Below are 60,948 nucleotides of genomic sequence, written 5' to 3' on the forward strand. Positions count from 1 at the left end.
TAGACCACAATACACACAGGGGTATATAGACCACAATACACACAGGGGTATATAGACCACAATACACACAGGGGTATATAGACCACAATGCACACAGGGGTATATAGACCACAATACACACAGGAGTATATAGACCACAATACACAGGGGTATATAGACCACAATACACACAGGGGTATATAGACCACAATACACACAGGAGTATATAGACCACAATACACACAGGGGTATATAGACCACAATACACACAGGGGTATATAGACCACAATACACACAGGGGTATATAGACCAAAATACACACAGGAGTATATAGACCAAAATACACACAGGAGTATGTAGACCACAATACACACAGGAATATATAGACCACAATACACACAGGAGTATATAGACCACAATACACACAGGGGTATATAGACCACAATACACACAGGGGTATATAGACCACAATACACACAGGAGTATATAGACCACAATACACACAGGAGTATATAGACCACAATACACACAGGAGTATATAGACCACAATACACACAGGGGTATATAGACCACAATACACACAGGAGTATATAGACCACAATACACACAGGAGTATATAGACCACAATACACACAGGAGTATATAGACCACAATACACACAGGGGTATATAGACCACAATACACACAGGAGTATATAGACCACAATACACACAGGAGTATATAGACCACAATACACACAGGAGTATATAGACCACAATACACACAGGAGTATATAGACCACAATACACACAGGAGTATATAGACCACAATACACACAGGGGTATATAGACCACAATACACACAGGGGTATATAGACCACAATACACACAGGAGTATATAGACCACAATACACACAGGAGTATATAGACCACAATACACACAGGAGTATATAGACCACAATACACACAGGAGTATATAGACCACAATACACACAGGAGTATATAGACCACAATACACACAGGAGTATATAGACCACAATACACACAGGAGTATATAGACCACAATACACACAGGGGTATATAGACCACAATACACACAGGAGTATATAGACCACAGTGCACACAGGAGTATATAGACCACAGTGCACACAGGAGTATATAGACCACAATACACACAGGAGTATATAGACCACAATACACACAGGAGTATATAGACCACAATACACACAGGGGTATATAGACCACAATACACACAGGGGTATATAGACCACAATACACACAGGAGTATATAGACCACAGTGCACACAGGGGTATATAGACCACAATACACACAGGGGTATATAGACCACATTGCACACAGGAGTATATAGACCACAGTGCCGTTCTTTTTTTTCTCTCTACATTTTTCCCTATCAGTATGTCCTTATAGAATGGGAGGAAATTCACGTAAACACAGGGAGAGCATACAAACTCCTTGCAGATGTTGTCCATGGCAGGACTCAGACCCAGGACTCCAGCTCTGCAAGGCTGCAGTGCTAACCACTGAGCCACCAATGTTGTCCCAATGCCGTTCTCTTTAGTTCTCAGTACTGCGGTATTAAGACACGCCGAGTCCGTCCTCATCTCTCACTTTCATCCTCCTGATATGATGTCATTATCCCAAATTAGCGGCACTCCTGTACCAAACAATAACATCCCATAACGTAGTGCAGAGAACTCCTACAGCCACTAGATGGCGGCACAACCTCACATCACATTGTGGAGCACAAGGAAAAATAAGGATTTCATAAAACCTCAGGCTAATGTCCTTGCTAAATATTCTGTCCCCAGATCCCATTACGGGATATATAGGGAGTGAGATATACTGTATGTCCTAAAGTTAGAGTGCCCCCCGCCCCATTATATTCACTTTATTACATCTACCACATCACGTGTTTTCCTGCAGAGTAGTTTTAGGTTTGGGGAATGTATTTTTTGTATTATCTAGAGGGGTTTTAGGGTTTGTATATAGTATTTGGTGGTCTTGGGTAAGAAAGGGTTTTGCCGGGATTTATTGACAACCTTAGGACAGGTCATCATTATCCGGCCCCTCTGACCCCACCGATCTGCTGTCTGAAGAGGTCGCAGAGTTTAATATCAAGAACACTGCCGTTAGTTTTATAGTGGCTGTGCTTGGTATTGCAGCTCCTCCTAATTCACTTGAATGGGACTGAGCTGCTGCTGTACCATGTGACCAATAAACCTGACGTCATCAGTACAGGAAAAAGGCAGCCAGATTGGGAACAGGGGTGGGCTGGGTGTTGGACCCCCACTGATCGCAAGAGGACCCGGGGTAAGTCATCTATATATAAATTCTAGAAAATCCTTATCAAACAGATCATCAATCAGACTAAGAAAATCCCATAAAAGTGGTTTTCCAGAAACAGCGCCACACCTGCTGCGAGGTGATGTATGGTATTGCAGCTGATCCCCACTGAATCTCCATTGACATGAATGAAGCTGAGCACAGCGCGCAGACAGGTGTGACACCATTTATGGAGAGCCGCCATCTTTTCCCATATCCTACCCCGTATTGAGGACACCACAGCCTAGCGGGTCCATGGCCGGTCAGAACGCATATGCCGTGATGTCATCTGCAGCAAATTGTATGAACAAAAGTGACCAGATCCAACCATCTTAGGTAAATTGTAATAGACCCCAAAATCGTCCATCGCTCAGGGGTGAGCGCCTGAACTGTCACGTCTATATTTATACCGGGAATAATAGCGTCACATTAGAAGATCCGCCATCATGTCGGCGGTATCCCACCAGGCTGCATCTGTCTCCGTGTTTTCTATATTCTCCTCTCCTAATTACATAGCAGCAGCGTATGGAGAGTTCTCAAGAATCAACTGGCAAGACGCTTCTATAGCGCGCACCCCGCCAAGAAGATCTGCGAGCTGTCAGTATTTCACAGGGCACTTAAAGGGAAAAGACTCCTTAAATGAGAGATCCAGGGATCAATGGCATGAGATCAGACATGACAGACATCTTCTCTTATCATCTTCATCTTCTGTTCTTGGGTTACTCTGCAAAAACTGAGCAGAAACCAAGAAACCAGTTGATCTGCCAAGTGACTGGTGGGGATCTCAGCATCTTAAATGGTATGGGCACTTTAAGGAAATCCTGGAAATATCCTCAACACCATAGTCAGCCATGTTGGGTCTCACAAGGCCCCGTCTTCTGTCATCTGGTCACTGAAAGATTTAGATTTTTGCTCTTTTTGGAGTCACTAGTTTTGTTGGTAGGGGGATCCTGTTAATAGACCATAGTACCCTTCATATGTGCGTGCCTTGTGCTGGACCATTATGGTGTCACCGGAGGATCCTCTGGTATTATGGTGGGTCAGTCAGACACTGTTCTCAGCAGTGGGAGGTGAAGGAGTTTTTGTCAGTAAGAGAGGAAGTAGCTATCTTCTGATTAGTAAGAGAGTAAATAGCTATATCCTTATTAGTGAGGGAGGAAGTAGCTGTCTTCTCATTAGTAATAGAGGAAGTAGATGTCTTCTCATCAATGACAGGGAGTAGCTGTCTCCTCATTAGTAACAGAGTAAGTAGCTGCCTTCTCATCTCCAATAGAGGAAGTAGCTGTCTTCTCATCTGTAATAGAGGGAGTAGTTGTCTTCTCATTTGCAATAGAGGAATTCGCTGTCTTCTCATTAGTAATAGAGGAAGTAGCTGTCTTCTCATTAGTAATAGAGGAAGTAGCTGTCTTCTCATTAGTAATAGAGGAAGTAGCTGTCTCCTCATTAGTAATAGAGGAATTCGCTGTCTTCTCATTAGTAATAGAGGAAGTAGCTGTCTTCTCATTAGTAATAGAGGAAGTATCTGTCTTCTCATTAGTAATAGACGGAGTAGCTGTCTTCTCATTAGTAATAGAGGAAGTAGCTGTCTTCTCATTAGTAATAGAGGAAGTATCTGTCTTCTCATTAGTAATGGAGTAGCTGTCTTCTCATTAGTAATAGAGGAAGTAGCTGTCTTCTCATTAGTAATAGAGGAAGTAGCTGTCTTCTCATTAGTAATAGAGGGAGTAGCTGTCTTCTCATTAGTAATAGAGGAAGTAGCTGTCTCCTCATTAGTAATAGAGGAAGTAACTGTCTTCTCATTAGTAATAGAGGAAGTAGCTGTCTTCTCAGTGACAGAGGAAGTAGCTGTCTCCTCATTAGTAATAGAGGAAGTAACTGTCTTTTCATTAGTAATAGAGGAAGTAGCTGTCTTCTCATCTGTAATAGAGGGAGTAGTTGTCTTCTCATTTGCAATAGAGGAATTCGCTGTCTTCTCATTAGTAATAGAGGAAGTAGCTGTCTCCTCATTAGTAATAGAGGAAGTAGCTGTCTTCTCATCAGCGACAGAGGGAGTAGCTGTCTCCTCATTAGTAATAGAGGAAGTAACTGTCTTCTCATCCGCAATAGAGGAAGTAGATGTCTTCTCATCTGTAATAGAGTAAGTAGCTGTCTTCTCATTTGCAATAGAGGAATTAGCTGTCTTCTCATTAGTAATAGAGGAAGTAGCTGTCTCCTCATTAGTAATAGAGGAAGTAGCTGTCTCCTCATTAGTAATAGAGGAAGCAGCTGTCTCCTCATTAGTAATAGAGGAAGTAGCTGTCTTCTCATTAGTAATAGAGGAAGTAGCTGTCTCCTCATTAGTAATAGAGGAAGTAGCTGTCTTCTCATTAGTAATAGAGGAAGTAGCTGTCTTCTCATTAGTAATAGAGGAAGTAGCTGTCTTCTCATTAGTAATAGAGGAAGTAGCTGTCTCCTCATTAGTAATAGAGGAATTCGCTGTCTTCTCATTAGTAATAGAGGAAGTAGCTGTCTTCTCATTAGTAATAGAGGAAGTATCTGTCTTCTCATTAGTAATAGACGGAGTAGCTGTCTTCTCATTAGTAATAGAGGAAGTAGCTGTCTTCTCATTAGTAATAGAGGAAGTATCTGTCTTCTCATTAGTAATGGAGTAGCTGTCTTCTCATTAGTAATAGAGGAAGTAGCTGTCTTCTCATTAGTAATAGAGGAAGTAGCTGTCTTCTCATTAGTAATAGAGGGAGTAGCTGTCTTCTCATTAGTAATAGAGGAAGTAGCTGTCTTCTCATTAGTAATACAGGAAGTAGCTGTCTTCTCATCTGTAATAGAGGAAGTAGTTGTCTTCTCATGAGTGGGAGAAGGGCTCACTATCTTGTTATCAGTGACAGAGGAAGTAATTATCTTCTCATTAGTAATAGAGGACGTAGATCAGTGATTGAGATTTCAGTAATATCTCAGTATAGTTATCACATCGCTGGGATATTACCATGAAAGTAAATTTACCAGATGGGTTTCTGTCAAACATGCAGCAGATTTATTGTCTCTTCTCAGTAAATAGACTTAGGTTGTGTTTGACATGTGATTGATGATTTACAAAGAGACAACCTGTCCTGGAGACGTCTCTCCTCCATCTTACTGAATTGTCCATCAATCTGTCCTTGGATTCCTGCAGATGTTTCCACTTTGCATGTAATGAGTGAGCACAATGCTGTAATGACAATGACCACATGATGGCTGCCGCCTGCGCTGTCACATCTGCAGGGAAACCATGAATGATACAAGACCAATGACCGGCGCAGGCTGCTTAACCCCTTAAGACGAAACTCCATCTGCGTAATACACACAGCGAGACGTTCGCACGTTCCTGTCGTAGTTTTAGATAAACTGGGGCCAGAGATTGGCGTCTTAGAGGAGGTGCCGTTATCTTTGTCACCCTGTCTCTGTGCCTTAGGGGGTTTCTTATTGTATTCTCTGTGTATAAAGTCACCTGTAGGAGTTCTGGCTCTTACTAAGGAGATCCAACAGGTATATACTCTGTATATATGTAGTATTACAGGCAATCATCCACATATTAGCCAATTGGGGCCTGTCCGTCGACAAGCTGTAGACAGTTTCCAATAGCAATCAGCAGGATTTTATTAATTACAGGATAAAGCTCAGGATCTGTATGAGATAAATAGGGCGAATAATATTCTAAGCTTACATGAAATTCTGAATATGCAAATGACATTCACAGGTTATTATTCATATTCAATATTCTGAATGTTATAGGTGTATGTATACCTATACGCCTGCTATCCCAATGTGTGGCCAGTCAGACGTCTGCAGGGAATAAAGCCAAGCCTAAGTAACATAGGGGCTGAGCTATAAGGGGGTGAAGGGGTGGCAGCTGTATCAGGGCAGGTGGGGGGCCTGCTGACACATTTTGTATAGGGCCCATCTTCTGTCTTTGTTGATGAGTGACAGTCCCAGGAAAAAGTCTTCACAGCAATAATTCACGCTCAATCGAAATCGCCATTACTGGAGACCCCTGAAGACCCAGCACCAAAACCACAAGAAAAGCAATTGCCCGAGGTGAGGGGTTTCTGTATGTAATGTCACCTCTCCAGCAGGTCCCGTGGAGGGGGCAGGAGGTCTCGGGGGTTCAATCTTGCAACCAGACAGACATCATAGGAGTCGTGCATAGGGGCCCGGGTACACACTGTGTTCCACTGATTCTCCCAAGGGTCCAGCTCCAGAATTTCCTTTGTGATCACTTCATGTCGATCTATAATACAAATACAAAGAATGGGGGAGGGGCATCAGTATCTGACATTTTATATTGGTTACTATTAGCAGATCTTTATTATCTTTATATAACTCCATAACAATTCTGTAATTCCTATATAACATTGTTATGTTATTCTTGGCTTATGGCTGTTGACGTTACGGATGTTGAGCCATTCTGTAAAGAAATATCAAAACAGGACCCCCTGCAAAGAGTAAAAGACCCCGATAGACATCAGACACAACAAGAGGTCTCATACTACATGGATGACATCACTGCGATGGCTTCCTAATGAAACTGAGAATTGTTACATTGTATCTGCTGCCAGGAATTCATCTTCTGGCCCTTAAACAGTTACATTGTTTATATTCTGTATATAATTGCGGTAGTAATAATTCCGTCTCTTAAGCGTAGATTTACTTGGCAGGGAGCGGAGGATCTTTTCTGGGTAATGTGTAGGCAGATGTGCACAGACATCAGACAGGTGTGCTTATTAAGCTTGTTAGAAAGAAAAGAGAAAAATACATTTTAATTGCGCTAAGATTAGAACGTTCAGTCCTCCAGTTATATCAGCTCTCATCTCCAGATTACAGGTTACTGCACTGCCATACACATAACACCCCGAGCAACCGCCAAACTACATAACCCAGAATCCCGAGCGGCTGCTATCTGTAATGGAGAGGGACAATCATGCACTGACACTATATATTATAGTAGTTATAGTCTTGTACATAGGAGTAGTATTATAGTAGTTATATTCTTGTACATAGGAGCAGTATTATAGTAGTTATATTCTTGTATATAGGAGGTAGTATTATAGTAGTTATATTCTTGTACATAGGAGCAGTATTATAGTAGTTATATTCTTGTACATAGGAGGTAGTATTATAGTAGTTATATTCTTGTACATAGGAGTAGTATTATAGTAGTTATATTCTTGTACATAGGAGCAGTATTATAGTAGTTATATTCTTGTATATAGGAGGTAGTATTATAGTAGTTATATTCTTGTACATAGGAGCAGTATTATAGTAGTTATATTCTTGTACATAGGAGGTAGTATTATAGTAGTTATATTCTTGTACATAGGGGGCAGTATTATAGTAGTTATATTCTTGTACATAGGAGCAGTATTATAGTAGTTATATTCTTGTACATAGGAGTAGTATTATAGTAGTTATATTCTTGTACATAGGAGCAGTATTATAGTAGTTATATTCTTGTACATAGGAGTAGTATTATAGTAGTTATATTCTTGTACATAGGAGTAGTAGTATAGTAGTTATATTCTTGTACATAGGAGTAGTAGTATTATAGTAGTTATATTCTTGTACATAGGAGTAGTATTATAGTAGTTATATTCTTGTACATAGGAGTAGTATTATAGTAGTTATATTCTTGTACATAGGAGCAGTATTATAGTAGTTATATTCTTGTACATAGGAGCAGTATTATAGTAGTTATATTCTTGTACATAGGAGTAGTATTATAGTAGTTATATTCTTGTACATAGGAGCAGTATTATAGTAGTTATATTCTTGTACATAGGAGTAGTATTATAGTAGTTATATTCTTGTACATAGGAGTAGTATTATAGTAGTTATATTCTTGTACATAGGAGTAGTATTATAGTAGTTATATTCTTGTACATAGGAGTAGTAGTATAGTAGTTATATTCTTGTACATAGGAGTAGTATTATAGTAGTTATATTCTTGTACATAGGAGTAGTATTATAGTAGTTATATTCTTGTACATAGGAGTAGTATTATAGTAGTTATATTCTTGTACATAGGAGCAGTATTATAGTAGTTATATTCTTGTACATAGGAGTAGTATTATAGTAGTTATATTCTTGTACATAGGAGCAGTATTATAGTAGTTATATTCTTGTACATAGGAGTAGTATTATAGTAGTTATATTCTTGTACATAGGGGCAGTATTATAGTAGTTATATTCTTGTACATAGGAGCAGTATTATAGTAGTTATATTCTTGTACATAGGAGCAGTATTATAGTAGTTATATTCTTGTACATAGGAGTAGTATTATAGTAGTTATATTCTTGTACATAGGAGTAGTATTATAGTAGTTATATTCTTGTACATAGGAGGTAGTATTATAGTAGTTATATTCTTGTACATAGGAGGTAGTATTATAGTAGTTATATTCTTGTACATAGGAGCAGTATTATAGTAGTTATATTCTTGTACATAGGAGCAGTATTATAGTAGTTATATTCTTGTACATAGGAGGTAGTATTATAGTAGTTATATTCTTGTACATAGGAGTAGTATTATAGTAGTTATATTCTTGTACATAGGAGCAGTATTATATTGGGTATATTCTTGTACATAGGGGCAGTATTATAGTAGTTTTGTTCTTGTAAATACATAGGAGTGACAACCTTATATCAGCCATGAATTTGCTCTTATCAGTAGTCACTTCTCTTTTCCCGCCCCTCTTGGCATCTGATACATAGGGCACCATTGTGTTAGTTACCCTTAGTAGCAGAATCGTTTTCATGTCCTGACTTCAGCCTGTCTTACCTACATTCATACATTGTAAGAAATTGCAGTTGTCTGAACTTGGAATAACAGTTTATTAGAAAGCTGTAATTACACAATGAATTAACTCCCTAAGAAAACCAATTCCATCTATGACTATTTGTGAGATAATTGTGTAAGAGCAACTGAAATTCCTCAGCAGTGCCAAAATGTTGTGGACTACAAAGTGCTTTTCTTCTGGAGATCAGCGGTGGTCTGTACAGGCTTTGCTTATGTTATCTACTCGTATCTGAAGATCTCTTTCCCTGTAGTTCCCCTTTAAGAAGCAGGGGGCCTTGCAGCTGTGATATCCAGTACACACCATACAGAGCTATAAACTACATAATATCAACACCCTTGGACAACAGCTGCTGGATGTTTCACGAGATGTCGTCATTGCCAGGCTGGAGGTTAATTAATGCCTGTTCCTAGATATAAAACCCCAGCAGAGGCGGCCGCTGCAAATTCCCACATGTTCCAAATCTATCGAGAACCACAAGCAAAGACCGTAAACATAAACATCCACGAAAGGTAAGTCCTACAGGACTCACAGATTAGTCCCTGATGTCCAATACACATCTATATGTGGCCATACACAACCCCCGTGAGAAATGACCCCGCAAACCACCCAGATGCTAAAGCCAATTATAATACTGCAAAAGCGCTACGTGCGGTCATACACACTCAGCTGACGCTTGTACCGCTGCAGATGACAAAGGGTCAAAACATATCCACCCTGTAGTCATTGGACTCCCACAGTATAATGTCACCCTTAATATGGCCACACAGTATAATGTTCCTTTCAATTTTGCCCCCACAGTATTATGCCTCCCTTATTATAGCCTCCACTGTATAATGCCCTACTTATTGAGGTCCCCAGAGAGTAATGTCTCCATTAATGCAGTCTCATAGTATAATGCCCCCCTTAATGTGGCCCCCACAGTACTATACACCCCCCCCCATTGTAGCCTCAATTGTATAATTCCCTACTCCTTGTGGTCCAAACAGTATAATGTCCCCATTAATCCCATTAATGCAGTCTCATAGTATAATGCCCCCCTTAATGTGCTCCCACAGTATTATGCCCCCCTTATTGTGGCCTCCATTATATAATGTCACACTCATTGTGGTCCCCACAATATAATGTCCACATTAATACGGCCCCTACAGTATAATGCCCCCCTTAATGTGCTCCCCACGGTAGAATACCCTGCTCATTGTGGTCCCTATAGTATAATGCCCCCCTTAATGTGGCTCCCATTGTATTATGCCCCCCTTATTGTGGCCTCCATTATATAATGTCACACTCATTGTGGTCCCCACAGTATAATGTCCACATTATTTACAGCCCCTACAGTATAATGCCCCCCTTAATGTGCTCCCCACAGTATTATGCCCCCCTTATTGTGGCCTCCATTATATAATGTCGCACTCATTGTGGTCCCCACAGTACAATGTCCACATTAATACGGCCCCTACAGTATAATGCCCCCTTAATGTGCTCCCCACGGTAGAATACCCTGCTCATTGTGGTCCCTATAGTATAATGACCCCCTTAATGTGGTCTCACAGTGTAATGTCCCTTCCTGGTGCCCTTGAAGAAAAAAAAAACTAATGATGTCACTACATCTCCCATATCTACCTCCAAAGTGGTGGGACCAGAGACTGAGGGTGACGCAGGGAGTGGACAGAGGAAGACGCAGATGAGAAGAAGCTTGGACATACCTTCCATTATCCAGGACAATGGGACAGTACCCGACATCTGGGACTGTCCTGCTAAATCAGGATTGGTTGGGAAGTATGCTGACCTGTAATGGTTTGTAAAGCACTTGGGGTAAAATAGAAACTTACAATTTAATTGCAACCACCTCTGCGCCGGTGACTTTTCCTTCTCCTTTCCTCTCCCTAGACTGTAATTTGATACTTCAGTGATCTTGCATCCATCTTGGAAGCTCAAGATGGATTCAGCAGAGATTCAGAGTGAATGTCAGCTTAGGAGGAAGGAAGGGAGGAGGAAAGGAGCCAGATAAGTGGAGAAAGAAGCATTTTTCACTTATAAGATATATTACAAAGTTTCTTGTATCTACTTATACTATTGATTTATGTGAAGTTTGTCGAAGAGTCACCAGTCAGGACAAAATGTTGGCTGAGAAAAGGCGCGGACTGGCTGCAACGTGGTTGCGCTGAGATATTCTGGCAGGACACGACGCTTTTTTTCTATTTTTTACATAACTAATTCATTATTAAGTAAACACATAGAAGCGGAAATGTCAAACATTCAGCTCGGGGACTTAGTGCTCAGCACGATTACACATTTGTTATAGTGGGTGTTTAGACTATTACATTCTGATAGAGTCAGCCATGGCGATGAGCTAAGACGTCTGCACTGTAAACATTGAGGGCCAATGGAAGAATGTCACAGAATTCACAGAAGGGTCTGGAGCAGAACATGGCGAATTCATCTTCATTGTATTTGTACGGGGTATGACCACATGCTATACACGGTTTTGGGGCAGTATATATAGTTGTACCCATAGTAGCCCAGAGCCCTTTGCTGGCCCCAAAGACCTGTGTTTCCTTCACTGACCAGTAGGTGGCAGATATCCTTCTTATATACTCTAGTGCTCTGTATTATTCTTACGTATATAACTTGGTTGAGATATAAAGGAGTTCTGCTTCATTCACATTTGCACCTTGATTTCCAGAAAGATGGACATGTATGGATCCCGACAATGATGACATGAAAGATGACTATAATGGGGTCTCTTGGACGTCTATTTTTTTTTTGTACAGACACTTGGTACAGATATAAATGTAGCCTTAAAGAGGTAACAGATTTTATTTTCCGCAGAACAGCGCCTCTCTTGTCTATGGTTTGTGTCTGATACTGCAGCTGCAATGCCATATACAGCCCATGGACAACTTGCAACAACCTCTCTGTGTAGGGTCATCACATTCTGATGGAGAGGTCTTTAGTATGAAAAATACATTTGGGACCAGAAAACCCCTTTAAGAGCCCTTTAATAAATGCCCCCCATATCGCAGACTTCAATACAGTCCCAGTCAGCGGATGCCTGTGATACAGAGGACTATAGGGGATATACAATAAGATACAAAGTATCAAGACTCTCATTTACGTCAATGCCAATAGGACTGCGCATTGCACATTCTATACGTTTTATCTTCCCCCCTTATGTTCAGCCCCATGTCAGCAGGTATCCTGCCAGTCCCTTTATTTCGCCATGAATTGCGGAGAACCAGAGGAGCAGGGCATGCTGGGAGTACCTGCGCTCCCTATTATGTCTTTTGTTTTCTTATCAAAACTTCTTCCTCATTTGCGGCTCATCTGTTAATGTTCTTTTCATTCAGGAGAAGCGCGAACGGTGAAATGACCTGTATTCAGCGGCAGATAACTCTCGACATAAAACCGCCATCTAATAGAAGTCTCCAATACCATAAGACAATATAACAGCGGGCACGAAAATAGAAATAGCAGCGTTCACCTGTCTGTGGTGTGAAAGGGAAGGTAAATCTGACCACCGAGAAGTGTCCTGTATATATCAAAATACTGGACCCAAATAACTGTATATGATCATCATGTACAATATGGCGGCATTTCTGTCTCCTCAATACAGCACTTATTTCTAGAAGTATCACCGCTAAACCTGCTGTATTCTGCTGTTCTGGCTCAAGCTGCGACAAAATATGTTACAGGATATTTTTAGGTTCTGTTCACACTTCTGTTCCCACCTTTATACATTATTTTACAACACATATGTATGTATAGATATGATATAAAATGACTTGAGTCACTGTGTATATACATGACATTACTTATCCTGTATTATACTCCAGAGCTACGCTCACTATTCTGCTGGTACAGTCACTGTGTACATACATTACATTACTTATCCTGTATTATACTCCAGAGCTGCGCTCACTATTCTGCTGGTGCAGTCACTGTGTACATACATTACATTACTTATCCTGTATTATACTCCAGAGCTGCGCTCACTATTCTGCTGGTGCAGTCACTGTGTAAATACATTACATTACTTATCCTGTATTATACTCCAGAGCTGCGCTCACTATTCTGCTGGTGCAGTCACTGTGTACATACATTACTTATCCTGTATTATACCCCAGAGCTGCGCTCACTATTCTGCTGGTACAGTCACTGTGTACATACATTACATTACTTATCCTGTATTATACCCCATAGCTGCGCTCACTATTCTGCTGGTACAGTCACTGTGTACATACATTACATTACTTATCCTGTATTATACTCCAGAGCTGCGCTCACTATTCTGCTGGTACAGTCACTGTGTACATACATTACATTACTTATCCTGTATTATACTCCAGAGCTGCACTCACTATTCTGCTGGTACAGTCACTGTGTACATACATTACATTACTTATCCTGTATTATACTCCAGAGCTGCGCTCACTATTCTGCTGGTACAGTCACTGTGTACATACATTACATTGCTTATCCTGTATTATACTCCAGAGCTGAGCTCACTATTCTGCTGGTGCAGTCACTGTGTACATACATTACATTACTTATCCTGTATTATACCCCAGAGCTGCGCTCACTATTCTGCTGGTGCAGTCACTGTGTACATACATTACATTACTTACCCTGTATTATACTCCAGAGCTGCGCTCACTATTCTGCTGGTGCAGTCACTGTGTACATACATTACATTAGATAGATATTTCCAATCTGTTGTGATTTTGCCCTTTGGCGCCTCTCATTGGTGACACGGGTTACCCCAGTATGTCTCACTGCCTACAAGTTCCTTCATCGATCTCTGGTTTCGGTCCGGCATTAGCATTGATTTCTCCCCGGAGACAGGACGTATAACGCATGGAAGGTCTCCGGGGAATTTAATTGTGCACTGAAGCGAGTATATAATTACCTGCAAAGCTATTACTATGCCTGGATTGTGAGCAAAACAACAGAGCCCGCTGCAGGCCAAGTAACCCCTCCATAGCCGGACCCCCAGCATGCGCAGACTCCTGTCACATTGTTCAGCACAAGCTACTGGGGGAAGAAATTATTTTTCGTCACAATCACTGTATGGGGTATATGTGATATAGTATTTGTGGTCTATACAGGCAAGATGAGTGTCTATTTTATGCTCAGAAACAGCGCCGCTCTTGCCTATAGGCTGTGACTGGTATTACAGCTCAGTCTAATTACATAACAAGGCTGACCTGCAATATCTAATACAGCACATGGACAAGGGCGGAGTCGTATTATAGTAGTTATATATATGTACTATATGTACATTGGAGCAGTATTATAGGAGTAGTATTATAGTAGTTATATTCTTGTACATAGGAGGTAGTATTATAGTAGTTATATTCTTGTACATAGGAGTAGTATTATAGTAGTTATATTCTTGTACATAGGAGTAGTATTATAGTAGTTATATTCTTGTACATAGGAGTAGTATTATAGTAGTTATATTCTTGTACATAGGAGGTAGTATTATAGTAGTTATATTCTTGTACATAGGAGTAGTATTATAGTAGTTATATTCTTGTACATAGGAGTAATATTATAGTAGTTATATTCTTGTACATAGGAGTAGTATTATAGTAGTTATATTCTTGTACATAGGAGTAATATTATAGTAGTTATATTCTTGTACATAGGAGGTAGTATTATAGTAGTTATATTTTTGTACATAGGAGCAGTATTATAGTAGTTATATTCTTGTACATAGGAGTAGTATTATAGTAGTTATATTCTTGTACATAGGAGCAGTATTATAGTAGTTATATTCTTGTACATAGGAGGTAGTGTTATAGTAGTTATATTCTTGTATATAGGAGTAGTATTATAGTAGTTATATTCTTGTACATAGGAGGTAGCATTATAGTAGGTATATTCTTGTACATAGGAGTAATATTATAGTAGTTATATTCTTGTACATAGGAGTAGTATTATAGTAGTTATATTCTTGTACATAGGAGCAGTATTATAGTAGTTATATTCTTGTACATAGGAGGTAGTGTTATAGTAGTTATATTCTTGTACATAGGAAGTAGTATTATAGTAGTTATATTCTTGTACATGGGAGCAGTATTATAGTAGTTATATTCTTGTACATAGGAGCAGTATTATAGTAGTTATATTCTTGTACATAGGAGGTAGTATTATAGTAGTTATATTCTTGTACATAGGAGTAGTATTATAGTAGATATATTCTTGTACATAGGAGGTAGTATTATAGTAGTTATATTATTGTACATAGGAGTAGTATTATAGTAGTTATACTCTTGTACATAGCAGTAGTATTATAGTAGTTATATTCTTGTACATAGGAGCAGTATTATAGTAGTTATATTCTTGTACATAGGAGCAGTATTATAGTAATTATATTCTTGTACATAGGAGGTAGTATTATAGTAGTTATATTCTTGTACATAGGAGTAGTATTATAGCAGTTATATTCTTGTATATAGGGGGCAGTATTATACTAGTTCTATATTCCTATGTATACAGTGTAGTAATACCACTTGTTTCCTATGTCATGTAGGAATATTCTCTGGGCTGTAGCATGTGATATTGCTGATAATGGATTTGTCCTTTCTATGATTTCTCCCGTCGTCTGTTTGCCGTCTTTCTGGGTTCATTGTCCTTGCCGCTTTCTTCTTGTATACATGCTGTGCTACCTGCCACTAGTGACGGCTGGAGACGCTGATGTGACTGTTCTTATGTTTTCCAGCTGTTATAATTTCAGCCTTCCTGTCTGAAGCAATGGACGGATGGGCCGAGGCGTCTCTATATAATTTCTCCAAGTCTCCGTCGCCTGGCTGACACCCTTCCCTGTATGACTGAGGGCTCCATCTTATAGCGCTATAATCTCTAACAACCTCTCAAGGTCATGGCGATTACTTCACTGCCACCACCAAGAAGTGATCGTGCCACCGCCGAGAAGATGATAGAGCTGTGCAAAGTAGGTAAAAGGTTAGACTAGTGAGAAGGGCTCATGGTATGTAACCGCTGATCTGCCGGGACGTACACAGGCCACAATACATCCCTCATAGTCACATACATCTATATACTGTTTTGCTTGTTAATCCAGGGGTATATAAACATTACTGCCTAAATCCATTATAGGGATTATTGTGGAGCCGATCGAGTTATGAGAACGTCCCAAATGACATAAAAACGGCCCTAAAGTCAAAAACATCCGCAACAAATTTAATCCTCTTCACATGTTTGCTTATATTGAAGATCATTCATCACCTCCATCTGTTCTTTGCATTCTTCACTAGGTGGCGCTTTATTGATTTCGGCGCAATTGGAATTATTTCTGTAGCCCCCGCCATACCTGAGTAACCGGCACTGTTATTTTCAGCACCCACTATGCCAACTGTGCTCCTTACTATCAGGTGGGCAGGTTATTCTGGAACGGTGGGGACTAGAGAAATGTAATCAATAATACCACCATATAATACTCCAGTAATATCATACAGTGCCTGAGTAATACCACCATATAATACTCCAATAATATCATACAGTGCCTGAGTAATACCATCATATAATACACCAATAATATCATACAGTGCCTGAGTAATACCATCATATAATACACCAATAATATCATACAGTGCCTCAATAATACCGTCATATAATACACCAATAATATCATACAGTGCCTCAATAATACCGTCATATAATTCACCAATATTATCATACAGTGCCTCAATAATACCATCATATAATACACCAATATTATCATACAGTGCCTCAATAATACCATCATATACTGCTCCATTGACCTGTTAATACCAAAATAAATATTCTAGCATCGTCCAACAATCTGCCAATGATGCCACCGTACAGTTTTCCAGTAACACCATCATATAATGCTCCAATAATACCTCTGGAATAGTACTGAAATAATACCACTACATTATACCCCACTAATACCACCATACAGTGTTTCAGTAACACTATACTATTGCACTGAAATAATACTGCCATATAGCAACAACAGCAACCTATAAAGCTTGATTTCTACTATATAGTGCTCCAATAATACGACCGCACAGTGCCCTAGTAATACCACCATATATTGCTTTAATAATAGCGCCATATACTGCTCCATTATAACCATTAGTGCTCTGATAGTACCACTAAATGGTACCCTAATAATACCGTCATAAACTGTACCAACCATACAATGTTCAAATAACATTATCCTATAATACCAGAATAATGCCCTTAAACTTGTCAGATAAATCTGTCACATTAGGGATGGAGACCCCAGTGCATTGACACCCCCCCCCCCCCCCCCCCCGCTCCTAGAACCTGCCCCTGCGAGGCATAAACATGGCAGACACTGCTGACTATATGTGGAGCTTATAGAGCGCGCTGGCCCTTTAATCGTGTCTGGTTAGTTATAGGATGAAAGGAAAAATTACAAAACCAAAAACTGTAATTTTGTTGCTTTCAATAATGTAGGAGCAGATTTATAATGTCCTGGGGTGTAAGAAGGCAAAGACATTGGGAAAGTCAGTGACCGCATCCCAGACTGACAGTGACAGATAGAGGCTGTAAAGTGAGGGAGTGCTGTGCTAAGCATTCTGGGAAGAAATCACACCGTACAGTGTGCCCTACAATATAGCCATACATGTCTGCCCCCCGTTATTATAACAGGTCACTGCTTCATGTCTGCACCTTGTGACCCATTAATCCCTTCTGTGGCGCTCAAGGGCAATACCACTTATATAATATTTATATAACATACGGCAGGTGGCCCATATACATCACCATATACACCGTATAAACCATATACATCTGTGACCGATACAGCGTGACTGACTGATGATAATTACAGTATTATGTATTTTCTACACTCATATTACTGATATATGACTTATTATCTGTATCCTCCCACAATACTGCAGCGTGACACAAACAGCAGAACTACTAGACGGCACAGCAGGAGAGAAGGAGAGGCAACATTACATGTATATAACACTACATATAGAAGACGTGCAGTCCAAATAGACAGATGGGTGTCTAATCATCCTGTCTGGCAGTATTATAGTAGTTATATTCTTGTATCTAGGTGTAGTATTATAGTAGTTATATTCTTGTAATAGGAGCAGTATTATAGTAGCTATATTCTTGTACATAGGAGGTAGTATTATAGTAGTTATATTCTTGTACATAGGAGCAGTATTATAGTAGTTATATTCTTGTACATAGGAGTGGTATTATAGTAGTTATATTCTTGTACATAGGAGCAGTATTATAGTAGTTATATTCTTGTACATAGGAGTAGTATTATAGTAGTTATATTCTTGTACATAGGAGGTAGTATTATAGTAGTTATATTCTTGTACATAGGGGCAGTATTATAGTAGTTATATTCTTGTATATAGGAGGTAGCATTATAGTAGTTATATTCTTGTACATAGGAGTAGTATTATAGTAGTTATATTCTTGTACATAGGAGTAGTATTATAGTAGTTATATTCTTGTACATAGGAGTAGTATTATAGTAGTTATAATATTGTACATAGTGAACAGTATTATAGTAGTTATATTCTTATACATAGGAGGTAGTATTATAGTAGTTATATTCTTGTACATAGGAGGTAGTATTATAGTAGTTATATTCTTGTACATAGGAGCAGTATTATAGTAGTAATATTCTTGTACATAGGAGCAGTATTATAGTAGTTATATTCTTGTACATAGGAGCAGTATTATAGTAGTTATATTCTTGTACATAGGGGCAGTATTATAGTAGTTATATTCTTGTATATAGGAGGTAGTATTATAGTAGTTATATTCTTGTACATAGGAGTAGTATTATAGTAGTTATATTCTTGTACATAGGAGTAGTATTATAGTAGTTATAATCTTGTACATAGTGAACAGTATTATAGTAGTTATATTCTTATACATAGGAGGTAGTATTATAGTAGTTATATTCTTGTACATAGGAGTAGTATTATAGTAGTTATATTCTTGTACATAGGAGCAGTATTATAGTAGTTATATTCTTGTACATAGGAGGTAGTATTATAGTAGTTATATTCTTGTACATAGGAGCAGTATTATAGTAGTTATATTCTTGTACATAGGATCAGTATTATAGTAGTTATATTCTTGTACATAGGAGCAGTATTATAGTAGTTATATTCTTGTACATAGGGGCAGTATTATAGTAGTTATATTCTTGTATATAGGAGGTAGTATTATAGTAGTTATATTCTTGTACATAGGAGTAGTATTATAGTAGTTATATTCTTGTACATAGGAGTAGTATTATAGTAGTTATATTCTTGTACATAGGAGTAGTATTATAGTAGTTATAATCTTGTACATAGTGAACAGTATTATAGTAGTTATATTCTTATACATAGGAGGTAGTATTATAGTAGTTATATTCTTGTACATAGGAGGTAGTATTATAGTAGTTATATTCTTGTACATAGGAGCAGTATTATAGTAGTTATATTCTTGTACATAGGAGCAGTATTATAGTAGTTATATTCTTGTACATAGGGGCAGTATTATAGTAGTTATATTCTTGTATATAGGAGGTAGTATTATAGTAGTTATATTCTTGTACATAGGAGTAGTATTATAGTAGTTATATTCTTGTACATAGGAGTAGTATTATAGTAGTTATATTCTTGTACATAGGAGTAGTATTATAGTAGTTATATTCTTGTACATAGGAGTAGTATTATAGTAGTTATAATCTTGTACATAGTGAACAGTATTATAGTAGTTATATTCTTATACATAGGAGGTAGTATTATAGTAGTTATATTCTTGTACATAGGAGGTAGTATTATAGTAGTTATATTCTTGTACATAGGAGCAGTATTATAGTAGTTATATTCTTGTACATAGGAGCAGTATTATAGTAGTTATATTCTTGTACATAGGGGCAGTATTATAGTAGTTATATTCTTGTATATAGGAGGTAGTATTATAGTAGTTATATTCTTGTACATAGGAGTAGTATTATAGTAGTTATATTCTTGTACATAGGAGTAGTATTATAGTAGTTATATTCTTGTACATAGGAGTAGTATTATAGTAGTTATAATCTTGTACATAGAAGTAGTATTATAGTAGTTATATTCTTTTACATAGGAGGTAGTATTATAGTAGTTATATTCTTGTACATAGTGAACAGTATTATAGTAGTTATATTCTTATACATAGGAGTAGTATTATAGTAGTTATATTCTTGTACATAGGAGGTAGTATTATAGTAGTTATATTCTTGTACATAGGAGCAGTATTATAGTAGTTATATTCTTGTACATAGGAGGTAGTATTATAGTAGTTATATTCTTGTACATAGGAGTAGTATTATAGTAGTTATATTCTTGTACATAGGAGGTAATTTTTATTAGTAAAAACAAAACAAAAATACATTACATTCCAGCAGAATTAATAACTAATAATAATAATAATAATAATAATAATAATAATAATATAACATAAATCAGACATGTCTGTCAGATAACAAAAATGAGAATCACTTTAACTTAAGAGTCCATTGCTGGCAGGATAAAGAGGGGGAAAAAAAAATAAATCCATAAATAAATGAACAGACTTATTTGCAGTGTTATCAGAATATTCAGCAATCGATATATACATTTCTCCACAATTTTACATTATCAGACTTTTTTCTGACCTCCAGAGACTTTATCCACCTCAGTTCAGACATGATATATGTGACAGCGGTCATATGACGGAAGGGCTCTCTGTGTAGGGACTCCTGGGTCCTCGTATGCCAGTGATAATATTTGATGACAGTAATAATAATATACAGGGTCTCCCGGTTAATGTCACCTATATTAGTTGGGATGCCATATATGATTTCGGGGTATTTGAGTGATTGTAATCGGGGAATTTTCAGCCTCCGGGATATTTCCTGCCAGATCTTTCGCCCTCCCCCGCACTCTGATATAAAATGTGCCATGGTCTCCTCCTGCTGACAACCTAATGGACATGCCCGATCTGTCACACTGAGATGTTTTAGGTTGCCTCTTACAAAAAGTTTCCCATGCAGAGATAGCCAGGCAATGTCAAAGAACTTTGCAGGGAGCCTCAGACCAGTGAGGAGCCTCAGACTATCCTGCAGGGTTATAGATGTACAGTCCCTCAATGCCGGCTGGAGACAATAGAAGGTCTTACATACCCTGGTGTATAGATCTCTCCTGGTCTTACTCACCAGATAGGTCTTTTCAATACCCCATTTTTTCAGGCACCTTATGCCATAGTCCAGATACTGGGGGAGGTAGTCACGAGTCGATCGACCCCTCTTAAGGCTGCCGCCTCGCACCCAGGATTCTGCAAAAGGCAATATCCAGTCCCTGATACTATTTACCCACAGGGAGCTGTTATCTGAGTCCAGGCAACCAAAATTTACTTTTAGAAACATGGAGTCAAAAAACACCCTTGGATTTAACATATCCATCCCACCCTCTCTCCTCTGTAGGTAGGTTATCCCTCTTTTTACTGGGTTCAACCTGTTCCCCCACAAAAGTTGGAAGAACAGGCTAAAGAGCCTAGCGGAGAAAGATTCTGGCAAAGGAAAGACAACAGAGACGTACAAGAAGACAGGGACCAGGTAAGTCTTCAACATTTTAACCCTTTCTCTATAGGTCAGCCTCCAGTTCTTCCATCGCTGAACCTTTGCATTTCCGGATTCCAACTTTTCTTCCCAATTTAGTCTGCAATTATCATCCCTCCCGAATTTCACCCCAAGGATCTTAATATAGGAGGAGGCCTGGGCAAACTGCGGCAGATCAAATGTAGGACCAGTATGACCCGTCCAGAGAGCTTGACTCTTCTCAAGGTTGACAAGAGACCCGGAGGCCTCTGAGTAACTTCTGATGGCCGCAGACAACATCTCCACCTCACGAGGCTCAGATATCACCACAGTCACATCATCCGCGTAGGCAACAACTCTCAGGGGCAAGCAGTGGGGGACCGGCGCCCCCTGAAAATCACACTCCTGCAGTGACCTAAGAAACGGGTCTATGGCAAACACATACAGTAATGGACTCAGTGGGCAACCTTGTCTCACCCCTGCCTCAACCCTGAAAGCATCACCCTGCCAACCATTAATCAGAGGAAAGCTCTCCGCCTCACGGTACAAAGTTCTCAGCCAATCCACAAATTGTCCCGGAATACCGTACTTTGTCAAAGTCGCCCATAGATACTCATGGTCTACTCTGTCAAAGGCCTTAGCCTGGTCAAGACTCACAACATATCTCCCACACCTCAGAGCTTTACATCTCTCAAACATCTCCCTTATCGAGATAACTGCTCCAGAGATGTTCCGCCCTTTAACTGTGCCAAACTGTGAGCCTGCCAACAGTGCCGGGGACAAACAAACTAATCTAGAGAACAGAATTTTTGCAAGAATCTTCCTATCGACATTCAAGAGGGCAATCGGCCTCCAGTTCTTGATGTCACTAGGCTCTTTACCTTTAGACAGCAGGATCAGGGAGGACACTCTCATGGATGGAGGCATCAGGTGGTTTTCTAGACTAGTTTTGTATACATCCACGAGAATTGGTGCCAAGAGGTCTCGGAATTTCTTATAGAACTCAGCTGTAATCCCATCTGGACCTGGTGCCTTCTTCAGATGTAACTTATCTATGGCCTCTTTCACCTCCTCCACTGTTAACTCTGCTGTCAAAGGAGAAAAGTCCAAATCATTAGTATCAGGACCTGGAGTTGCCTCCAAGAATTGAGCCACCTTCTCTCTATCCAAAACCTTCTTCTGAAACAAGTCAGCATAGTAAGTTCTCACCACCCCCAGGATACCCTCCCGAGACTCCTGTAACACACCCTGGGAGTCAGTGAGACCTGTGACCGATTTATTTGCCACCCGCTCCCTGCAATTCTCAAAAGGATCCGGAGCCCCTAAGGACCCATAATCCCGTTCAAGAACCAGGGATGTATACCTGCGGTACTGATACTGACTGATCTCAGATTTCAGCCGGTCAATCTTCTGTTGGTCATCCCCGCCCGCCGAATAGAGTGACTCTAATTCTTTCCGCAGCCTGAGATACTGGCTATACTTACTCTTCCCCTTCTTAACTGACAGTCTCCTTAAGAGGGATCTGATCTCCTCCTTGACATCCTCCCACCAGTCTGCCATGTTATCATAAAACACCACTCTCTCAAGCTGGTTCTGAAATAGAGAGTGGACACAACTCCGGACACAGTCATCGTCCAAGAGGCTGGAATTGAGCTTCCATAGGCCTCTCCCAATATCAGGGCGTTTTGTGGAGCCCAAGCAAAAATACAAAGCCAGATGGTCAGAATAAGGGACTGTCTTTTCACTTTTCTCACTAACATGCTCAGCGGGACTGACCAGAGCTAAGTCTATCCGACTGCATCTACCAGCGCAGGAGTAAGTGAATTTTGGTTTCCTACCACCCTCAGTAAACACATCAGACAGACCAGCCTGTGAAATAATTCTGCTTAAGACCTTGCAGTCCCTGGTGAGAGGCCTACCAGTAGGTCTGTCACTGGATGACATGGTGGCATTGAAGTCCCCTGCCATGACTACCGGAACAGATGTAAACAAGTACTGCTTGACTTCATCAAACAGACGTGCCCTTTCAATCACCGACTGCGGTGGACCATAGATATTAATGAGTCGGAGCCTTCTGCCTCGGATGGTAACTTCTAAAACCAGGCACCTCCCCATCAGAACCTCAGTGAATCTGTGTATGGTGACATCAGGGGTGTTAAACAGTATAGAAACCCCGGCATAAGGTTCCACAGCCAGAGACCAGAAGGACGGGCCAGATTTCCATTCTCTCTCTGCTTCTCGTATTAGTCCTAAAGTATTTAAACGGGTTTCTTGTAAGAAATAGACATCGGCATCAAGATATCTCAGATGTTCATACACTGCGTGTCTTGTCCTCCTTGCTCGGATGCTATTCACATTACTAGAGATAACTTTAAGATAGAAACCTGCCATCAGAACAACTAGGAATATGAGAAACAGAGAGATGGGCCCCATTGTCATAGATCAGAGTCAGAGGTGTCCTGGTGACCAGCTGTTTCCATGTCTGATTCGGACTGCCCCTCATCTCGGTGGGGTCTCCTCTTATTGGGAGGATCGCCCTCTGGTTCATCCTCATACTCCGCCATCATTCGTGAGAGTTCTCTGTCTAGTTCTGCTTCTCCGTCTGACTCTGATAGGACACTAAATCTATTCCCCGTTGCAGTGACCTCGCCTGCACTACTTACTCTCATCTTTGTGGGCTTTTCTACCGTGGTCCACTCACCCTCAGGCTTACGGCTGGCTTTATCCTTCTTCCTCCTTTTATTATTGTTGGATGATCGGGCAGGAGAAGAGACGACCACTGAGGGTTGTACAACCTGCTCGACAACCTCCATGGTCGTCTCAATGGGACCTGACTCGGCCTGGTCTTGGGTGGTATCACCTGTATGTGGTTGAGGCTCCGCCTCCGTGACTACTGACCCTGACAATAGCGCCTCCTCCTCCTCCTGTATGTCATCAGCCGCTGCCAGCAAGTCCTCATCAGGGCTATCCTTACAGATGTTATGCCAGGCATCAGGACAATCTCTGTGGGGGTGACCGATCCGACCGCACAGGTTACACCTAATGCTTTGGCATGTGGCACTCACGTGGCCCATTTCATTACATAGGCTACACTTTACCATGGAGCATACACTGGCCACATGGCCGGCCTTCCCACACTTGAAGCATCGGCGAGGCTGACCCGCATAGAAGCAGATCCCTTTTTCTCGGCCTATAAAGAACGAATTGGGCAGATGTTGGGTTATGTTGTTCTGCTGACGCAACTTCACCAGGACCCTCCACCCACCGGTCCAGACCCCGTCTTCATCCCTGTTCTTACTAAGATCGGACATGAGGTCACAATGCCTCCTGAGCCAGATGACAATGTCCTGAGGGGGAACGGCTTCATTCCAAAATACAATTGTGACAGAGGCTGTATCTGGCCTAGAGATGGGGATGAAACTGAACTTATCCCAACCTTCCGTATCTCTCAACCTGGTGAGATTGGCCCAGAACCGGTCCAGATCAGACATCAGCTTAAAACTAACATCATACCCCTGGCGGTCAGGAAGGTTTATGACAGCCAGGATATCAGTCGGCACAAAGCCCATCTGGGTACATAGGAGCTCTCGGACCACAAACCTCCTATCCGGCAGATCCTCCTTGGCACCTCCGTGCCTAAACCTGACTACATTCCTCCTCCTGAAAGCCTGGCCTGTATAATTGGAGTTTGATGCAAAAGATGGAGCACCGCGGCTCCAGGCATTCCCTGAGGAGGTACGGCCGGATCCGCCATCTTGGCGTGTTTGTGGGCGCTGTGTGGGCTGCTGAGCACCTGTACCATGCGGTTCTGCTACTGCGCGAGTATCTAGAGGGGGAAAGTCCTGCACACTGGACTGTCCTGTGTCCGCCCCACCATCAACCTCTATGTCTGCAATATCACCAGACTCCAGAGACTGGACTGCAGAGGGGTCTGACGCCATAGATCGTGAAGGATCCCCCCCAGAAACACCTTCCCCTGCTGGGCCGTTATCACATACAGGAATATCCATAATATCAGGCACATTAGTCAGACAATCAGCGGCAGCAGAGTCCTGCACAGCAGAGTCCATATTAGTATTATAGTCAGCGGCAGCAGAGTCCTGCATAGCAGAGTCCATATTACCACTACAGTCAGCGGCAGCAGAGTCCTGCACAACAGAGTCCACAACCTGTAACCCCAAATATGTTACTCCCCCAGTACCTTCAGGTAAGAGTCCATAGTCCTGCTGCAATGACTTGTCTCCTGGGACTTGTGGTGTCTGCACAGCTGCTACTTCATTACCATTAGGCAGGGGTCCATGACCTGGTTGCAAAGTGCTGGTTGCTGGGACTTGTGGTGCCTTGCTGAGAACTGCTGCAGGTTTTTGCTGTTGCTGAACACTGGTCGCTTTCCCGTACAAATTCCCTTCCTTAAAAGGGAAACTTGCTGGCTGCAGAACTGGTTTTACATGGGACTGCTGGCTGCCACCTTGAGAGGGTTCAGACCCAGCTTTAGCACAAGGTGATGGTGACTTCTGGTATTCCTGGAACCGCTGCTGGTTTCTGTATGATTCTCCCACCGGTCCCATTTGCTCCAGTACAGTCTCGGTCTCCCGTACGTTCTCGGCGAGCTCTTTCGCCAGTGCGCTCAGCTTCCTGTCCAGTAACACCAGTTTCTCAGGGCATGCAGACTTTTTTAGATTATACGCACATTCAATCTGTCTCTGCAGATATATTTTACTGGCCTTCAATGTCTCCAGTCGCTTGACCAGTGCTGGTATCTCATCTGCCAGGCGCAGTTCTGGTGCTCGCTCAGTAGCTGTGACAGTCTGTGCATTGTTGGAAAGCTTTGCAGGTTGGTTACCCCCAGTATGGCTTCTGGTTGGTGTAGCCTGTGATTTCTGACATGCTACGGCTGTTGTCACTGCCATGGGCCCACAATGTCCAGACTGGGGACTATGTCCCAGTTTATTTCCAGTGACTGTACTGCTGGTACCTTGAAGCTTCCCCGCTGGTCTCCCTTTGATCTCCTCCACTGCCTTCACTACATTTTTGTAGTTACCGCTTCCAGATCTTGTCCGCTCAGACCGTGCCAATACAGACTGCTGCATGTTCTCCTGCATGGTCTGCTTCTCCAGGGATGTTCTCCTCTGTCTGCAGGAGGGTGGGGTGGACTGGACACCTGCAACCTGCAATGGAGTCTGCACAGGCTGCAAAGTTTGCTCCTTACATTCAACCATTTTGCTTGGTTGTTGCACCGTACTACTGCTTGCTTCCGTTACTTCTTCCTTTACAACTTTCTTCCCATCTTGGCTTGCTGCACTAGGACTGCTGACACACTGGACACGATTCCCATTACTGGGGACTTTAGGATTTCCATCCATTTTTTTAGTTGTCTGGGAATTGCTTCCCAGAGAAGGCCTTGGAGCCTGGGCCTTGGCAGGGGAACTTCCCCACCCAGGGCGGCCCCGCCCTGGGCTATCTCCAGACATCAGGAGCCTCAGGAGAGCTACAAAAACACGTCCTCACAGCTAGGAGGTAGTATTATAGTAGTTATATTCTTGTACATAGGAGTAGTATTATAGTAGTTATATTCTTGTACATAGGAGTAGTATTATAGTAGTTATATTCTTGTACATAGGAGCAGTATTATAGTAGTTATATTCTTGTACATAGGAGCAGTATTATAGTAGTTATATTCTTGTACATAGGAGGTAGTATTATAGTAGTTATATTCTTGTACATAGGAGTAGTATTATAGTAGTTATATTCTTGTACATAGGAGCAGTATTATAGTAGTTATATTCTTTTACATAGGGGGTAGTATTATAGTAGTTATATTCTTATACATAGGAGCAGTATTATAGTAGTTATATTCTTGTACATAGGAGCAGTATTATAGTAGTTATATTCTTTTACATAGGGGGTAGTATTATAGTAGTTATATTCTTGTACATAGGAGTAGTATTATAGTAGTTATATTCTTGTACATAGGAGCAGTATTATAGTAGTTATATTCTTGTACATAGGAGGTAGTATTATAGTAGTTATATTCTTGTACATAGGGGCAGTATTATAGTAGTTATATTCTTGTACATAGGAGCAGTATTATAGTAGTTATATTCTTGTACATAGGGGCAGTATTATAGTAGTTATATTCTTGTACATAGGAGGTAGTATTATAGTAGTTATATTCTTGTACATAGGAGGTAGTATTATAGTAGTTATATTCTTGTATATAGGAGCAGTATTATAGTAGTTATATTCTTGTACATAGGACTAGTATTATAGTAGTTATATTCTTGTACATAGGAGTAGTATCATAGTAGTTATATTCTTGTACATAGGAGTAGTATTATAGTAGTTATATTCTTGTACATAGGAGTAGTATTATAGTAGTTATATTCTTGTACATAGGAGTAGTATCATAGTAGTTATATTCTCGTACATAGGAGGTAGTATTATAGTAGTTATATTCTTGTACATAGGAGCAGTATTATAGTAGTTATATTCTTGTACATAGGAGGTAGTATTATAGTAGTTATATTCTTGTACATAGGAGCAGTATTATAGTAGTTATATTCTCGTACATAGGAGCAGTATTATAGTAGTTATATTCTTGTACATAGGAGCAGTATTATAGTAGTTATATTCTTGTACATAGGAGTAGTATTATAGTAGTTATATTCTTGTACATAGGAGCAGTATTATAGTAGTTATATTCTCGTACATAGGAGCAGTATTATAGTAGTTATATTCTTGTACATAGGAGTAGTATCATAGTAGTTATATTCTCGTACATAGGAGGTAGTATTATAGTAGTTATATTCTTGTACATAGGAGCAGTATTATAGTAGTTATATTCTTGTACATAGGAGGTAGTATTATAGTAGTTATATTCTTGTACATAGGAGCAGTATTATAGTAGTTATATTCTTGTACATAGGAGCAGTATTATAGTAGTTATATTCTTGTACATAGGAGTAGTATTATAGTAGTTATATTCTTGTACATAGGAGTAGTATTATAGTAGTTATATTCTTGTACATAGGAGCAGTATTATAGTAGTTATATTCTTGTACATAGGAGTAGTATTATAGTAGTTATATTCTTGTACATAGGAGTAGTATTATAGTAGTTATATTCTTGTACATAGGAGTAGTATTATAGTAGTTATATTCTTGTACATAGGAGTAGTATTATAGTAGTTATATTCTTGTACATAGGAGCAGTATTATAGTAGTTATATTCTTGTACATAGTGAACAGTTTATATTTTAATCTTGAGCATATTCTAGAAGGAAGTGGTGGATACGGGTAAAGGACAGACAGAGGGAGATAAATTATTAAGAGATATGGAACATCCTAGTTAAGAATAACTGTATCAGCTGAGTTTAGTTACATTGGAGAAGGTCCATTAGATAGACGACTTCCAGGATTTTAGTAGTCAGTGTTTCCTGACTGTCCTCAATTAAACTTGACCGGATAGTCATAAACGTAATGGCAGACTCTACTTTTTAACTATTTATACTCTGTGTTATTGTTTCTATTTGCTAATTAATTAAAGCACTTTCCCTTTCATATCTCAGGGTGATCTTGTGGTATTTTATACCTTATGCTCCAGTTACATCCAGGGCTGCAACTAGACGTCTGTAAGGTCACATGACACGGTTTGCTCACACACCTTATCTTGCTTACTGCAATAGGCAGATACTATTTGGATTTCTGGATGCTGCTCTGGAGGTGACTGGAGCACAGTAAGAACTTTTTATGTGCAGTTTCAGAATCATAAAAGGATGAAATTAAAAACAAATATAATAATTGGATTTGGATAATTGTATCTCCGTTACAGTCAGTCTCTTGGAAATCTCATTTTAAGTGAGTTAACTATAAAACGTGCGCCGCGTCCCCAGAGCAGGAATAGTAAAAACATAAATCACCCCGGGAGTTAGAGTACCTGGATGTCTTAATCCCACATGGCAGACTCCTATTAGAGTCACTCTGCCGTCATACGTTACATCTGGCAGCGGAGGGATCTCGATAACGTTCCTTTGTCTAATTCACATAATGGCTTCTCTGATACCCAGAGATGGAGATTAACCCCCGCTCGCCCTGCACACATTCCTTCGTACATAGAATGGAGGGGGCCAACACAGCCCATAAGAGGGGCCTTGTATAAGAAGCCATCATGACCCTTTGACCATTTCCCCTCCAATTAGATGTCTATGGAAATTTCTGTCGGATCGCACCGTTCGCAGGGACTGTCAAAGTCGTGTTGCAAGAATATTTTTGCAACAATTTTTTTGCTCCAACCAGCAAATTTCATAGCATTTAGTGTTCCACTTCTGTGCAGGTCTATGTGTCCGCACTTTGACACATTATGGACAGTAGATGATGCACATGACTGCAGGATCGGACTACACAAGGTGTGTAACCATGGCGATACAGTTCCTGTATAAAAGCTGCATACAGAAAACGGTAGGAGATTTTTAATCTCTAGAACATTCCTTTGTCCAATTCCCGTAATGGTTTCTCTACTGCCGAGAGAGATTAATCCCGGTCGCCCTGCACACACATTCATTCATATAACTGGGACATGAATTGTCCACATTCTGCAAAGTTGCATTTCAAGGGTGTGATCAATTTTGCAATGATTTGTTTTTTCTCTAGCCAGCAAACCTCATAGCATTTTGTGCATTCAACTCCACTGCAGATCTAGGTGTCTCCACGGCTACAGATAGAGACGAGCGATTCGAAGCTCACAAAGTGGAATTCGATCCGAATTTCAGGAAATATTCGATTAGCATCAAATCTGGATTTCCTCACACTTTGTGGTAACAAATCGCACAGCTTGCACAGCACAGATCGGGAGTTTTAATCCCTTGGATGCTGCAATAAAACATGACTGCAGCATCCAAGGGGTACCGCCATGTTACATGTCCCCCTTGGCACCACTACCACAAGATTGGAGGGTGTTGTCATGATTAAAAATAAAAAAAATACTGATACTCACTAGAGATGAGCAAGTACTATTCGAAACAGCCGTTTCGAATAGCACGCACCCATAGGAATGAATGGAAGCGGCTTCAGGGCTTCAGTACATTGCAATACACATGTATACTCTGTATATCTATTGAAGCAGCGATCAGGATACAGCAGTCTGCAACGTCTTCCTTGCACCTGAGATCCTGCTCCCAAGATGCCACTGCTGGGGCTTGTGATTGGGCCTCAGCGTTCATGTGGGGTGCGATGATGTCATCATGCAGGCAAACCCCCCTATCACAGGCCCCAGCAGTGAGGCCTGGGGAGCAAGAGCTCGATCACCAGCCGGAAAAACTCTAGAGTGGATGTTGACCCAGGACAGGTTAGTATTGGAGATGAGCGAGTACTATTCCTGTTTCGAATAGCACGCACCCATAGGAATGAATGGAAGCGGCCGGCATGCAGTCTTTGCTGGTGGCCGGTCGCTTAACCCCCTGCGTGCCGGCTGCGTCCATTCATTCCTATGGATGCGTGCTATTCGAAACGGGAATAGTACTCGCTCATCTCCAATACTAACCTGTCCTGAGTCAACATCCACTCTAGAGTTTTTCCGGCTGGTGATCGAGCTCTTGCTCCCCAGGCCTCACTGCTGGGGCCTGTGATAGGGGGGTTTGCCTGCATGATGACGTCATCGCACCCCACATGACCGCTGAGACCCAATCACAAGCCCCAGCAGTGGCGTCTTGGGAGCAGGATCTCAGGTGCAAGGAAGACGTTGCAGACTGCTGTATCCTGATCGCTGCTTCAATAGATATACAGAGTATACATGTGTATTGCAATGTACTGAAGCCCAGTAACAAAAGTTATACATGTCCCTCAAGTACAACCTTGTTTCATCAATGCCAGACTGGTCCTTTCTTCAAGAAGGGGTCCTTAAGGTAGGGACCAGTCTATACAGGGAAGGGTGGAGTGACCCTTTACCGCCCCCGTCCCAGGACCACCACCATAACTATACCACCTGCACACTTCTATAACGTTATATGGAATGGCCAGACGTCTCTCTCCGGACAATCCTCCCGACATGCCAGGAGCAGAGACGCGGAGCGAGGGATTACAGTCTAATTTTATCAGCGTGGACAGGATGAGAACCGCAGATTTAATCCCCTTCAAAGAGGTGAAGCCACATAACAGAAATTCGGGGAGGGAAGGAAAGGGATTATTGGAGGTCAAATAAAATTAAAGCAAAAGGAATAACAGGATGACGGTGTCGGAGTCGTGTCCATTATGGTGATGAATAATTGAATGTGAATGAAGGTTCATAGCAGGGCGAGTGGAGTAGTTATCATACATATTTAATCCCACGTTACAATAGGGGGATCATTTACTTAAAGGGACGGGATTCATTCCTGTTCGATAAATGTGCTCGAATTATCTCCTGCCCAATGGAAAAATCTACCGTAATGTGTATACAGCTCCTCTGCAGGCTTAAGTGTTTCCATGGTCACATACTGTAGAGCTGTATAACCAATATAGCAGGCTTTATTTTTTTCGTCCACATGTAGCATTAATAAAGTTGCTAAGGCTACATTCACATCTGTGCCGGAGTCTCTGTTGTAGATTCCTCCGAAAATTAGCGGCAGAAAAAGTCCTGCATGGTTTACGGATGGTGGACGCCCAGCAGACCCCATCATAGTCAGTGTGTCACTGCTGTTTTGTGGTCCGCAACACGAGTATGAACCTAACGTAAAACATTAACACCCTTTCAATACAACTGTGCACAACGTTCTGCATCGGAGCTGTATACACAAAACGGCAGAATGTTTTTTAGTATTATTTGTTTATTGTATGCATCGGAGCACTAACAATGGTCAGAATTCAGCCATTACTTGGTGAAAATATGTCAGTGATCCATCAAACACAAGCCTGTGGCTTCCCCATAGCTGTAGTGGCGGCCATATTGGTGGCCACCCAGGTATCTGCAGCATACATCCTGCTCCTTGTCTCTGGACGGGCCCCTGAAACGCCGCAGCTCTGAATGAATGGCTGAAAAATCTAAATTACCATATGACTGTGAACATGGATGAACTCACGGCGGGAGTTCAGCCATTCACGGCAGAATAATGGACCCACCACTCACAACCCGGCCCTTTGGTTTTGCTGAAGAAAAGCTTTGAAATCCTTATTCCTGCTCAGTTTTGTAGGATAAATTTCCTGTTGTCTCCGTGTCCATGGAAGGTTCTGGAATTTTTTGAAGACATTTCCGAGATCTATTCCATCAAGGTTCTATAGTGGTACACAAATGGCTCTGCTTAAAGGGGAAGTTTATGCTAAATGATGGGTAGGGTCTATGGTGTCAGTCAGTTTAGGGGGTCTGCGACGGCCGATGCTTGCTGGCTCTGTACGGCGAGAGTGGGATATTACTGTGACAAAATAATTCCCAAAAAGTTTGTGGAAATTCAATGTACAGAATCAGTTCTGTGACCCCTAGGACCCTCCTCGCTCGTCACATGACCTTTCTTTTATTTTAATGTGGGTTTTCCCATTTACAAAAGGCTTTCGTCTCCGCCCACTACCCTTAAAGGGAATGTCCACTCTTGAATAAAATTTTTATATTTTATACTAAATAGGTTCAGAATTCTGAGCCGATTTATTTCTTCCTATATCATGGTAGCGCTAGGAGTTGTATTCCTCTGATACAGAGTTACGAGTCCTCTGCTTAGGTGAACATTTAAAGAATAACTTGCTTGCTGCCTGTATCCACCACTAGAGGGAGCTCAGGAACTTACACACTGGGGTACAGTGAAATGGGGCGGGGCAAAGGGTGTGGCTTGGGTAGATTTATGATAATTTGCACCAGTTTTCTGGTGTAAATGATGATGGAATTGTACGCCAATTACAAGCCCTATAGACCCCTGTTGGCGCCACTGGAGGATGAGTAGGCCCCATTGAGTTGAATAGAAGCACAGTTTCTTTAAGCTCCTGATCACCCCCTACTGGTGGTTGTAGGTAGCCAAAATTTTATCATTTACGTCTTCATCAATGCTGAGGATTTGGATTTGTATCAGAAAATCACAGCACCGATCACTATAAAGATATGTAGGATTTTAGAACAATTTCTGACATGACGGTAGAAGGTTTTGTGGCTCCTCTAGTGTTAAAAAAGCGATACCTGCTCCGCGATACCCTCCACAGACATACAGCTTCCCATCCACCGCGCCGGCACTACTTGCGTTACTTCTTAGGGAGAGCAGCGGGTACGGCATGGCCGGACCGTCCCTCCAGAAATCGCCATCCACATTGTATATCTCCACAGCATCAAGACACTTTCTGACCTGTCCTTTGTCCGGCCCGAGACAGCCGATGCCACCTGCAAGAGACAAGGATATAATCTCCATAACACTTCACTTAAAAAGGATGTACAAGGTTAGAAAAACATGGCCGCTTCCTTCGAGAAACAGCGCCACACCTTGTCTATGGCTCGTGTCTCATACTGTAAATCAGGCACATAGAAGTGAGCAGTGAGCTGCAATAACACCCGTAGACAGATGTGGCGCTGTTTTTTGTTTATCCAACCCTGGACCATCCCTTTAATACATGTTATAAGATAAAATCTCCATTCACTTCAATGGGACTGAGCTGTAGTACCGGATACCAGCCATGGAAAAGGTGTGGCGCTGTCTTTGGAAGATAGCAGCCATGTTTTTCTAACCCTGTGGGCACAATTGTCGAAACTCTTTGGGCTCGTTCACATGGGCACTAAGGGGGAGGATTATGGCGCGTAATCCATGTTATAATCCGCCCCCTCACAATGGTGTTCTATGTAGGCTACTTTTTTTCCGTGAGCGGAAGCGGGCTGCCCTTTCATCAGGCGACCTCCAGAGTCGGCCTATTCATTTGAGCCTACTCCGGAGGGGGAAGCTGCGACTGTCGTGACAGTCAGGTTTTGACCCCAGAGTGATGCGGCTCCCTGCGCCACTCTTGGTGTCAAAATCTGCCCCCTTTAAGCCTTTAAGGTCTTATTCACATGACCACTGGCCCATTCACGTCTATAGCCCTGTGGGCCCGTGTAGGGGCCATAAGTCTGGGCTCATTCATTTAAGTGCATGGGTCTGTGGAAAACATGGACGCCACGTGGATAACTCACTACAAAATGGTCGCTAATCTGCACTTGTTGCCCGTTGCAACCAATTCTGTTCAGCTTTATTGTCCTATCAGAAATGAACGCTGTGGGCAACCAATAGATTTTGCTTACCCTATAGATGTATTGCCCTTTTAACAAGGAGACCTGTAAAGCGCTCGCCTCCATCTTCATCCTCACCCCCGTCCTTTCTCAGGCCTGAATTGTTCTGAAGCTGGATGGACTAAAAATAGCGCCATTGTCCGTGTAATGAGAGGGCCGATTCACAAGCTCTTGGATGGGCCCCAGAACCAGGGACAGCGAGCGTCTTCCACAATAAAGACATCTCACAACCCAAATCCTTAACCCGGGCCCCTTCGCTGGATTTACTCGCCGGCCGACAACATGCATTGAGTTTTGTAAAGGCCTCATAAAAAAACAGAAGGGGCAAAAAAAAAAAAATTGCAAATTCTCACGACATTTTTTGAAAAATCCACATAAGACCCCCATTGTCTTCAGAGCTGTAATCCATGTTCCGGCCAAATCAAGACGTGAAAGAGGTCTATTGAAGAAATTCTATTACTCCAGGCCGCACGGATCAAAGCGCCCCTTGTTCCCGGCCCGTCTTATTTCCTTATTCCAGGCTGTGGAAACAGCCGAGAGATTTATTTTGGTAAAATAAACTTCTGGGGCTTGAATAAGACTCCATTAAAAGACAATTGTCTTAATTCCGCAAAAATCAACTTCGTCTTCTTGTTTTGGGTTTATTTTTTTTTTAGACTCCTTCTGGGAAACGGATCTTCGTCGCGTGGAGCGCGCTCCAAGTTTTTCTTGGTGAAGTGGGCCGGATGGGTTTTTATAAATAGAATATGAGAGACGGGAGGGGATGACTAAAAACGGCGACGCATACTGTAGAGTCGTAAGAGTTGTCAGAGGGACCGATGACCCTGGAATAAAAGGAAGCGAGGGGTCCAGGATGGGGCTGGAGGTCCTGAGAAGAAGACCATTGCCAGAAGTGGGAAACATTCCAAAGTCAGAAGGTTCTTGGAAGGAAAAGCGCGATTCTTCCAAGGTGTCAGAGACGGAACGTGCCCTCTTCGATTAGACAATGGGGCGCTAGTTGTTTGATCTGCTTCATCCAGGACAGTGGCCTCCAATCTGTTGTAAAACTCCAACTCCCAGCATGCCTTGGTGACCATACCTTCTAATATTTATGAAGATTCTTCCGTGAGGCCTGGGATTGCGTCACCTTGAGGTGGACGGATTTACTCCATCATAGCCATAACCTGTGACCGGGTCTGAGTCTCATGATGGGGCATCCCAGCCCCATAGGCCAAAATACCTGCGTTGCCTTCTGGGAGGTCCCAATAAGCTCCTCCTTCTCTCGCCATCTGGGAGGTTTATCCATTTCCGAGGAGCCTTCGGGACGTTCCAGAAGCGTTACCACTGCTGGCTGGGAGTTGTAGTGTTTTAGTCACAGGTTGACTGGTCTTATCCAATGGATCAACTACTCATTGACGTTGGATCCTCCTAATCCCTTCACAAGGGCTTTTTAGTCTTAAAGTGAGTGCAGGAGGCAAGTTTTTGTATCCAAAATTCTGCTCCAATCAGTTTCTTCATATATCTCTATAGTGTCTTCACATCTTTCTGCTCCAGAGATCCAGATCCCCTGCATAGACATAAGCCATAAGAAATGAAGTGCTAGTCCTCTGCAGTCACCTCTAGGAGGAGCTTAAAGGGATTGTCCACAGATTCTAGTGTATCAAGATAGGTTAGGGTCCCCTGAATCAAACAATGTTATCCCCTTGTAAATCGGCGCCTCCGTTGCTGAGTTATCGCTGTATTTGTCAATATTTAGATGAGCACTTTGGAGCAATGGCCGTCTCCTTGAGCTCTTGGCAATGGAGGTGCCGATTCACACGGGGAGACCTCTGTTTGATTCAGGGGACCCTAACTTATCACTTGACATGGCTGAGTTGAAATGCTGAGATCTGCATACAGTTTGTACACTGAACTCAATGATTATCCAGTATACAATAAGCTCTCTAGCTCCCCCTAATGGTGACTGCAGGAGTTACTTCTAAAACCTTTGCTTATACAGCTGATTTGTAGCTCTGTATCAGAGAAATGGAGATCAGATTGTTATAAAGATATATTCATCAGAACAGAATTCTGTACCAAAAATGACTTGATGTTGAAAAATAGGAATACCCCTTTAAATCTTGGTGTTCATTTGTCCCCCTGGCTGACTGGTAGGACGCATCTCCCCTCGTACAAGCAGCACCTCATGTTAAATTCAGCTCCATTAGGGTCTCGCCTGGCAGAACGTCCTTCAGTCTGCACTTGACTCGGAGGCTCAGTGATGCGTGACACAAGCCGCGCTGCCGCTATATAGTGTTAATGGTTTCGGAGCAGTAAATGTGACTTAGCAGCTATTTATACACCGGCTGAGATACAAGGATGTATAGTGCGCCGGAGCATAATTAGCGGAGCCATCGCTTAAAGGGAACAGTTTTTGTAAATAATTTAAGTGTTATTGGCCGCCATGAAGGAGTAGAAGTTTCCTTACAGACAGTAATCTCCTGCTCAAGGCGTTGTGGAATGGGAGGGGGAGAGAGAAGAAGACGGCGGCACCTTCATGTGAACCTACAGGGGTTATACAGAGTTAGGGAGACATGGCGACTTTACTGCACAGAGTGACACTCCTGCCCATAGGTCGAGTTTGGTATTGCAGCTCTATGACTAAAGAACATACCCACGACAAAGATTTCACCGTTAACCACAGCAACGCTGAAGCGATACTTGGAATATTTCATTGGAGTCAGCAGTTTCCATTTATCAGTGACGGGGTCGTACTCCAATATACGGTTACTGAGACGATCGGGCTCATCATCGGGATGATCAGTCTGTGAATATATAAGTGGTAAATGTAAGTGGAAATCTGCTCTATAATACAGAATAGTGAGCGCAGCTCTGGAGTATAATACAGGATAAGTAATGTAATGTATGTACACAGTGACTGTACCAGCAGAATAGTGAGCGCAACTCTGGAGTATAATACAGGATAAGTAATGTAATGTATGTACACAGTGACTGTACCAGCAGAATAGTGAGCGCAGCTCTGGAGTATAATACAGGATAATGTAATGTAATGTCTGTACACAGTGACTGCACCAGCAGAATAGTGAGCGCAGCTCTGGAGTATAATACAGGATAAGTAATGTAATGTATGTACACAGTGACTGCACCTGCAGAATAGTGAGCGCAGCTCTGGAGTATAATACAGGATAAGTAATGTAATGTATGTACACAGTGACTGCACCAGCAGAATAGTGAGCGCAGCTCTGGAGTATAATACAGGATAAGTAATGTAATGTATGTACACAGTGACTGTACCAGCAGAATAGTGAGCGCAGCTCTGGAGTATAATACAGGATAAGTAATGTAATGTATGTACACAGTGACTGTACCAGCAGAATAGTGAGCGCAGCTCTGGAGTATAATACAGGATAAGTAATGTAATGTATGTACACAGTGACTGTACCAGCAGAATAGTGAGCGCAGCTCTGGAGTATAATACAGGATAAGTAATGTATGTACACAGTGACTGCACCAGCAGAATAGTGAGCGCAGCTCTGGAGTATAATACAGGATAAGTAATGTAATGTATGTACACAGTGACTGCACCAGCAGAATAGTGAGCGCAGCTCTGGAGTATAATACAGGATAAGTAATGTAATGTATGTACACAGTGACTGCACCAGCAGAATAGTGAGCGCAGCTCTGGAGTATAATACAGGATAAGTGATGTAATGTATGTACACAGTGACTGTACCAGCAGAATAGTGAGCGCAGCTCTGGAGTATAATACAGGATAAGTGATGTAATGTATGTACACAGTGACTGCACCAGAAGAATAGTGAGCGCAGCTCTGGAGTATAATACAGGATAAGTAATGTAATGTATGTACACAGTGACTGTACCAGCAGAATAGTGAGTGCAGCTCTGGAGTATAATACAGGATAAGTAATGTAATGTATGTACACAGTGACTGCACCAGCAGAATAGTGAGCGCAGCTCTGGAGTATAATACAGGATAAGTAATGTAATGTATGTACACAGTGACTGCACCAGCAGAATAGTGAGCGCAGCTCTGGAGTATAATACAGGATAAGTGATGTAATGTATGTACACAGTGACTGCACCAGCAGAATAGTGAGCGCAGCTCTGGAGTATAATACAGGATAAGTGATGTAATGTATGTACACAGTGACTGCACCAGCAGAATAGTGAGCGCAGCTCTGGAGTATAATACAGGATAAGTAATGTAATGTATGTACACAGTGACTGCACCAACAGAATAGTGAGCGCAGCTCTGGAGTATAATACAGGATAAGTGATGTAATGTATGTACACAGTGACTGCACCAGCAGAATAGTGAGCGCAGCTCTGGAGTATAATACAGGATAGGTAATGTAATGTATGTACACAGTGACTGCACCAGCAGAATAGTGAGCGCAGCTCTGGAGTATAATACAGGATAGGTAATGTAATGTATGTACACAGTGACTGCACCAGCAGAATAGTGCGCGCAGCTCTGGAGTATAATACAGGATAAGTAATGTAATGTATGTACACAGTGACTGTACCAGCAGAATAGTGAGCGCAGCTCTGGAGTATAATACAGGATAAGTAATGTAATGTATGTACACAGTGACTGTACCAGCAGAATAGTGAGTGCAGCTCTGGAGTATAATACAGGATAAGTAATGTAATGTATGTACACAGTGACTGCACCAGCAGAATAGTGAGCGCAGCTCTGGAGTATAATACAGGATAAGTAATGTAATGTATGTACACAGTGACTGCACCAGCAGAATAGTGAGCGCAGCTCTGGAGTATAATACAGGATAAGTAATGTAATGTATGTACACAGTGACTGTACCAGCAGAATAGTGAGCGCAGCTCTGGAGTATAATACAGGATAAGTAATGTAATGTATGTACACAGTGACTGCACCAGCAGAATAGTGAGCGCAGCTCTGGAGTATAATACAGGATAAGTAATGTAATGTATGTACACAGTGACTGTACCAGCAGAATAGTGAGCGCAGCTCTGGAGTATAATACAGGATAAGTAATGTAATGTATGTACACAGTGACTATACCAGCAGAATAGTGAGCGCAGCTCTGGAGTATAATACAGGATAAGTAATGTAATGTATGTACACAGTGACTGTACCAGCAGAATAGTGAGCGCAGCTCTGGAGTATAATACAGGATAAGTAATGTATGTACACAGTGACTGCACCAGCAGAATAGTGAGCGCAGCTCTGGAGTATAATACAGGATAAGTAATGTAATGTATGTACACAGTGACTGCACCAGCAGAATAGTGAGCGCAGCTCTGGAGTATAATACAGGATAAGTAATGTAATGTATGTACACAGTGACTGCACCAGCAGAATAGTGAGCGCAGCTCTGGAGTATAATACAGGATAAGTGATGTAATGTATGTACACAGTGACTGTACCAGCAGAATAGTGAGCGCAGCTCTGGAGTATAATACAGGATAAGTGATGTAATGTATGTACACAGTGACTGCACCAGAAGAATAGTGAGCGCAGCTCTGGAGTATAATACAGGATAAGTAATGTAATGTATGTACACAGTGACTGTACCAGCAGAATAGTGAGTGCAGCTCTGGAGTATAATACAGGATAAGTAATGTAATGTATGTACACAGTGACTGCACCAGCAGAATAGTGAGCGCAGCTCTGGAGTATAATACAGGATAAGTAATGTAATGTATGTACACAGTGACTGCACCAGCAGAATAGTGAGCGCAGCTCTGGAGTATAATACAGGATAAGTGATGTAATGTATGTACACAGTGACTGCACCAGCAGAATAGTGAGCGCAGCTCTGGAGTATAATACAGGATAAGTGATGTAATGTATGTACACAGTGACTGCACCAGCAGAATAGTGAGCGCAGCTCTGGAGTATAATACAGGATAAGTAATGTAATGTATGTACACAGTGACTGCACCAACAGAATAGTGAGCGCAGCTCTGGAGTATAATACAGGATAAGTGATGTAATGTATGTACACAGTGACTGCACCAGCAGAATAGTGAGCGCAGCTCTGGAGTATAATACAGGATAGGTAATGTAATGTATGTACACAGTGACTGCACCAGCAGAATAGTGAGCGCAGCTCTGGAGTATAATACAGGATAGGTAATGTAATGTATGTACACAGTGACTGCACCAGCAGAATAGTGCGCGCAGCTCTGGAGTATAATACAGGATAAGTAATGTAATGTATGTACACAGTGACTGTACCAGCAGAATAGTGAGCGCAGCTCTGGAGTATAATACAGGATAAGTAATGTAATGTATGTACACAGTGACTGTACCAGCAGAATAGTGAGTGCAGCTCTGGAGTATAATACAGGATAAGTAATGTAATGTATGTACACAGTGACTGCACCAGCAGAATAGTGAGCGCAGCTCTGGAGTATAATACAGGATAAGTAATGTAATGTATGTACACAGTGACTGCACCAGCAGAATAGTGAGCGCAGCTCTGGAGTATAATACAGGATAAGTAATGTAATGTATGTACACAGTGACTGTACCAGCAGAATAGTGAGCGCAGCTCTGGAGTATAATACAGGATAAGTAATGTAATGTATGTACACAGTGACTGCACCAGCAGAATAGTGAGCGCAGCTCTGGAGTATAATACAGGATAAGTAATGTAATGTATGTACACAGTGACTGTACCAGCAGAATAGTGAGCGCAGCTCTGGAGTATAATACAGGATAAGTAATGTAATGTATGTACACAGTGACTATACCAGCAGAATAGTGAGCGCAGCTCTGGAGTATAATACAGGATAAGTAATGTAATGTATGTACACAGTGACTGCACCAGCAGAATATTGAGCGCAGCTCTGGAGTATAATACAGGATATAGTGAGGATATACATAGATGTTGAGTTCATTGTAGTCTTTATCTGTAAGGATCCCCTTGTTTGCTGGTGTTGTCCTTATTTCGGGCTGTCGCTTGCCACTTACAGACATTTCTAGATGCTACAAATCACTTTTATTGTCTTATACTTTCTACTAATTTGGGGAGTGACAGGCCGCGCTCGCTGCTGGAGCTGGTAAGCTATGTCTTCCTTCCTGCCATCTGTTTTGAGTAGCGACTGACAAAAGCAGAATGTCTTCTATTAATGCCAGTCTTGGTTCATCAATAAACGCCCACCTGCAATGTATGTGATGGAAACCCCTTTCATTTTGGCCTCTTACAGATTGGGCATGAAGTATCGGAGCAATGGTGAGGCCAGCGGTGTTGTCTGGATCTCTGTGCAGGTGCAGGGGTCGTAATTGCATCGGGGCCCCGGTGCTGGAGGGGCCCATAGATCACTCTGCCTCACGGCTGCTGTATTATAAGTAGTAGAGGGCACGAGGGGCCAGGTCAGATTTTGCATTATGCCCACAATGTGCACCTAATATGGGTCTTGCATAGGGATGACTGAGAGCCGGCTACCTCTGCACCCCCTCTAGCTATATCCCTGTTGTCGGGGGATAACATGTAAGGGTTAACAGTACAGGATACGGCAGTAATGCCCTGCTCATTATCCCCGGTAGCCTGTATGGCTGTAAGCCGCGCTGTATTGTCCCTGGAGGGTGCGGATGGGCCAATGCCCGCAGGCGGCTGCTCATACTGCCCTGCTCTGTTGCCTCTGGCATGTAAAGAGTGGGCAGAGTTTGACGCCTTCTTGTATATTTTTCTATATATAAATAACTCGGAGCACTTGAGGAGCTGTCACTATATCATTAACCCCATCAGTCCTGGAATCCTCTATGTGAAGGCTCCTGATGTAGTCGTGCTCAGACAGTTCAGCGACTCCTCCGAGATTCTGCCTTATATTTATTGGATTATTATTATTGAGAACTCATCTAGTAATCAGCGAAGGAAGATTATATCATTATAGGAACTGAGACAAAACTTATACAAAGTATCGATCAGATCTGCCACCCCAGACCTCATACACTGGCAGATCGGCCATATTCTATAGTGGTTTCTCCTCTGTCCTATAGTGTTGTATATGAGAACTGCTCGAGGAGCGGCAATGGCGACCAGAAGAGGAGCAAATACATTCCCAATGTCCCCCCACCAAAGCAATGGGCACCAAAGGGTGAGTAGTAGTCGTAGTCAGTCATACAACAAGTACAACCCCCAACATGGCCTGACTAATAGACTATAATGTGTATCCAGAGCCTGATCATAATCTGCTTATCATCACTACACCCTGTATATATAATATACAACTATATACTGTAATAACTATACACTGTATATATACTCTAATCACTACACCCTGTATATATAATGTACAACTATATACTGTAATAACTATACACTGTATATATACTCTAATCACTACACCCTGTCTATATAATATACAACTATATACTGTAATAACTATACACTGTATATATACTCTAATCACTACACCCTGTATATATAATGTACAACTATATACTGTAATAACTATACACTGTATATATACTCTAATCACTACACCCTGTCTATATAATATACAACTATATACTGTAATAACTATACACTGTATATATACTCTAATCACTACACCCTGTATATATAATGTACAACTATATACTGTAATAACTATACACTGTATATATACTCTAATCACTACACCCTGTCTATATAATATACAACTATATACTGTAATAACTATACACTGTATATATACTCTAATCACTACACCCTGTATATATAATGTACAACTATATACTGTAATAACTATACACTGTATATATACTCTAATCACTACACCCTGTCTATATAATATACAACTATATACTGTAATAACTATACACTGTATATATACTCTAATCACTACACCCTGTATATATAATGTACAACTATATACTGTAATAACTATACACTGTATATATACTCTAATCACTACACCCTGTCTATATAATATACAACTATATACTGTAATAACTATACACTGTATATATACTCTAATCACTACACCCTGTATATATAATGTACAACTATATACTGTAATAACTATACACTGTATATATACTCTAATCACTACACCCTGTCTATATAATATACAACTATATACTGTAATAACTATACACTGTATATATACTCTAATCACTACACCCTGTATATATAATATACAACTATATACTGTAATAACTATACACTGTATATATACTCTAATCACTACACCCTGTCTATATAATATACAACTATATACTGTAATAACTATACACTGTATATATACTCTAATCACTACACCCTGTCTATATAATATACAACTATATACTGTAATAACTATACACTGTATATATACTCTAATGACTACACCCCGTATATATACACTACAGAGGCTATGCACTGTATATACTCAATCATACACTGGGCTGGTTGTATCTTCAGCTGCTATGTCTCAGCTGTCATGTATAAAGCCCCGGCCGTCCTTCACGTCTGCTTTCTTTTACTGTCAGGATATATATATACTGTATATATATGTTATGCTATGCTGGAGATGACATTGTTTGCTGATAGGTCTGGACTCACAAGGTATTATTTATGACTTCTGTCACCTTATGTCATCTCGCAGCTCTGTATATTATCTCACACGTTCTAGTCAATATGGGGTGCGGGTAATAATGACATGTGAACCCCAAGTTCTTCATTCTGTCAATCGCTGGTCATACAGCTGCAGTGCCCCTGCAGGATGAAAGAGGTATAACATCCCATCCTCCTACACACATGTACTAAGAAGTTCTGCTCGCCTCCTTACCTGTGGCGTCCATCCACCCATCACATACATCTTATTGTTGAGTGTGACCACGGCGTGGCAGGCCAAAGGAATAGGCAGCGGTGCCACGCTCCTCCAGCTGTCCTTGTCTGCCAAGTATTTGTCCACACAGTTGGTAACAACATATCGGTTTTTCAGCTTCATTTGACCTCCAATCAGGTAGACGTCATTGTGAACAGTGCCCAAGGTATACAGCTCCCGGTACTCAGCGCAGCACAGCTTCTCCCAGCAGTAGTTGCCTCGGTTGTGGTACCTGGTCAATGAGAAGCTTGCAAGACATTTCATAACGTTGATATGTGCATGCATTATATAGACAAGGACAAGGAGTCTGGACCTATGCTGTACTGTATAACGAGGTAGACATGATACTCAGGAGCTTGGGAACGCTGGTGACACCACTTATGGGTGCTACATTGGTGACAATATTGAGAACAATGCTGGCAACTACGGGAAGCAGGGATGGAGACCATATTGGAAGCAATAATGATGGCCATAGCAAAAGCACTGATGGTGACCATATTGGAAGCAATGATGGTGACTATATTGGAAGACGTGATGGAGACCATATTGGAAGCAACGATGATGACTATTTGGGGTTCAAACTACATGGGAATGCAATGATGGCAACCAAATTGGAAGGAGTAATGATGACAATATTGGAAGCAATGATGGTGACCATATTGAAAGCAATGATGGTGACCATATTGGAAGCAATGATGGTTTCCATATTGGAAGCAATGATGGTTTTCAAATTGGAAGACGTGATGGAGACCATATTGGAAGCAATGATGATGACTATTTGGGGTTCAGACTACATGGGAAGCAATGATGGCAACCAAATTGGAAGGAGTGATGAAGACAATATTGGAGGCAATGATGGTGACCATAATGGAAGCAATGATGGTGACCATATTGGAAGCAATGATGGTTTCCATATTGGAAGATGTGATGGAGACCATATTGGAAGCAATGATGGTTTCCATATTGGAAGACGTGATGGAGACCATATTGGAAGAAATGATGGTTTCCATATTGGAAGACGTAATGGAGACCATATTGGAAGCAATGATGGTTTCCATATTGGAAGACGTGATGGAGACCATATTGGAAGCAATGATGATGACTGTTTGGGGTTCAGACTACATGGGAAGCAATGATGGCAACCAAATTGGATGGAGTAATGATGACAATATTGGAAGCAATGATGGTGGTCACTTTGTTTCACACCCAACCTTTCTAGAGTCTACTACATAATAATTCCATCTATGTTCTCCTTTGAGATCCTGACAAGACTAAGCAATTCCTTATGCTAAAGGAGAAGATGAGAGAAATAATTCCAGCCTACATGGCGAGAGTAACTAGAATTAATAAGAATACCGTCTATTCCTCTAGGATTTGCTTCCATTGGTGGATATTATTTATGATGCTTTTAATTTTTAGTGCTGACTATATTCTCATAACGTGTTCCTCTAATGTTGCTGGTTTGCTTGCCTAGTGCTCCCATGTGTAAGATATTTCCTATTCAGTCATCAAACCTCCTTATCTCACTTTCCTTATCTTATTATAATGTATCGAATAATGAGCCCCGCTTAATAATACCAGAGAAGACGCTCCGGTTGGAATCTAGCCAAAGGGATATCTACATGGAGTTTGCGTGTTCTCATGACCAGCTCTGAAAGACCAAGTGACCTTCAGTTGCCTTTGCAAACCCCCTTGATTGGTGCACATATGGAAAGGGAGACTCACTGTAGCTTCAGAAGAACCATTGGAAAGGGAAGTTAGGTCAACCAATGCTGGGTTTGCTCCCATGGGCCTATTGAAATCAACTTTCCATTGGGCAGAACAGTAAGAGTGACCATTACATTGGGAAATCAATTGGATTCTACTGACCTGCAGATCTCGATATGACTGCTCTTTTGCCTGGACATCCTCAAGGCTGTTGCTTCACCAGCCAATATGATATCATTGTTTTCGGTCACCACACCTGTCACCACCGAGCCCAACACCTCTCCTTGCTTTGGAGATGGGATGTAACATATTTTGCCTGTTGCAGGAGCAAAGCAAAAACTGGAATCTCCATAACTTCCATATTTTGACCTTATACCCGAGGCATTGTTGCCCAGACAGAGGAGAAGACTTGTGGTCTCCATTCCATAGCGGAGACTTAAAGAGACTTGTGTAGATTTCTCAATGGTTTCTAGGGCCTGCTCAACCATATCATAGCACTGAGCATTACACAAGAGGATCGTGTTCCTTTTCCTAGCTTCTCGAAGGAAAGATGGGTTCACCAATAGTAATCTGACTTCTTTCAAGAGATCAATAAGGTGTTGGGATCTCAGATTCTTGTCATAATTCACCCATCTTAGTACTAGGTCTAGGATGCTCTCTTCTCGTGAAACATTGAGGTCATCGGACATGATCATGGTCATCAATTGGTCAAAGCCAACTTCTAGTATCTCCTCGTGAAGGCCAACCTCAGTAAAGTGTTGATATAAATACTTTTTGGACTTCGCTTCTAAGTCATCTGCACTTATTTGCTTGGCAAAGTAGAAGACCCCAATGCAGTTTGAGGCGTCCATATGGTCCATCATATAAGTCTGGCACATCTTAAAGACGTCGTCCATCTGCATAAAATAGGCGGCAGAGGCCACTCCTTGGACAGTCAGGTTGTTGATGTAGAGTTGGGACGTGTATATGTATTCCAAGATGATTGCCACGCTTCCAGACGTGATGTCATGGAGAGTCACTTCTGTTTGGTTACACTCCACCAAACCACATGTGAACATAGCCCTGAAATATGGACTGAACGAGGCTAACACCGCCCGGTGACATGGAAACTTCTTTCCCTCAGCAACCAGGACAATGTCAATGAGCTCTGCCGATGCGCGCATCCTATTGAGATGTTCCAGTAGTTTATTACTGTGTTGGTATTTGCTTTTTATATCAAAGTCCGTCTCCATGATGAGGAATAATGGACAGCCTGGTTAATACGACCAGCTCAAATAACTTGTGAGAGGATCTGGAGTCGTGACCTGCAATAATGAATAATATTAAATATTAAATAGAACATCTGAGCCCAATAACGTGCAAAATACTAAAATATATCCAGGTGAGTAATAAGAAACCATGGAAGCAAAACTAGGAGTGAGGAACTAAACTACCAAGACCAGTGATGTCACAGTATAATACACATAGTGATGTCACAGTACAGAGATACTTGTACAGTGTTGGCCAAATGTATTGGCACCCCTGCAATTCTGTCAGATAATACTCTTGTTCTTCCAGATAATGATTACAATCACAAATTCTTTGGTATTTTCTTCATTTAATTTGTCTTCAATGGAAAACCACAAAAAGAATTGTCAAAATGCCAAATTGGATATAATTCCACAGCAAACATAAAAAAAGGGGTGGACAAAAGTATTGGCACTGTTTGAAAAATCATGTGATGCTTCTCTAATTTGTGTAATTAACAGCACCTGTTACTTACCTCAGGCACCTAACAGGTGGTGGCAATAACTAAATCACACTTGCAGCCAGGTGAAATGGATTAAAGTTGACTCCACCTCTGTATTGTGTCCTTGTGTGACCACATTGAGCATGGAGAAAAGAAAGAAGACCAAAGAACTGTCTGAGGACTTGAGAAGCAAAATTGTGAGGAAGCCTGAGCAATCTCAAGGCTACAAGTCCATCTCCAAAGACCTGAATGTTCCTGTGTCTACCGTGCGCAGTGTCATCAAAAAGTGTAAAGCCCATGGCACTGTGGCTAACCTCCCTAGATGTGGACGCAAAAGAAACATTGACGAGAGATTTCACCGCAAGATTGTGTGGATGGCGGATAAAGAACCTCGACTAACATCCAAACAAGTCCCATCTGCCCTGCAGTCCGAGGGTACAACAGTGTCACCCCGTACTATCCAGCGTCAGCGTCTGAATGAGAAGGGACTGTATGGTAGGAGACCCAGGAAGACCCCACTTCTTACCCAGAGACATAAGCCAGGCTGGAGTTTGCCAAAACTTACCTGAGAAAGCCAAAACCGTTCTGGAAGAATGTTCTCTGGTCAGAGGAGACAAAAGTAGGAAAAGGCCTCAACATAGAGATTACAGGGAAAAAAGAGAAGAAGACGCCCCCTACAGTCAGACATGGCGGAGGGCCCTGATGGTTTGGGGTTGCTTTGCTGCCTCTGGCACTGGACTGCTTGACCGTGTGCATGGCATTATGAAGTCTGAAGACGACCAACACATTGTGCAGCATCATGTAGGGCCCAGTGTGAGAAAGCTGGGTCTCCCTCAGAGGTCAGGGCTCTTCCAGCAGGACAAGGACCCAAAACACACTTCAGGTCAGCACTAGAAAATGGTGGTGAGAGAAAGCCCTGGAGACTTGTAAAGTGGCAGCAATGAGTCCAGCCCTGAATCCCATAGAACACCTGTGGGGGAGGGGGAGAGATCTCTTGGTGGCAGTTTGGAGAAGGCCCCCTTCACATCTCAGGGGGGACCGCGAGCAGGAGCGAAAGAAGAATGGTCTAAGATTCCAGCAGAGCCTTGTAAGAAACTCATTGCTGGTTAGCGGAAGCGGTTGTGCGCAGTTATTGTGTCTAAAGGTTGTGCTACCAAGTATTAGGCTGAGGACGCCAATACTTCTGTCCGCACCAGTTCTGGAGTTTTGTGTAAAATGATCAATGATGTGACTTTTTTTTCATTCTCTTTTGTGTTTTTTCATTGCAAGCAAAATAAATGAAGATATTACCAAAGAGTTTGTGCTTGTAATCATTATCTGGGGGACACCGAGGATTATCTGACAGGACTGCAGGGGGACAAGACTTTTGGCCAGCACTGTATCTATCTATCATTGCTGCTTCTGTTGTATAATAGTAACAATCTGCTGAGTGAAACTTTCCTACATGTCTGATAAGTTTTTTTCTGGATTTCTATCTTTGGCCGCCCCAACAATTCTCTCCTTCTTTATGCTCTGCTATAACATATGGCACCCGGCTAATAAACCCATCACCGTTCCCACCACATAACTAATTCTCACGAGAGATCGCACATTAGATGTTTCCTTCGTCTCTATGTTTTTATGTTATAATTGCTAGAACGTTGCACTTTATGTTTCAGGAATAAATGAAGACTTTGCTATTAATGAGGCTCCGCAGACGTCCTCTCCCCCTATAGAGATTACAGGGTAGCCATGTGCCGCCGGCTCTGATCCTGACATGGATGGGTCACTTCTAATAAAGCGGAAGTATTACCCAGAGATATAATACTTTGTAGCCTGCGCTCCTCCTATAGCAGCCAATCAGGTGAGCCTAAAGGTGTCACCTGACATCTCTGCGGCACGGACACATTACAAACAGGAAAATACTTAGAGTATCTGATTGTTAGGGGTCTGACACCGGACCCCGCACCGATCAGCCGATTCGGCTTCTGGAAGCAGCTCTTTCCTCTCCGCATGATTCATTCAGGCACCGCGCAGAAAACACACGGACCCCATTATAATCTATGGGGTCCATGTGCTTTCATTGCTCACCGCTTTTTAATGCGTTCAGTATTCTATTCGGGGGATCCCCAAGTGAACTCCCCAAACGGAATACGAATGCAGATGTGAATGGAGCCTCACAGAGGATTGTCTGGATTGGATACATTGTAACGCTGCAGGAGAATGTTCTCATTCATGAACCACAAGCAGAGATCCTATAAATGGAGAGATCTGATAGTGGATGTAGATTGTGAGCCCTATATGGGACCGTCATTGACAATATCTGTACAACGCTGCAGTATATGATGGCGCTATAGAGTAAGGAGAATAAATAAGCAAAGAGTCTATGAGAACGTTGCAGATATTTGTATCACACAATGACTAGGATTTATTCTCATGGGAATGGCCAATCCCTTTCACTTCTGGTTTTGGTTCCTGTTGTGTCTGATGTGACAGGTGACGTCTTATATTAGGGAGATCTTATGTTCTATGGAAGCTTCCTTCTGGTATATGTGATGACACGTGACACGTCAGGCGCTGGGCTCACCCATAGCAATGCATTGAGTCACTGAATATATAATGGAGGCCATCACAATACAGTCACATGACTCATAATGGCTCTTCTATAACATGAGGAGCCGCCACATCACGTGACCCAGAGACTCCAGTCCCGTGACCTGGCCACTTCTGATATGTTAGAGTTAAAGGATTCTCCTGCCCCCTCCTGTCCCTCTGACCACAATAGTGACCTGATTTATTTAATATTCGGAGCCATTACCAATAACTTTTAAGAGACAGATGGATTGGAGCGAGCAACATCCACAGAAGACCTGGGCTTGGTTCTCCAAGATGGCGGCGGGAACAACCTCCCAGCAATACACACACACGCCTGAACCCTTTCCTATGTACAATCCCATGTAATGGCGCACTAAATATAACTACTAATAATATGGTAAAGAAGGATTAGTGAGCGCTCATTATAGGGCGAGGCTTTATAGGGTCACCTTACAAGACAGGCTGATCCTGTAATAATATCTCTGAGGACACAACAGGCAAATAATGACATTAAGGAAGTCCCAGAGACATGAGCCAGCTTTCCCACACTTCAAGACGGTAAGAAACGTCTCAATAGAAATTAAGGGGTATTACCAGAACCAGTCCTGCAGATAGATAGGTTACTGTCACCAGAACCAGCATATCACCCAGTCCTGCAGATAGATAGGTTACTGTCACCAGAACCAGCATATCACCCCAGCCCTGCAGATAGATAGGTTAGTGTCACCAGAACCAGCATATCACCCCAGCCCTGCAGATAGATAGGTTACTGTCACCAGACCCAGCATATCACCCAGTCCTGCAGATAGATAGGTTATTATCACCAGAACCAGCATATCACCCAGTCCTGCAGATAGATAGGTTATTATCACCAGAACCAGCATATCACCCAGTCCTGCAGATAGATAGGTTACTGTCACCAGAACCAGCATATCACCCCAGTCCTGCAGATAGATAGGTTACTGTCACCAGAACCAGTATATCACTCCAATCCTGCAGATAGATAGGTTAGTATCACCAGACCCAGCATATCACCCCAGCCCTGCAGATAGATAGGTTAGTGTCCCCAGAACCAGCATATCACCCAGCCCTGCAGATAGATAGGTTACTGTCACCAGAACCAGCATATCACCCAGTCCTGCAGATAGATAGGTTACTGTCACCAGAACCAGTATATCACTCCAGCCCTGCAGATAGATAGGTTACTGTCACCAGAACCAGCATATCACCCCAGCCCTGCAGATAGATAGGTTACTGTCACCAGAACCAGCATATCACCCCAGCCCTGCAGATAGATAGGTTAGTGTCACCAGAACCAGCATATCACCCCAGCCCTGCAGATAGATAGGTTACTGTCACCAGACCCAGCATATCACCCAGTCCTGCAGATAGATAGGTTATTATCACCAGAACCAGCATATCACCCAGTCCTGCAGATAGATAGGTTATTATCACCAGAACCAGCATATCACCCAGTCCTGCAGATAGATAGGTTACTGTCACCAGAACCAGCATATCACCCCAGTCCTGCAGATAGATAGGTTACTGTCACCAGAACCAGTATATCACTCCAATCCTGCAGATAGATAGGTTAGTATCACCAGACCCAGCATATCACCCCAGCCCTGCAGATAGATAGGTTAGTGTCCCCAGAACCAGCATATCACCCAGCCCTGCAGATAGATAGGTTACTGTCACCAGAACCAGCATATCACCCAGTCCTGCAGATAGATAGGTTACTGTCACCAGAACCAGCATATCACCCCACCCCTGCAGATAGATAGGTTACTGTCACCAGAACCAGTATATCACTCCAGCCCTGCAGATAGATAGGTTAGTGTCCCCAGAACCAGCATATCACCCAGCCCTGCAGATAGATAGGTTACTGTCACCAGACCCAGCATATCACCCCAGTCCTGCAGATAGATAGGTTACTGTCACCAGAGCCAGCATATCACCCCAGCCCTGCAGATAGATAGGTTACTGTCACCAGAACCAGCATATCACCCCAGCCCTGCAGATAGATAGGTTACTGTCACCAGAACCAGCATATCACCCCAGCCCTGCAGATAGATAGGTTAGTATCACCAGAACCAGCATATCACCCCAGCCCTGCAGATAGATAGGTTACTGTCACCAGACCCAGCATATCACCCCAGCCCTGCAGATAGATAGGTTACTGTCACCAGAACCAGCATATCACCCCAGCCCTGCAGATAGATAGGTTACTGTCACCAGAACCAGCATATCACCCAGTCCTGCAGATAGATAGGTTATTGTCACCAGAACCAGTATATCACTCCAATCCTGCAGATAGATAGGTTACTGTCACCAGACCCAGCATATCACTCCAGCCCTGCAGATAGATAGGTTAGTGTCCCCAGAACCAGCATATCACCCCAGCCCTGCAGATAGATAGATTACTGTCATCAGACCCATCATATCACCCCAGCCCTGCAGATAGATAGGTTACTGTCACCAGAACCAGCATATCACCCCAGCCCTGCAGATAGATAGGTTACTGTCACCAGAACCAGCATATCACCCCAGCCCTGCAGATAGATAGGTTACTGTCACCAGAACCAGCATATCACCCCAGCCCCGCAGATAGATAGGTTACTGTCACCAGAACCATCATATCACCCCAGCCCTGCAGATAGGTTACTGTGACCAGAACCAGCATATCACCCCAGCCCTGCAGATAGATAGGTTACTGTGACCAGACCCAGCATATCACCCCAGCCCTGCAGATAGATAGGTTACTGTCACCAGACCCAGCATATCACCCCAGTCCTGCAGATAGATAGGTTACTGTCACCAGAACCATCATATCACCCCGGCCCTGCAGATAGATAGATGTCACCAGAGCCAGCATATCACCCCAGCCCTGCAGATAGATAGGTTACTGTCACCAGAACCAGCATATCACCCCAGCCCTGCAGATAGATAGGTTACTGTCACCAGACCCAGCATATCACCCCAGCCCTGCAGATAGATAGGTTACTGTCACCAGACCCAGCATATCACCCCAGCCCTGCAGATAGATAGGTTACTGTCACCAGAACCAGCATATCACCCCAGCCCTGCAGATAGATAGGTTACTGTCACCAGAACCAGCATATCACCCAGCCCTGCAGATAGATAGGTTACTGTCACCAGAACCAGTATATCACTCCAGTCCTGCAGATAGATAGGTTACTGTCACCAGACCCAGCATATCACTCCAGCCCTGCAGATAGATAGGTTAGTGTCCCCAGAACCAGCATATCACCCCAGCCCTGCAGATAGATAGGTTACTGTCACCAGACCCAGCATATCACCCCAGCCCTGCAAATAGATAGGTTACTGTCACCAGAACCAGCATATCACCCCAGCCCTGCAGATAGATAGGTTACTGTCACCAGAACCAGCATATCACCCCAGCCCTGCAGATAGATAGGTTACTGTCACCAGAACCAGCATATCACCCAGTCCTGCAGATAGATAGGTTACTGTCACCAGAACCAGTATATCACTCCAGTCCTGCAGATAGATAGGTTACTGTCACCAGACCCAGCATATCACTCCAGCCCTGCATATAGATAGGTTACTTTCACCAGAACCAGCATATCACCCCAGCCCTGCAGATAGATAGGTTACTGTCACCAGACCTCAGCATATCACCCCAGCCCTGCAGATAGATAGGTTACTGTCACCAGACCCAGCATATCACCCCAGCCCTGCAGATAGATAGGTTACTGTCACTAGAACCAGCATATCACCCCAGCACTGCAGATAGATAGGTTAGTGTCATCAGAACCAGCATATCACCCTAGTCCTGCAGATAGATAGGTTACTGTCACCAGAACTAGCATATCACCCTAGTCCTGCAGATAGATAGGTTACTGTCACCAGAACCAGCATATCACCCCAGCCCTGCAGATAGATAGGTTACTGTCACCAGACCCAAGCATATCACCCCAGCCCTGCAGATAGATAGGTTACTGTCACCAGAACCAGCATATCACCCCAGCCCTGCAGATAGATAGGTTACTGTCACCAGACCCAGCATATCACCCCAGTCCTGCAGGTAGGTTAGTGACATCAGACACCAATATATTAGCCCTCATCATACATCAGCCCTCATGTCCCCAAGCGGAGCCGAAGGTCAGAAACCCAAACTCTGGTGTGAATCTAGCGTATCCCTGTATGGGGCAGAATATTTACATGATACTTATGAGATGGTTTCATTTGATATATGTGATCAAAGATGACTCAGTGTCGCCCAAGGCTGATGAGTAAATCAACAAGACTACAACTATTATATTATTACTATCTACAGGTCCGCTTTTCCTTGTTTTGTGGCCAATTACATATTGTTTGTGTTGAGACATCAGACAACAAGCTCTACAATGTTATGTCTGTGCAGGGTAACAAAGCCTTTTATTATATAATAACTGCCCGATACATTGTAACGAGTGATCAGGACTGGAGACTCTTGTGCTGCTGCTTTGTCCAGACTGGATACAATGTAACAATCAGTTGAGCGGTAAAGAATGGGACGGTTTTGGAAATCGCAGCGTTTCCACTGTCCGTATTCTTCTGCAGTATTTGTTAGAATCCCATCTACTATGCAGGGACTGTAAAACACTGGGGGTTTTGCTGCGGCGTTTATGCCATGTGGGGCCCCGTCCTGAGGAGGGTTTTTTTTTTAGTTCTTGGGGATATTTTCATAATTTTGGTGTTTTTTTTTTTTTTCAGTTTTTTGGTGTCTGGACTAAAACTCGGAAATGATGGGGAAGGGGTTTAAATAAAAGAATATAGCATACCCCTGTCCTACACCCCGCTGTCCCACTGTTACAGATCTCACATTGGGGCCCCACATCTTTTTTGGGATGTAGATGGAGGGCACCAGGACCCAGGACATCCTGGCTCCTCAATGTTCTAATCTTGTTACATATTGTTACATTTCATATATAAATAGTATAAATGGCGCCTCCTACAGGTTCTGGGACCGTCGGGGGAAATGCTCTTTATTTACAATGAAAAATGATTCTGTCTGTGCACAAAAGTGAGTTCCCGCCCGTAGATTGAGGGGCATCAGGGGCCTCGCGACTGTCACTTTATGGCTTCATATTGTGTGTACCCAATCTACACAAGTAATAAACTTAATGCACAGAGATCCCGTGGACATAAATCTCACCCAAACAGGAGGATAACAATACGAGAAGATGCGGCGGTCCCTGCGGCCTGCAGTAATATGACAGAGCGCTGATACTCAGTCACCCGCACACGCTACATTGTAACTATCTCCTGAAATGAGCCCCTGAGGAATCCATACTGGAGTCTATTTATCCACATCCCCTGCTTCATAATAAGATCATTTCCAATAGACGCTCAGATTTCTGCTGCAATTCAGAAAGAAACATCATAAAAACCCTTAAAGGGATCCTCCAGTTTCTACAATAAATGTTGAAAAAGAGGAGTTGATATTGAAAGTATATTGGAAAGTTGTAGAGCCTTTTATCAAACAAAGGATGCCCTAAAATAATCCCCTGGACATAATCCCTGGACATAACCCCTGGACATATCCCCTAGACACAACCCCTGGGCACAACCCCTGGATATAACCCCTGGACATAACCCCTGGACATAAGCCCCAGACATAACCCCTGGACATAATCCCTGGACATAACCCCCAATCATAACCCCTGGACACAACCCCTGGACATAAGCCTATCCGTCTCCTTGTATGAAGTAATTTCTTGCCCTGTCAGACTATTGCAAATTCTGGGTGATGAACGATATTGTGCCTAGTATATCCCAATACTTGCACACTTAAAGGAAACCTTTCACCACTTTCACTAAATCCAAATCTTTGCATCCTTTAATAGCCCCCTCTCCACTGATTCTGGCACAGTTGAAATTTTTTTCTCTAGCCCCCACCATTCCTGAGCAATCATTTCTGTAGTATCAGAACACTTATATTCTCTTCGGGCAGGTGGGCGGTCCCAGACTACGTGCTCCAGCCCAGGACCGCCCACCAGATAGTAGAGATTAAAATTGACAGGAGCGATTGCTCAGGAACAGTGGGGGCTAGAGAAAAAATTCCAACTGCATCAGAATCAGTGGAAGGTTATCTATTAAAGGATGTGAAGAGATGGAGTTGGTGGGATAGTCTTTATAGTGGACCCCCCCCCCCCGGCACACTTGTATCCCCATAATATACTGCATTATCTTTTCCTAGCATTGTGCCGTCCCTCTGGAAATGAATGAATATATCAACAATAGGTTGTTAGTTGGAGGGATGTCCATAGTCTTTCTGACACAGTCCAATCAGGGCTGCCGTGGTCAGAATCTGTAAGGACACATCCCTTTAACACGAGGAATGGTAACTCCCTATTGTCAGTTTCTTTAATAAATTGTTCAAAGTCCAAAAACATTTGCAGAATCTTCCCCCTCTAAAGCCTGAGATGTAAGATCTTTTGCAAGGTGCCTCAGCTTCCTATATTGGTGTCTTTACACTTACTAGAATTTCATGTTACAGACTCGCTCACGTCTTACATAACAAGCAAATGTTGCAATGGGTTTGTCTTCAGCATAAGATTCTGGTACATGTACAGCTGCCCTATAGCTCTGCAGGTTTAGCGCCATACCCGTACACATATACAGCTGACTCCATGCAAAATCTACAACCCGCACTTGAATACAGAGATATAGCAGAGCTGAGTTTGTTATTCTAGGGCTGTATTGTGTGTATATGATATCGCTGTAGACTTACCGAGTGTTGCTTAGTGTTATATGGCATGTTGTCACAGCTAATATTTACCTATGGGGATCTCGTGTGTGTATATCATGTAACATTGGGATATTATCGGGACTTGTACCGAATATCACATTCAGCTCTGCTACATCAGCAGCAGATTACAGGTCAGATTACAGTATATACTTTGCCTCTTCCCACCCATATCAACTGGCCTGTGAACCAAACCAAGCGACACGACTTCGCCTTCCTCCTCAGCATGTACCTGTGCTGGCACCAGGGGTAAAGGGCTTCTTTTTGGGGCCTGTTGGATCTGCCTTTTTCTCTCTTACTCCTGATATGGAGCTTCCCGGAGCCAAGGCTGGGATATAAATAGACCCTGACAAGAGAGAGGAACGGGAGACGGTGTCACAAGACTGATATACCTCTCTGCATGGGAAGACGTCTCTCATGTGACAGCTCTCAGACATGGTCGCCTCAAGGGACGGACGGGAGAACAAAGGGAGGACAAGGCCAAAAGCTTCCAACTATTTCATAGAAGCTGCAAAAGTTTTCACAATGGGCAGAGAAATGAGAAATAATCAATCGATATCCAAGATAGATCTATATCAGGGGTGCAAGATCCATAGGGGCAGCAAACGTGCAAAGGAGGCCCTTGGAGAGAGGGCTGGATGGGGAGGACATGGGTATTGTTAGCAAAAAAGAGGATGAAGAATTGACTCAAGGATCATGTGTCTATCCTGGGTTTCCCAAGGGTCATGCAACTGTGCTGGGTATCCTTAAAAGTCATGTGTCTGTGCTGGGTATCCTTACAGGTCATGTGTCTGTGCTGGGTATCCTTACAGGTCACGTGTCTGTGCTGGGTATCCTTACAGGTCATGTGTCTGTGCTGGGTATCCTTACAGGTCACGTGTCTGTGCTGGGTATCCTTACAGGTCATGTGTCTGTGCTGGGTATCCTTACAGGTCATGTGTCTGTGCTGGGTATCCTTACAGGTCACGTGTCTGTGCTGGGTATCCTTACAGGTCACGTGTCTGTGCTGGGTATCCTTACAGGTCATGTGTCTGTGCTGGGTATCCTTACAGGTCATGTTTCTGTGCTGGGTATCCTTACAGGTCATGTTTCTGTGCTGGGTATCCTTACAGATCATGTGTCTGTGCTGGGTATCCTTACAGGTCACGTGTCTGTGCTGGGTATCCTTACAGGTCATGTGTCTGTGCTGGGTATCCTTACAGGTCATGTGTCTGTGCTGGGTATCCTTAAAAGTCATGTGTCTGTGCTGGGTATCCTTACAGGTCATGTGTCTGTGCTGGGTATCCTTACAGGTCATGTGTCTGTGCTGGGTATCCTTACAGGTCATGTGTCTGTGCTGGGTATCCTTACAGGTCATGTGCTTGTGCTGGGTATCCTTAAACGTCATGTGTCTGTGCTGGGTATCCTTACAGGCCATATGTCTGTGCTGGGTATCCTTACAGGTCACGTGTCTGTGCTGGGTATCCTTACAGGTCACGTGTCTGTGCTGGGTATCCTTACAGGTCATGTGTCTGTGCTGGGTATCCTTACAGGTCATGTGTCTGTGCTGGGTATCCTTACAGGTCATGTGTCTGTGCTGGGTATCCTTACAGGTCATGTGTCTGTGCTGGGTATCCTTAAAAGTCATGTGTCTGTGCTGGGTATCCTTACAGGTCATGTGTCTGTGCTGGGTATCCTTACAGGTCATGTGTCTGTGCTGGGTATCCTTACAGGTCATGTGTCTGTGCTGGGTATCCTTACAGGTCACGTGTCTGTGCTGGGTATCCTTACAGGTCATGTGTCTGTGCTGGGTATCCTTACAGGTCACGTGTCTGTGCTGGGTATCCTTACAGGTCATGTGTCTGTGCTGGGTATCCTTAAAAGTCATGTGTCTGTGCTGGGTATCCTTACAGGTCATGTGTCTGTGCTGGGTATCCTTACAGGTCATGTGTCTGTGCTGGGTATCCTTACAGGTCATGTGTCTGTGCTGGGTATCCTTACAGGTCCTGTGTCTGTGCTGGGTATCCTTACAGGTCATGTGCTTGTGCTGGGTATCCTTAAAAGTCATGTGTCTGTGCTGGGTATCCTTACAGGCCATATGTCTGTGCTGGGTATCCTTACAAGTCATGTGCTTGTGCTGGGTATCCTTAAAAGTCATGTGTCTGTGCTGGGTATCCTTACAGGTCATTTGTCTGTGCTGGGTATCCTTACAGGTCATGTGTCTGTGCTGGGTATCCTTACAGGTCCTGTGTCTGTGCTGGGTATCCTTACAGGTCATGTGTCTGTGCTGGGTATCCTTACAGGTCATATGTCTGTGCTGGGTATCCTTACAGGTCATGTGTCTGTGCTGGGTATCCTTACAGGTCATGTGTCTGTGCTGGGTATCCTTACAGGTCCTGTGTCTGTGCTGGGTTTCCTTACAGGTCATGTGTCTGTGCTGGGTATCCTTACAGGTCATGTGTCTGTGCTGGGTATCCTTACAGGTCACGTGTCTGTGCTGGGTATCCTTACAGGTCATGTGTCTGTGCTGGGTATCCTTACAGGTCACGTGTCTGTGCTGGGTATCCTTACAGGTCATGTGTCTGTGCTGGGTATCTTTACAGGTCACGTGTCTGTGCTGGGTATCCTTACAGGTCCTGTGTCTGTGCTGGGTATCCTTACAGGTCACGTGTCTGTGCTGGGTATCCTTACAGGTCATGTGTCTGTGCTGTGTATCCTTACAGGTCATGTGTCTGTGCTGGGTATCCTTACAGGTCATGTGTCTGTGCTGGGTATCTTTACAGGTCATGTGTCTGTGCTGGGTATCTTTACAGGTCATGTGTCTGTGCTGGGTATCCTTACAGGTCATGTGTCTGTGCTGGGTATCTTTACAGGTCATGTGTCTGTGCTGGGTATCCTTACAGGTCCTGTGTCTGTGCTGGGTATCCTTACAGGTCACGTGTCTGTGCTGGGTATCCTTACAGGTCATGTGTCTGTGCTGGGCAGCCCAATTTGATATTAGCTAGTGGGGTGCACTCTCTTTTTGGATGCCACTCCTTTAGAACCCTATTATACAGATATCAGATTGTACAGTGCACTGCAGCTGCTGTGAATTATACCTTGTACATCACCATAGAATAAGCCAGGGCTATGTGAACCTTTTGTTTTTTTAATTCAGATAGATCCAGAATTCTTAATATATCACCATAGCGGTCAGAGCTTTTTTATTTATACAAAGCTCCAAAAACTCTGCATGGCCATAATAAAATCCTGGCTCCCTGCAGCCACCACTAGAGGGAGCTGAGGAGATTACTGCGTACTGATTATACATTGACTTCAATAATAACACAGTATGCAGTGAGCTCCCTCTAGTGGGGGCTGCAGGTGCAACACTTTGCTGTCAGAGTTGATCAGATCGGTCCTCCCAATAATAAACCTCTGGATGTGCACAGTGTATGGAGTCACTGCTCCATACTCTATGCAGTGGCCGTGCTGC

At 42.5% G+C, this 60,948-nt stretch overlaps 1 protein-coding gene across 1 annotated transcript; it reads right to left on the reverse strand.

The window, feature by feature from the left end:
• Nucleotides 1–5,906: 5,906 nt before the first annotated feature.
• On the reverse strand, nucleotides 5,907–57,812 carry KBTBD12 (kelch repeat and BTB domain containing 12). Its single transcript, XM_075286623.1, has 6 exons — nucleotides 57,727–57,812; nucleotides 46,579–47,720; nucleotides 44,671–44,941; nucleotides 37,559–37,709; nucleotides 33,856–34,053; nucleotides 5,907–6,562 (listed from the first exon to the last, which is right to left on the reverse strand). The coding sequence occupies exons 2-6, from the start codon at nucleotides 47,646–47,648 to the stop codon at nucleotides 6,393–6,395; spliced, it is 1,860 nt and encodes a 619-aa protein (XP_075142724.1). The 5' UTR covers nucleotides 47,649–47,720; nucleotides 57,727–57,812; the 3' UTR covers nucleotides 5,907–6,392.
• Nucleotides 57,813–60,948: the final 3,136 nt, after the last annotated feature.

This window comes from Leptodactylus fuscus, chromosome 9, assembly GCF_031893055.1.
Source record: "Leptodactylus fuscus isolate aLepFus1 chromosome 9, aLepFus1.hap2, whole genome shotgun sequence".
NCBI classification, from domain to species: Eukaryota; Metazoa; Chordata; class Amphibia; order Anura; family Leptodactylidae; genus Leptodactylus; species Leptodactylus fuscus.

What these genes read in the sequence shown, in the direction of transcription:
- KBTBD12 (XM_075286623.1), bottom strand. Translation starts at nt 47,648, where the DNA reads ATGGAGACGGACTTTGATATAAAAAGCAAATACCAACACAGTAATAAA. An exon ending in TGGGTGGATGGACGCCACAG is followed by an intron (nt 37,710 to 44,670) that starts GTAAGGAGGCGA and finishes ATATATTCACAG; the next exon opens with ACTGATCATCCCGATGATGA. An exon ending in CGGTGAAATCTTTGTCGTGG is followed by an intron (nt 34,054 to 37,558) that starts GTATGTTCTTTA and finishes TGTCTCTTGCAG; the next exon opens with GTGGCATCGGCTGTCTCGGG.